The 60,948-nt window shown below is 41.5% G+C and overlaps 1 protein-coding gene across 1 annotated transcript; it reads right to left on the bottom strand.

Moving 5' to 3' along the window:
• Positions 1-476: 476 nt before the first annotated feature.
• On the bottom strand, positions 477-41,625 carry RNF175 (ring finger protein 175). The gene is made up of 9 exons (XM_055336272.1): positions 41,590-41,625; positions 38,091-38,128; positions 34,801-34,942; positions 18,077-18,231; positions 13,951-14,058; positions 10,818-10,938; positions 6,134-6,267; positions 2,974-3,075; positions 477-633 (listed from the first exon to the last, which is right to left on the bottom strand). Exons 1-9 carry the CDS (start codon positions 41,623-41,625, stop codon positions 513-515), a joined length of 957 nt encoding a protein of 318 aa, XP_055192247.1. The 3' UTR covers positions 477-512.
• Between the last annotated feature and the right edge of the window lie 19,323 nt (positions 41,626-60,948).

The following is a 60,948-nucleotide window of genomic DNA, read 5'->3' as shown; positions in this document are numbered from 1 at the left end:
TTTTGCTTACGCCTCTGAAAATCCTAAGCAAAACTTAAAGTGTTTTCCCAAAATTGATATGAGGTGATCACTAATCAATTCCCTTTCCTTTAAGAAAATTCCAATATTGTAACCAATCACTGTGAAGAATAAACAGTCACTGCCTCCAAACTAGATAAGCGGTTGTGTAACCTATACCTCTGAGCTTCCTTCTGTGTTTTGGTCTGAGTGCTCCTGGTTTGCAAACTATCTTTTTGATGTGTGCATAACAAACTTTTACTAATTACTACTTTGCTGATTCATTGGTTTTCTGGGTTTTTTCTGAACTTTTGACATTCAACTTCTCTTTTAAATTCTTTCCACATAGGCAGATTGCCTTTTTTGTAGGGTCCTGAATTTTATCCAGTTCTCAAAACTCTTGCGCTTATCTCTGAAATTAAAAAAAAAAAAAGAATATCAATAATAAATGTAGGATCAAGGATTTAAAAATATTTCAACATGCAACTCGTTGCTTCTGGAGTAGGTCTGCTGTACTACTCCAGCCCTAGTGAATAATTAATGCCTTGAACTATTCCAATCACCACGGGTTGCCAGGCCACCAAATAACGAAGCCAATCAAGGATTTGTCCATACAAAAAGTGTGTGCGCTCCCAGCTAAATCTCAGTTAAGGAGGTTGCTCTACGTACAGTCAAGTAACAGACATATTCACGAATCTCATTTGCAAATACAATAAGCAACGCCATGAGGGGGTATTTCCTTTCTCGTTAATTCTACGTGCTCATTTAAATGCCCCTTATGTGATTGTTATAGCATTTGGTTATCAGTGTTAGTTACACTACACCAAATTTCCAAAAAGAAATCAAAACAATTTACAGTAAAATCCCGAACTATAAAACAAGAGCTAAAGGCAAGGGTCAATACTAAAAGACAGTGGGAAGGGGAAATGACTGCTCTGAAAAACCAAGGCCCATGGAGGCTTTTGTAAGTGAGCCAAGACAGCCCTGGGCTCTCATGCAGTTGACTCAGCAGAGGGAGCATGTTGTGTGTTGTTTTTTTTTCGTGTTGTGTATTAAAATGAAAAACATCACAGATAAGATATACTTTTGCTGATTTCTTTGATAAATTGTGCTAAAGGGACATAATTAATACCTAATATCTCCGATAGCAATGTTACACACATAAAGGCAAATACTCCCCAAGTAGCTTGCTTTTCTATGAGTCTCCAGAGTACATGTAATAATATTCAAAAGTTACAAGAGTACATGTAATATTTAATAGTTTGTTCTCTCAAGACTGTATAGAGTAACCCATTAGCCTTTGCTATTTACACGATCGTTTAAGGTGACATTTATGATCATATTATCACCAATTTTTATAACAAAGATGTATATCCTTTAGCTTCATAAGGTATTAACCAGAAGTGGTTCTTGACTCGGTCTGCCAATATTAGAAGGGACTTCAGGGCAGGTGCGTGAAGAGGAGGGAGGGAGAAGCTGCACACACCTTTAGCCTCGGTTGTGCTTCAGTTATGCTGACTCACTGAGAAAGGCCAGGCCCGTAGATGGAGCTGGTGGCTGCACAGGTGCTCTGCTGCTGTGGCCCTAAGACACAGCCAGCCACGGTGCTGCCTCCCCTGCTACCCTAACAGCAAATCTTCCCTTGATTGGCAGTTCTCAGAGTTGGACGCATTGCTGCCAACAGCCATCGTTAAATCCATGTATCGGGTTGGGGAAGAGTAGGGGAGCAGGGAACAAGGGCAGTATCTCCGTTAGCACTGTAAAATTTGGGTGACCGGTACCTAGAAAGTGTAGTGGCTCTTAGGTGAAGAGAGAGTACTTGGCAGGTTGATGCCGACCTCTCAGTGTTTTCTGTTTAGGGTTGGGATATGTTTTAATCCCATGTACCCTCCTAGAGGACATATACCATGGTCTTGGGCCAGTGGGGTTGAGGACTAAGTCTTTATAGTCAGCTCTGGATGGGGCCATTGAGGCTTCCTGTGGCCTCAGTTGGAGAAGCATGGTGTCTATAAGAATCCTAGTTGTTGCCATAAGCTGTCTGTAGGTCCTCATTTTCTTTTTTTAAATTTATTTTTATTTTTTATTATTTTATTTTATTTTATTTCTCATTTTCTTTCAATATTATTATCCCTCAGGTTTAGCCTAAGACAAGATGAGGCATGGTAAGGAATTTAAAAGGCCAAAATACAGGGGGTAAACAACTCTACTCACTTCTGGAAATAATAAAATTTAGTACACCTTCAAAATTCTTTTCCATATTCTAGTTCACATTTGAGCTTTTGAAATTTCAATTCCAGGGGCACCTGGGTGGCCCAGTCAATTAAGTGTCTGTCTTGGGCTCAGGTCATGATCTTGGGGTCGTGGGAGGGAGCCCTGCCTCAAATCCCACATGAGCTCCCTAGTCAGCAGGGAGTCTGCTTCTCCCTCTACTTCTAGTCCTCCTCCTCCACCCCTGTTCCACTCCCTCTCATTCTCTCCCAAATAAATAAATAAACAAAATCTTTAAAAGAAATTTCAATTCCAGTCTACATATTTATCTACCCACCTACTCATCCCATCCACCCATTACCTGTCATCCATCTATCTGCCCATCCATCCATCCATCCATCCATCATCTATTTATATATCTATTATCTATCTATCTATCTATCATCATCATCATCATCATCTATCTAATGCTTCCATATATTTACCTATCTCTTGCAATATCCCATCACATTTTCACTAAAGCCCTTAGGGTGGAACATTATGGAATATGGAGAGTAGAATGTTTCTTTTTTGGCACTTAAGTTCCTAGCCAGAGTATTAACATAGGCACAGGGGAGAAAAGAAACCAGTAAGTTGTTTTGAAATAAATGGCTAGGGAAAACTTTTTTCTGCTAAAACTTTCATGAAGGTAATGAAAATTTTGATTGAAGAATGCATTACCACAAATATTTAAGATAATACTTCACAACTTTTTTTAAAAAAGGATACGGGTTACTGATCATCCTCTTCAAATCAACCTTCTCTTTGCAGTAAGGGCAAGTTTGCTTTTTACCAACTATACACCAACCGCGGATGCAGAATTCATGAAAGCTTAGGTATCTCGTTAGGGAAGTTTCTAGATATTAAAGGGCAAGGTCTGCTTCATGATGGCATAATGGAAATGACTCCATCTGCGGGAGGTGGAGGGGAGAGTAGAGGATGAGAATGGCTGTCAGTCATGACTTGATTGTGTACATCACTATTTAAGGAAGATTCGGCAGGACCACGGAACCTTCAGGGACTGGGAGCTTGCATCAGAGCTGCTATAGCTTTAGGACCCTTCAGAGTTTACATGGCTCCTTGGTTTTGTTCTTGCTTCACTTGATTCTTCCAGGATTTAAAGTAGATAAAGAATATGAAAGTGCCTTTCTACAGTAATACTTTATGTAAACGTATCACGGTGTTTCCCTGCCTCGCTCATCGTGTGTTTCTCATGCATTTACCATAGCACCTCCCTATCCTACTTTTTGTGCATTACTCATTATCTACTGTACTGTGGAATCAGCCTTATCTTAAGGACTTAGGCAAGCTTAGGGAACTTGTAGTCATAAACCGCAAACTTACAGATATTTCTATTAGGTTCATAGTCCTATCTCAAGTTATTTGTTACTGATAAGGGGCCACTTATTTTTAATAGAATATAAACCTAATAAAATTCTGAAACCCTAGGCATTTACAAACTCATTTGCATATATCTCCCTGTCTAGAGAGTTTGGCCCTTTGCCCCTAAAGTTGAGAGCACATCTATGTTTTCCCACAGCATCAGGGGACCGCTCCTATTAAAGCTCCTATCACATTGTATCATGACATTCAATGAGCATACACGTCTCTCCTGGACTGCATGCTACTTGTGGGACCAGGTCTCATTCTTTTGTTTCCTCAGCACCGTAAGCAGTGCCGGAGGGCCTATTTATTAAATAAATGTTTGAATGGATCACTCAAAACCAATTGCTTTTGCAAATACATTTTCTCAGGTTTGACAACATTGTAGATTTGAGCAAAGTGATTAACAGTAGTGAGATCCGTCCTATTGATCCATCCTAGTGGTTTATTTTTTTCTACAGTTGTTGATCTCACTGTGGCTCTCTGGATCCAGATCACAGGACTTTCTGACTAGTCCGCTGTCACCCATGTGAACAGCAATGATGTGGAGGTCTCCTCTCTAACAAGTGGAGGGCTGTGAAGTGTAGACAAGTGGAGGCCGTGTACGTAGTTCCTCAATATTAGATCTTCACGCAGCTAAGAGGTTCCACTATTTTATGTTCTTGGAGTTGGGTCACCTTTGCAATAAGCTTGGGTTTATATAAAGTGGTGTACTACAACAAAGATTTTAAACCAAAACCCTTACAGCTCTATATTCAAAAGGGCTGGAGGATGGCCCCATCTTTTAGAGAGATACAGAGTTCAGGGGTCCTAGAGACAGCAGTGAAATGTCCACCTCCTCTTTAATAATCTTGGTCTCATCTTCAAAATCTTGATGCTGTAAAGTCTCCAAGCTGTCAGAATTGCTGCAGAGCAATATTCTGATTCCTTCTCCTGCCTCACGTTATTAATATGACTCACGTTTGCCTGCTCCTTGCTAATGTGACTCATGCCAAAGTGGGCCATTAGTAATACTCCCTGCAAAGCAAATTTAAAGGTGACTACATTTTAGAGTACATACGCACACATGTACAACAATCCCTAAGTGCTTTTAAAGGTGGAGAGAGAAGATATTTCCACTTGCAAATGGCAGAAGGGGCTCTGTTCCAACATTTGAAAAGTAATCACATTTAAAACTAAGGCCAGATTTGGAAAATTTCTACCAAAGAAGGATAGTTTTTTTGGGAAAGTTGTCACACTGAAAAACCACCACAGAATTCTATATGGGTTGTCTTTGTATTTTTTAATCTTAAAATAGTAAGGCTTAAATGTTGGAGTGAGGGCTCCGAGTACGTTTCAGATGCATTTAGTCCACTTTTTAACTCTCAGGATTGAAAAATTGGAATCTGCCCAGATGAAATAGAACGGTATCAGGGGCACTGCACGTCTAGAGTATTAGTGAGCTCGGTGGGCTTCAGAGGCAAAAGATAGATGGTTTAACCACCTGATAATGCCAAAGCTCTGAACTGGGTGTAGAGCAAAATTATCAAATTGATATTTAGTATAAAATAAAGAAAAATGATACCATTTCCCCCCCGTATTTAGAAAAGAATTAAAATACCAACTGTTGGCCAACCCATGCATGACTTTAGTGTCCAGAGTTCCATGCTTAGGCAGCATAAGCTGCTTCGCTCAGGGATCTTGAGCCCAGTGTGTTTCCGCATACTGAGGGCTTCCTCAACAGTCACTGGAATCCCCAAAGAATGCTAGTTTCCAGGCCCAGGCTTGTCTGGTTCCTAACACCTAAAGATCCATCAGCCATTTGGGGTGGAATTCACAGGCAGAGGAGCCAAGTGGTCCAAGAACTGGGTGTGCAAGTGTTGGTCCCTCTTTCCTACTGCTAGTGCCTGTGGCACTAGCCTCTTTCTATAACCAAAGCTGACACCTGGTTGCCCGCCGCCCCCCCCCACCAACTGTTGACACAAGCAGGTTTCTAGGATTATTTCTAAGCAAAGCGCACTTTGTTGCATTCAGTCCTGTGAGACTCAGACACAGACTCCACCTGGATAGTCAGTCCTGAGTTGTTCCCTGAACCTGAAACTCCACTTTGTCTCATCCCCAAACCTTTCCCTCCCTGGGCCTTGACAGCTATCTGTCCGCTTACGGCTTTGCCAACTTTCCCAGCCAGAGTCCGGGCAGAGGATGCAGTTTTCCTGTCCATGTGGCATTAAGATTCATTTTTTATAAAGGAAATTACTGGGAGAACTTCACCTCAGTTAGCATTCATTATTCAGCAGGGATTATCAGAAAGTCTCAACAAGACAGGTGGCAGAGGATAAAGGCCTGGGGTTTGAGGATGGGAGTTGAGCAAGCAGAGGAGATGGTGAGCGGGGAGGAGAGGAGGGAGGAGGAAGGGATGAGATGAGCTCCCTGACTTGCCGTCTGCCATGACCAACACAGATTCTTTGAAAGTGGCCTCCCATCACTGGCTTGATGAAGCCCATACGGTTTCCTGTGAAAAGGATACACATGATTGCATGAGAGCTGGTAGGTGTTTTCAATGAGTCCTTCCTCATCGAGCTCCACAATGATCTTCTGCCCACAGACGGCGCAGATGTTATCCCCCAAGCTCCTCGTGGGCATCCCACTCATGCTGTAGAACTGTTGGGGGACATGCACAGAGCACTGTTGGAAAGGCGAGCACGTGCCATGCATACTCCGAACACAGGGAAGCCACTGCCAGGTTTTGGGACAGAGTCTTTACTGCTTCTTCATTGGTCTAGAACTTGAAACACTCTTCCCCAAAGGAATGCTTCAGTGGGGCCAGGGTCTCCAGGCAAAAACCTACTGAACCCTAAGTAGACCCAAGGCACATGGCTAATTATAACTTCCAATTTAATCTTCCCATTGAGGAATCCTTCAAGGGGAAAGGTTTTAATTGAACACCAATAAAAAATAAATTTCTTAAAAAAAATAAAAAATTAAAAAAAAGGGGGAAAGGTTTTTATCCAGGGCTATAGTTCAGAGTCACACAGGAAGCTTTTTAAGCTTACCCATAGCCCGACTCTTCCTCTTATTTTGGAGATTGATTCACACACAGATCTGGGGTAAGCTGAGGCATCTCCATATTTTTTAATTCCCATGTGATGAGAAGGAGCACACAGATTAATCCTACCGGGAGGCAATGCTTTTAGAGTTCTAACTTGGGATACCTGTATCTTTCCAGTACTGCAGATGAAGAGTGATTATTGCTTTTTTAAAAGATAAATATTCATTTAATATTTGTTTTAAATAGAAGATAGGAAGATAATACAAGTCCCCATATACCATGTACCTTGTTTCCCCTATTATTAACCTCTAACATTAGTACAGTACCTTCATCACAATCAGTGAACCAACATTGACACTAATTATGAAATAAAGTACATACTTGATGCAGATTACTTAGGTTTTTTTGTTGTTGTTGTTGTTAATCTAAAGTCTTTATTCTGTTCCAGAATCTCATCTAGGATACCACTCAGTCGTTATGTTTCCTTAGGTTCCTTTTGGTTATGGTGGCTTCTCAGACTTTGCTTTTTTTCCTATGACTTTGACAGTGTAGGGAAGTATTTTGTGGAATGTCCCTCAGCTGCAACTTAACTGGTGTTTTTCTCTTCATTACACTGAGTGTGGGTTTTAGGGAAGGAGACAATAAAGGTGACATTCTTATCACACCACAGCGAGGTACATGCTATCAACATGACCTACCACTGTTGCTATTAACTTTAATCACCTGGCTTGTGGCAGTGTTTGTCAAGTTTCTCCACTAGCTACTCTTTCTTTGACTCCTTGTTCTGTACTCTTTGGAAGGAAATCATCATGAGCAGCCCATTCATAAAGAGGGGGTCGGCTATGCTCTATCTCAGTGTCAGTGAGGTTTCTCTAGAAAAAAGGAACCCATGGTGTGTGTGTGTATCTAGACTAGTGTTTGACTATTTGATCAGACAATTGAGCACCATAACCTACCCAAGTTGACACCAAAAACTTAACCACACAACCTTCTTAAGGTTGGAGTATCTACATAAATTATGTGGAATTCTTCTGAATAGGAGATTTGTTTGTTCTCCTCCATTTATTCATTCATGTCATATGGACTCTTGATTATTTTATACTTTGTTATAACCCAGTGCTGCTGCTGCTGCTGCTACTGCTGCTGCTACTTTGTTGTACAGATTGTTCCAGCTTTGGCCATTGGGAGCTTTTTCAGTATCTCTTTGACTTTCCCTCATCTTTGTTTTTTTTTTTTTTTTGTGGTTTGGTTTTTTGAGCACTTCCTTAACTTCTGGAAATACAAGATACTCCAGGTTCAATTGCATGTTCCTGCCAAGACCTAGAATCAACTATTTCTCCAGGAAGCCCTGGTTCCTTTTATTGTACAATGGTATTAGAAAAGATCTGGGTACGAGGTGTGCTCCTTGTTACTGGGGTGTCATTGCTTTAGGGCTTCTTAGCTAACAGAGCAAGGAAATATATATGTATATAATAACTCATGTTTATAACATAGCAATAGACGGTCCTTTATGTGTCCATCTACGTTAAGATACATATAATCTATATTAAGCTAAACATGAGTTCAGATTGAAGTCTTTAACTCTTATCCATTACCACATGGATCATTCTAGCCTTCTCTCCTTACCTGTTTGGAACCCTCTGAGAGTGAGAAACATAGCTCCCATTAAGGGCTCTCCACTTACGTAGCCGTGCAATTCCAGAATACATGTAGAGCAGTGTCAGGATTGTCACCCATAGTCACCCATAGCCCTGAGGGAAACCACTGTATGAACTAGAGTACAGAGCTTATGTTCAGTTCCTTTGCTTTTAATCTTAGATTTCTGTTCATTTCTAAGGTACTCAGATCTGCACTTTCTTTTCCTACTTCCTTCACTGTGGTTATTTCGTATATTTGTAATACACTTAGATTCCTTTGTCACAGTCTACATTTTTTCTTAGAATTCTCTTACATCTTAAATGATTTTCTGGATTTGTATACATTATTTCCCCCTCTCTGCTTCAAAATACTATTGATTTTGACAAATGGACAGTGCCGTGTATTTACCATTACAGTGTCATACCGAATAATTTCACTGCCCTAAAAAATTCCTTGTATTTCACCTATTCAACACTGCTCCCTCCCTAAGCCCCTGGCAACCACTGACCTGTTTACTATCTCCGTAGTTGTATCCTTTCCAAAATGTCATATAAATGGAATCATACTATGTAGCCTTTTCGGACTGCCTTCTTTCACTTAGCAATATGTATTTACAGTTCATCCGTGTTCTTGCATGGCCTGATAGCTCATTCCTTTTCCTGAGGAGATTTAAAACAAAGCAGATGCATTGGCTCCACTTCCAGAGATTCCGACTTAATTAGTCTGGTGTGGGGCTTAGGCACTGGTGTGAGAATGGAAATTGTTCCTCCTTTGCCTCCTCCTTACCTCTGTCATAGGCCTGTGTACAAACTTGCACACGTGTGCACGCACGCACACACCATCAGTTGAAGTCAATGGTGGTTATGCCAATGCTTGGAGCAGTAGGTTTTATATATTTGGTAGATGGAGTTAAGATGACAAAAGATGACAAGAAGTTTAAGACTTCTGAGGTGGGATCAGATGAGAAGTCTCCAGAAAGTTAGTGCTTAAAAACTTGTCTTGGGAGGTTGAATCTCTTCTTCCTGGCGCACTGGAGGACAGAGGACATACAACTCTTCTCCTTGTCTTCTGTCCATAAACAAGTACAAGAGGCTTTGGGGATTTTTTAAGGAGTATGGCTTTTGGCTTTTGCTGGAGGAAGTAGGAGTGGAAATATTCCCTCCCATGCGCACCATAAACATTAGAAAAAAAAAGGCAGTTGTCCCGTAGATGACACATGGCAGAGGAATCCCAAAAGGCATTTTGTTCCAGCATTTTACCACAGAAGTTGTATTCCAGGCTATCAGAAAAGAGTAAGATAGAACCTACAGAAATGGAGAAGGGCAGATGCGATGGGAATGGAATTTGGGTCATGTCTACTTAGTCTCACCCCATAAATGGAGAGAGAGAAGAACAGTCCTTGACACTCACACTAGCTTTTCCATTTCATATCTGTTGTGTACCAAGGGACAGGTAGAGGACAGAGACATGAAATTCTTGAAACCACTGGGTCATCCCTGGAGACCCTGTAAATTTTAAGGAGATATGCATGTCTCAGACATAGATGAATGCTGCTAATACCTGAATCTGGAATACATCTAACCAGAAAGTATGTCTATTTGGAGTTTTAATCATAAAAGAGTATTTAAAAAAGATGTTAGGGATATTTTTTAAATTCTAGAGACCAACATACAGTCAGAATATATTTAGCAGTTTTTGTATCTTCTACTTCTTCTAATGCTATATGATGATAACTGATCTTTATGAAGAGTTACCTGGAGGCACCGATTGATTCCAAAGTGCTTTATGTGCATCAAATATGACTTTCTGTATTAGGCCGATACCAAGGTTTTTGTTATTATTGAATTTTTACTAATCCTTTCTTTCTTTCTTTTCTTTTTTTTTTTTTAGAGAGATGAGGTAAGGGAGAGGGAGAGGGAGAGAGAATCTGAAGCAGGCTCCATGGCCAGCACAGAGTCTGACATGGGACCCAATCTCACAACTTTAAGACCATGACCTGAGCTGAAAATCAAGAGTTGGACGCTTAACTCACTGAGCCACCCAGGTGCCCCTACTAATCCTTTCAATATTGACAATTGGAGTATGCTACATAAGGTTGCTTTCAAATTATTATTTTATTTAGTAAGAGGCCTTTGGGGGCACTTGGCTGGCCAAGTCAGTAGAGTACGTGACTCTTGATCTCAGGGTTGCGAGTTTGAGCCCCACGTTGTGTGTAGAGGTCACTTAAACATAAATAGATAGATAGATAGATAGATAGATAGATAGATAGATAGATAAATAAATAAATAAATAAATAAATAAATAAATAAGATGAGATGCCTTGTTTCCCAATCACTTTATAGAAATAAGAAGTATATTTTCTAATGCAATAGCAAAGATAATTTCTGGTGCCGGGAGAATCAGGGAGCAGTTGGCCTGGGAGAACCAAAAAAGACATGTATTTCTGAAAACGGATACAAATATGTAAGATGAGACCAAATCTCCATGCGCTGTGGTGGTTTCAGAGAATGAGAACAACACTTACCCCTATTGTAGAAGCCATATAATCCGAACAGATCTCTGCAAAATCTCTTCCCATTACTCCATAGTAGAGGCCATAGAACAAGGACACAATGCCAAAATCCATGGAATCTCTAGCCTTGATTCTATTGAAAACAAGAGTGTAAGGAAATAAGAATGTGGCATTTAGGGAGCTCGGGAAGACTGCAGCTTAGAAGAAATTTCCTGCCATAGTATCTAACAGAAACTTGGGAGTGTTTTTTTTAATGGATTTTTAAAAATTTCCTTTTTTTTTTTTTAAAGAATTTTAAAATTCTCTAAATTCCCCTGAAACTTGACTACTTAGTGGTAAGTGGACAAAGTAATTCTTGAGAGGGTCTTCTAACTAGTGGCTCTCAAGCTGGGCTATGCAAAGAAAAGCCTGGGTAGCTTGTAAAACTCCCCATCTGCCCCTTGCACCCCAGGCCCATGACATCAGATTCTCTGGAGGTAGGGCCTGTGCAGCAATATTTTTGGAACCTCTCTAGATCCCAGGTGACTCTAGGGGGCAGCTAACATTAAGAACTTCTTTAATAGGGATCCCTGGGTGGCGCAGCGGTTTGGCGCCTGCCTTTGGCCCAGGGCGCGATCCTGGAGACCCGGGATCGAATCCCACATCGGGCTCCCGGTGCATGGAGCCTGCTTCTCCCTCTGCCTGTGTCTCTGCCTCTCTCTCTCTCTGTGACTATCATAAATAAATAAAAATTAAAAAAAAAAAGAACTTCTTTAATAGAGCAGTGGTTCTCAGCCCTAGATATAGATTAGAATTAACCCCGGGGAGATTTAAGACTCCACTGATTAGGAGCTGTAATGTAAGTGGCTTGGGGTGGAGTCCACACAGCAGTGCTTTTTAGAAGCTCCTCAGATTGGGATTTCTTGTTATCAAATTTAGATTTTACAGACTGTTTTCAAATACTTCACTTACCTAGCAAATACTTGAGGTAGATAATATTATCCTCATTTTGCATTTGAAAAAATAGAGATTTAGAAAAAAACGATTTGCTTATCATGACAATTGGTACAAAACAAAACCAGGGATCGAGCTCCAATTTTGAGGCCCTTTGCTACTGTGTCATAGTTGCCATATATTAATTAGAGAAAAAATTTTGCAAGTTGGATCATATTTCCAATACAGTAGGATTCTCTATGATACACCCCACCTCATTTTTAAGGGGAATATCTCTTTCTTTTTTTTGGAATATTTCTTTAAAAAGTGAATAATCAGCCCCTAATTTAATTAGCCTCTAATTTAATGAATCTTAATCATAGTACATATGGTTTGCTGTATCTGTCAACAGTTTCAAATATTAGCCCTGGCCAGATCTGATTGAGTCAGGCAGTGAGTAGGGAGTGGAGGGGAGCTGGGTAGTCTCTCTCTGGACACTATCTGGTTGTTTTGTGCTCTGTTAATTTGAGGAGGAAGGAGTAAAGGCAGATTGCTTTGTAGACTTAGAGGTACAGATCTTTTGGTAATGTGAATTGGGAATTCCAACACAAATGGTGGCTTTATTCCTTCAAGATTTGCCTGGGTTTATTTGAGAACTGGGGCAGTGGGGAGGAATAAAGATTCTCTCCACGTTTGGAGAAGGATGTATTATGATCTTACTGATAAAAAGTATAGTGACAGATTTGTGGTTCCACAGAAAAGAATTTTATTTAATTTTATTTATTTATTTATTTATTTTTAGAAAAGAATTTTAAAACAGTGATAATCAATAACAGTAAAAAACAATTCCTTGCCAGCCTGAAGGGTTAAGTTCTTGGTAAACCTCATTGTAAGAGGAGTCATGGCTGAGGATCTTAAAATCTTATGGACTTAAGTTGTCCCTGTCTTGGGACAACTATAGGCTCAGTGATTTCATACAGCCCTTATAAATATTTTTACAGTCACTAATGTAAAGTTATGTAGACAGTATGCTGAAAAAAGAATTCAGTATCTTTCTATATGCAAAATAATATGGAAATCATAGGTGTGTACACTTACTTTCTATCCCTTTCCCGCTAGAAAAAGGTGGGAGCTCCTGCTCTGGAAGTGTCATGAAATGCTTATAAAATCAGTAATGTTGCCATAGAAGAGTCTTTCCCCTCAGAGCTGACAACCCCATCCAACTGCCTTCCCTATTTTATGAGTTAAGGGTCACCGATCTGTGCCCCTATATTTCTGTTAAGTTCCCAGACACTTAGAGGAACTTCAATGTGAGAGATATTCTGAGGAATTTTTTTTTATTTGAGCTGCTTTCCATAGCTGGGTGGTAGGTCTCAAATCCCCTTTTCAGACCACAGGGTGATGACACAGCCATTGCTCTGCCCACGAGTACCTCATCCGCAACACATCAGTAACCAACTTTCTAGTGGGTGCTCTGTTCTGAGTTATAATTATCCTGATTTCCTTGATTGCTCCCAAGACGAGATTTCTTGCTCTGTTATCTCCTTACTCCTCATTCAAGTTCTAAGCACTTAGTTTTGTCCTTTTCTGACTGCCCTAAGCAAAAGGGATTTCATGGGTAGCAGAAACAAAATTCTAGAGCAGTGCTGTTCATGGCAATATAGAAATCTAGATTAAAAATTTCCTAGTAGTCACATTAAAAAGAAACACAAAATAATTTCACTAATACATCCCAAATGCTGTATTTCAACGGTCAATATAAAAAATTCTTTTTCATACTTTGACATGTGTATTTTATAGTTACAGATAATTTTATTTCATAATTTAGGTGCTCAACGATCACACGATCTATCGTATACTGCACCGGACAGCGTAGTTCTAGAGGTTTTAAGGAAGAAGATATATACAAGGATATGATGCTTCAGAATTTTATGGAGGCGAAATTTGTAGTTCAGTCAGAATTACTCTACCACAAATGTAGCCTGCTTTTAATGGTGATCTTTAAAATATGCCTATCAAGAATGGATTTTCTTTAAAGCTCACAATTTTTTGAAAATTTTTCTTCTCTAGGGTTTCCTCTTATACTTTTCTAGCGGTTTCCACCAATGATATCTACTACAATGTGGCCCTGGAACATCACAGGGCCAAATGATTTCAGATACAGAGAATGCGACCAGGTGAATGTTGCAAACGAGGGCTTGCAGGTTTTAAGATCTTGACTAGAGATACTTACTTGAAAAATAAATTGAATCCACACATTGTGAACATGATAGCCAAATAACCCACAACACCAAATGCATAGCTGAGTTTGTAGATTAGAAGAAACCATTTGTAGACCAATCTGTGGAGTGTAAAATGGGGGGAAAAACAGAACATGATACATTAGAAAGTATTTTATCTTTTTCAAACATTTTTGTCAGTTTTTAATTTCTAGAATTCTGTTTATTATGTAATATACATAGCATAGATTATATCAGCTAAACTCAATAATAATCTATAGTTCTAAAAAATTTTTATTTATTTATTCATGACAGACACAGAGAGAGAGAGAAAGAGAGAGAGAGACAGAGACACAGTAGAGGGAGGAGCAGGCTCCATGCAGGGAGCTGGACGTGAGACTCGATCCCGGGTCTCCAGGATCACACCCCAGGCCACTGGGGCTGCCCAATAATCTATAGTTTTAATGTATCTGTACTATATACATAGTATGCACGTGCATATACAGTTTCATTGTGTTCCTCATGTAAGAGTGGCCTTCGGGGATGGTTTCTCTGCCTGGGACCCCGCCTCCCCTTCTTCTCTTGTTTGGCCCCAGGGTTAGCTTAGAGTGGTTTTGGCAAGAGTAGCTTGGAGGTAAGGAAAAGATGAGCAGAGAAGTCAAGAGGGGGGACCTCCTCCCCCAGGAGTTTTCCTGCACAGCTGCACCTGCTGCCCCTCAAACCCCAGCCCCAGGGCAGATGGCAGCCGTGGTGGGCTCAGCCTCATCCCTACTCCCCCCACTCACACAGCCCCTCCCCCAGCCCCGGGGTGGAATCACCAGTGAGCCTCAGGCGGGATTCCCCGGGGTGGAATCACCAGTGAGCCTCATGGGGCCTCTGTGCACCCAGCAAGTACCATGACCACTCTTAAAGGCTTTGCCTCTTCCCATGGGCTCCAAGTGGAGAAGTGGGAGATGGGGATAGAGAGGAAGGGTGTAGACGATTTCCAAGGGAGCCGCACAGCCTGTTTGTTTCCCTTATCCCTGGTGGTAAGAGCCCTTAGAAACACCCCAGAAGGGGCCACGTGGCTGCTGCATGCCTGGGAGCATGTGGGGGAGGCTGGGAGCCCAGATTCATCCATCCTGTGCCCAGGGAACAAGAAGGGGGGGGGGTGGAGAAAGGAGCAGCTGGATGCTGTCCTGGGTGCTGGGAGAGAAGAAGGGGGGTGGCTGACGGCTGCTCCTGAGCAGTCTCCCACCGTCCCAGGGGGAGCCGTGCTCCCAAGGCTCACGCTCTGGGGTATTGCCCAGGTAAGGTCTCGACGTTAGTTTAAAAGATCTATGCCCCACTTCATTGAATTCTGGTCAGAAGGGACCTTCTGAAACACGGTGCTTTAAATGGGGGTTCGCGGGTGGGCCTGAGACATGGGTTGTCTGGCACCTCGCCCTGGGAAAGGCTCCCCAGGTTGCGGGCCGCACCTCCTGCGTCAGGTGCAACCCCGCCCGGTGGGGGGACCCTGCGGCCTGCGGGTCAAGGCGCTCCTGGCCGTCGTCCCCTCCACGAGGGGGGCCTTTCCGCCCCCCAAGCGACTCCCTTTGATCTGCAGGCGCTGGGCCGCTGGCTTGCTGCTCGGGGCAGCCGGCCGGGGCTTGCTGTCGCTAGAAGGGGGGACGGGGGGCAGCGCCCCGGTGGGGGTCCCCCGACTCCACGAGCCCTCTCTGCCCCCGGAGGGGCTCCTCTCAAGGCTGTGCCGGCACCTGGCTCTTCCTGACTCTACCTGCGCCGCTTCTCTGGGCCAAGAAGCCACCTGTGAGGTCACGAAGGCCACATCAGTATTTTTTTTTTAAGATTTTATTTATTTATTCTTAAGAGATAGAGAGAGAGATAGAGAGAGAGAGAGAGAGAGAGAGAGAGAGAGGCAGAGACCCAGGCAGAGGGAGAAGCAGGTCCCATGCAGGGAGCCCGACACGGGATTTGATCCCGGGACCCCAGGATCAGGCCCTGGGCTGAAGACCGTGCTAACCGCTGGGCCACCCGGGCTGCCCGGGTCACATCATTATTACAGACAGGCTAGATACTACCAAATCCCCTCCACCCCCAAATCCTCCTGCCTACTGGGGGCACAGGTGTCCAGGGCACTGGGAGCCCAGAACTCCCTTGCTCCCCAGATTACAGCCGGAAGGTGAGCGCCTCAGAGCAGCCTCCAGAAGGACAGCTTGGCCTGGAACTGATGGCACCAAGCTCAGCTCTTTGTGGCCAGCGTGTGGCCTGTTTGGGGGCCTGAATCCTGTTGCAGGAGAGAAGAAACTCACTCCACTTCTCTGTTATTCTGACCCACAGCCAGGGGGAGGAACAGCCGGTTTTTAAACCCCACCGTGGGGGGAACCACTCCTCCTGGGCTTGCTTTTGCACCTTGCCGATTTGCTCAGATCAGTTTTCCCAGCCTGTAATGAAATCTTGTTCCAAATGGAAAATCGCTAAGAAGTGACTTACCTATAATATGATGATCAAAGAAAGATCCATAAAGATCTTTAGGGCCTACTACCTCTCACAAACAGGAGCTTCTTTACCCAGAAGAAACAGGGTCCTAATTAGCCTTTCCCATTGTTGGCTCTTCACATGGTGGCTAGGTCTTTCTTTAAGGGTTAATGAGGTGTGCAGGCGGGAGAAGCTGACCTGGGTAGACCGTGGGCCCGGGAAGGAGGTGGCCGGGCCCCTGGCCATCCGAGGTAAATGAGGCATGGAGTGTAACAAGGCAGCAGTTGGATATTTCTTGCCATGAAGTTCCTCTGCACTGAATAAGCTGACATGCACAGAAATACTGTGTTTAACTAGAGTAATTCATTCTACAGTGGAGAAGCGAACTATTCTCACTGAAATACAATATAGGTCATATCTAGGGAATGAAAACAAGTACATTTTGAGTCATACAAAATTTGGATTACTATCACAGGTCTTAAATAACTTACAACATTTTTTAAGAAGGAGAAAGTGTTCCGTATGTCCATGTGCTGATGGGAGACTAGGCCATACAAAAGCTGTCTAAAATCCCAACTTGGCCAGTTTAGGAAGTCTCCTAACACCACCCCAAAGCTCTTCCCATAATTAATTAATTAATTAAATCAATTTTAATTTTAATTAGTTAAAATTTAAATTAAAATATCCACCTGAATTCATTTACTTGAATGTGAATCTTTTCTTTTAATTATTTTTTTAAGCAAGCTCTACATCCAACGTGGGGCTTGAACTCATCAAGAGTCGCATGCTCTTCTGATTGAGCCAGCCAAGAGTCCTTTGAATATTAATCTTTATCATTACATTTATTTATCTGATTTTTCTCACTGCATATTTTTTCTTCTCCAGAGTGGAAGGAAAAGTTGGTATTTGTCTCTCCCACTCTTTTAGAGGATTAAGAATGGCCAAATAATCATAAAAGCATTTCACAGGAGCTTATGATTTATTCTTCAACAGAGATCAAAATTTGACATTGTCTTATTACCATGTAACACCTTGTACATTTTTCCCTTTATCCTACTTCAGGTTTATCTAGATTCAGATTCAGATCTTATCTACAGGACAAGGACAGTGAAAGCAAACTTGTGGGCACATTATGAAGTTTATAAGCACTTTGGAAAGATTTGTAGATGATGTGATCGAATCATAGCAATGTCAAGAGGTTGGCAATGGTAATTAAGATGATCACCGGAATATTAAAGCATCATTTGTTATGAGAGGAATAAGTTGTCCATTACTTATGATTTATCTAACATAAAATACATACATAGTTGTTAGAAATATAAGCATCTAACTCTCGCTCTATTATAACATGTGTGTGACCCAACTTATAACAGAGTCAAACAAAATGCTGAGCTAAAAATAAATATGCAAACAGTGTTCTAGAGGGTTTAATCAATACTTTCACTTCTCTTTCTTCTGGCTTTTATTAGGAGCTGATGTAATATATTTTATCTGTATGTCTGAATCGTCATTAAATAATGAACATCATCCAACAGCAGTATAGCTAGTATCCAAACAGTTTTGTTACTGGAGGCAAAAGAAGTGTAATCCCCTCCTCTCCCATCTGGGAAAATGGAATTAAAGCTTACTTCTTAGTGCTTGCAATAAGAAGGACATCAAGGAAGGAGGAAATGGAATACATACCGTGGCGTTCTCCCTGAGAGGGGTTTTCGGGTAGCTCTGAAGAGGATGTAACTGGTAATAGCTGAGAACATTCCCCACATAGACAGAAACCGCCACCAGTAAAGTTTTATCGTGAAATACAGAGGGACAACCCACATCTGCAACAGTGTCACCAGCTGTTGGAAAAATGAACAGGAAGTCTCTTTCAATGACTGAGGGCCAGGAATGTTATGTCCACTATTAAATGATTCAGAAGCTACTCTTGGGGGGAAACCATCCTCACCATCCCGCCTGGCACATGCAACTGGTTCACCATCCAGCTATGAGCTCTTCTATACATGCAAAGTTTTGGAGGGACTTGTTGTGATCATCTGAACATTCATATGGGAAAGAATCCAAAATCATCATCATCATCATCATCTTCTTCTTCTTCTTCTTCTTCTTCTTCTTCTTCTTCTTCTCCTCCTCCTCCTCCTCCTCCTCCTCCTCCTCCTCCTCCTCCTCCTCCTCCTCCTCCTCCTCCTTCTTCTTCTTCTTCTTCTTCTTCTCTCCTGGATAGTTCAGGTGAAAACAACTTTGGGCTTTAAAAGATATGTGATTTTGAACAAATGAACCTCACTTTTATTGTAAAATTGGAGATAAAAATGCCTGCCCTGCTTGCCCGTGCTGACCGGTGGGGAGTGCTCTGGAAACAGTACTGTAATACATGGAGCCAGGGGACTGTTGTTTCCATCATGTGCACATGTATGGATTTAGGGATGGCAAAGAAGGAATGGCGTCCCAGTATCTTCTGGGACCTCTTTTGCCTGCTGCCTCAGTGCACCCTGCAGGGTTCAGTACAGAGGCCCAAGGGTGAGGCCCCCTCACTCCTGATTAGTGGATATGCAGCCCACCTTTATGCTTCTTGTCTTCCCTTTTTTTTAAAAATCGATTTTATTTATTTATTCATGAGAGACAGAGAGAGAGGCAGAGACACGGGCAGAGGGAGAAGCAGGCTCCCAGTGGGGAGCCCGATGTGGGACTCGATCCTGGGACCCCGGGATCATGCTCTGAACCGAAGGGAGACGCTCAACCACTGAGCCACTCAGGCGCCCCTCTTGTCTTTCCTTTTTAGTTACTGGTGCCTTTTCCAGGCAGGCCAAGATGCAGATCAAACTCCTGCTCACCTGTGTGTAACTCTTCTGTGACCTGTGCCATTGACCTGAGTGCCAGTGGCCTGCAGAGGGTTCTTTAAGTTGGCTGGCCCCAATCCCACGTGGCAGAAACAGGATGGATCGAGCTGCAGGGTTGTTGGTCAACAACCTGATATGGTGACCACAGTGTCACTCTTGTTCTTGAAATCAGGCCAAACACTAGCTATGACCTCTCTTGTGAAAAGAAGACAGGTTTGAATAATAGCCAGAACCTCTGATCGTTTGTGTTTTACCACATGCAGACTAACCACCTATTATTTGCCTGGCACCAAGAGGGGGAAGGGGGGGAAGGCAAAGGGGTTTTGTCTCAGGTGTGGACCTTAAGTAGTGGCACCTGGCAATGCTCTGTTGAGGATGCTGAGCCTGGGTCTTGGTGTAGGGTATCATGATGGGTTAATTATGCCTGCCAGTAATGCAGAAGCAGTGGTTGGAGCATGCATTTTATATATTTGTCATCTGAGTATAACAACTGCTGATGTCATTTGTTTGTTTGTTTGTTTGTTTTATTTTATTTATTTATTTTTTACTTTCTTCATATTGGTCATAAAAGGAGGCAGCTTGGAAAAAAAGTTTATGGATATATTTTTGGATCCTTTAATATTTTTTATTTCCTGTTTTTTTTAAGATTTTATTTATTTATTCATGAGAGACACACACAGAGAGAGAGGCAGAGACACAGGCAGGCAGAGGGAGAAACAGGCTCCATCAGGGAGACTGATGTGGGGACTCGATCCTGGGTCTCCAGGATCAGGCCCTGGGCTGAAGGTGGCGCTAAACCACTGAGCCACCCAGGCTGCCCATGGGTCCTTTAATAAAGTCTCAGTTGTAATAGCCTTAAGGTCAAGAGCCAAAATTATCTGATAAGACTTTCAAATGTCCATGAAAAAGGCAAGGCCACAGCCATTCCTCTTTCCACACCAAATAAGAAGACATTTCTGAGGCTTTTCATTTCTTTATTGCTTCATTCCCATAAACAACGTGATCTAAAGTCTTCTGAGAGCTGCTCTAAATCTTTGAGAGAACACTAGGGTGTTGTTATTGAACATGTGCACTTCACCAAAAATACACATGGAGCCAATCTGAAGTAACTATCTGGAGAGTTTTGGGGAAAAATATCCTTATAACCTCCTTTTTTTTTTTTTTTTTTTTTTTCAAATTCCAGGCAGTACTTTAAGGGAAGAGTATTCTTTACTCTGGGCTGAATTACTCAGATACAGACCTGCCTCATTTTATTGAGCTTTGAAGATACTGCATTTTTACAAAGTGAAGGTTTGTGGCAATCTTATGTCCAGAGCATCTATTGGCGCCTCGTTTCCAGCAGCATTTACTCACTTTGTGTCTCTGTGTCACATTTTGATACTTCTGTCTATTGCCAAGAAGTATGTCAAGTATGTCAAGTTTTTTTCATTATGGTATTTGTTACGGTCAACTGTGATCAGTGATTACAACTCCCTGAAAGCTCAGGTGATGGTTAGAATTGTTTTAGCAATATTTTCTAATTAAGGTCCATACAATTTTTTTTTAGACATAAGGCTATTATTACACACTTAATAGACTACTGGATAGTGTGAACATAGCTAAGATATGCATTGGAAAACCCAAAAATTCATTGGACTCGCTTTCTTGGGATACTTGCTTTATTGTGGTGGTCTGGAACCAAACCCGCAGTGTCTCCAAGGTATGCATGTAATTGCTTTAAAAAAATTTTTTTAAAGGTTTTATATTTATTTATTCATGAGAGACAGAGGAAGAGAGGGGGGAAGCAGAGGGAGAAGCAGGCCCCTGTGGGGAGCCTGATGTGGGACTCAATCCCAGACCTCGGGATCACAACCTGAGCCAAAGGCAGACGCTCAATCACTGAGCAACCCAGGCATCCCTGTAATTGCTTTATTTTTTATTTTTATTTTTTTTCCTGTAATTGCTTTAATTTTCCATCCTACCTCATGAGTGTGGTTATAGTAAATACGTGAGTTAGCACTTTTACTTACAAAGTCAAGATGACTATAATATCTAAACAGGACAAACAGGCTTTACTTATGGAAGTAGAATGTGGATCCTGAGAGCCAGGAACCACGTACTAGGTGAGACACGACGGAGGCCTACTTTGGCACTAGCAACTGTCACCCTGTGCTGTTGAAAGTAAAAACGGGAAACCCCAGTATTTTGGTCATTTATTTCCTATAGCTGATTTTGGAGATAGTTACCTATGATAAATGATAGGTCTTCTGGCTTTTTTAGTTCATGACTTCTGATATTAAAAAGGAAATGGACATGAACTCCATTTTTCAAAACCTGATCATCAATCTTTTGCATTTTTTATCTTTCTGTCTTAACAGTTTGATTCATCTTGAGCTCTGGAGGTTGTATGTAAGTGATGAACCACTGAATTCTACTCCTGAGACCAACATTGCACTGCATGTTAACTAACTAGAGTGTAAATAAAAATTTGAAAAAAAAAAAACCCACAACAATTTGATTCATCTTTACATTTCTCCCATAAAAATGGTGAATTTTTAAAAAATAAGGTAACAGTTCATTTTAATTTAGCAAAACTACCATGTCTGTATACTTTTATACTTTAGATCATAAGCCAAAATAGACAAGACTAATCCATTTTTTCAAATCCATGGAGTTATTATAATCTATAATATTTTGAAGCAATGATTGGATTAATTTTTATAATACTAGTTCTCCTTGTGAATCTATAAGTGCCACCCATTTCTAGAAGATTCCAAATTTCTCTTGATACCTGGGTTTAATTGAATAGCAATGTTCAAATGTATAGACACACTACTTTGTAAAAATAGGCCTTAGAGATCAGAAATAAAAGAAAAGCAAAAAAATCATTATATCAGGAATGCAAATATTTAATTTCTTAACTATCTTTAAAGTGTATAGCCAGTGCCACATTTTCTCAACATATAAGGGGAAAGGTCAGAAATTTACATTATGAATTCAGTAACTGTAGAGGTCATTTTGAAATGAAGGCCACATTTTGTATCAATTTAAAAGATTCTTTATCAATATCCAGAGCAGTTAAAACTTCTCATTTTTAATAGCAACTGCCACATATGAAATGTAGGAATTTGGTGCCTCATAAATAAATGCACGATATATGTGAAATCGAGGTGCATGCATGCAAAGAAGGCGGCCTGGCAGCTGGGACGCATTAATAATGCCAGAGGGGTCACCATCTGGGCATGTGCATATAAAACACAGCTGCATTACTGGCGGAGGGCGCCCGGTGCATCTGGATCACATCACCCAATGTTCTCCCCACCCACACATTGTGGCAGAAGGAATTTCCTGACGAATCAGATGCTGCCCAAAGGTACCACATTTTTTTTTTCTTGTAGCTATGCCCATAATGAATCTGAAAAGAATAGCAAATCAAGTCAAAACAAAGATATCTTTTTATTTGCCTAATTATACAGAATGATGAATGGACCACACAACATGAGAGAGAGAGAGAGAGAGAGAGAAGGAGAGGGAGTGGGGGGGGGCGGAGAGAAGGAGAAGGAGAGAAAGAAAGAAAGAGAGAGAGAAGGAGGCAGGGAGGGTGGGAGGAAGTTGTGTGATGCTCATTTCCTTTTCACGGCAAATCCCAGAATATTTGCAGCCGCTTGTACATGTGTCTGTGTGTATTTGTATAGGTGGAGGTGGAGCAAGAGCAAGGGGATGCCAGAGGTAAGCAGAAAATTATCATATAAAAAAATGACTCGAGGCAATGCTGCTGCTATTATTAGTACAAAGCCAACGAAGGGGGACAGAAATCAGACAAGTAAAAGTACGGAATCTTGGCATATGAAGGGCTCTTTGAAATTCCCTTGGTCCTTACTTCTATCTTCAAATCAATTCACACTGCTAATTTTGTTCTTTAAATTCTTTTTTTTTTTTTGTTCTTTAAATTCTTAAAGGAGATCCTGCGATGCTATGTTTGTATGTATGTATTTGTGTATTGCCTCATTTTAAAAAGATTCAAGCAGGCACAAGGCTTCATTGGTACAGTAATATGTTCTAGTGTTTCACAGCTATTAACGGGCAGGAAGTTGATTTAAATAGAGCAATGTTTCAATCTGTGGCAAATTATTTGCCCGTGTGCTGAGGCAAGTTAACAGTGTGTCCCAAGCCCAAATTCTGTGCATGGAGTCATCAGGCCTTCTATTGATTTGAAGGGAAGTAGAAGGATTCTTTTTTGGCACCTTCCCTCCTATTTCCTGCAGATATGAAAAGCAGGATATATAAAAGAAGGTGGAGAGGGTGGTGTTGAATGAAATTTCATTTTTAATTAAATGCCGTTTCAAAAATGCTGTTAAAAGCATTTGGAAATGATTTAACTTTGAAGCTTTGCCACGTCTACACCATATCAACACCATCAGCTCGAGAGAGAAAAATTCAAATTCCCAGATGCTCTGCCTATATGGTACTAAAAATGTGGCTATTTGGAAACATCCAGGTATTTATTTATTTATTTTAAAGATTTTATTTATTTATTTGAAAGAGGGAGTGAGAGAATGAACAGTGGGGAGGGGCAGAAGGAGAGAGAGAGAGAGAGAGAGAGAGAGAGAGAGAGAGAAAGGGAGAGGGAGCACAAGCAGGAGAGAGAGAGAATCTGAAAAATCCTCCACTGAGTACAGAGACCAATGCAGGGCTCAATCCCAGGACCCTGGGATCATGACTTGAGCTGAAACCAAGAGTCGGACACTCAACCAACTACACCACACAGACACCCCTTCACAGGGCCTTTGAACAATGAATTTTTATCTCTAATGCATAAGTGTTCTTGCTCAGTTCATGAATAAAACCTATTGGGGCACCTGGGTGGATCAGTGGTTGAGCATTGCCTTTGGCTCAGGTTGTGTTTCTGAGGTCCTGGGATCAAGCCCCGCATCAGGCTCCCTCCAGGGAGCCTGCTTCTCCCTCTGCCTATGTCTCTGCCTCTCTCTGTGTGTCTCTCATGAATAAATAAAATCTTAAAAAAAAAGAAACCCTATTTTTCCTTATTTTAAAAATGATGAGTTCATTGAGATAACAGAAAATCATTTGCTATCTGGCACTGAAAAAGTAACTTACCTTCTCTGGGCCTCAGTTTCCTGTAAAAAGAGGATTTGACAAATTTCTTTCCATCACTAGAATATGAGTCTACCTTTAGTCTGTTACTAATCCAAACAAATGACCATATTTTCTCATGTAATTGGGCTGGGTGATTCTGCCACTTATCTGAGTGGCCTTGAAAGTTCTTTCCTCTCAAACACTGAGCTGAATGAACAGTGGGGAGGGGCAGAAGGAGAGAGAGAGAGAGAGAGAGAGAGAGAGAGAGAGAGAGACGCAGACTCCCTGCCGAGCAGAGAGCCCCATGCAGAGATCGATCTCAGGAGCTGGAGAGTGTAACCCGAGCTGAAGGCGGCCACTTAACCGACTGAGCCACCCAGGTGCCCCAGAAACAGCCAGGTATTTAGTAATATTCCAAACAAAATAAGAATTTTCCACTTCCTATCTACTTCCACTCTTCACTTTTTGACATCCCCTAGGAGCAATTAATGTTCTATTTTTTTAACTTTGTTCTCTAAATAACATGTTTCCTTTGCTTTAGGTATTTATAATAAGCTGATGGGACATATACCGCTCCTAGAGACCACAGAACAGAATTTTTTTTTTTATTATAGAACAGAACCTAAGACAAATGGTGACTTCAGAAGACAGACATACTTCTTACCAGCTGCAATCTGAAAAAGTTTTGAGCATTTTGGATTAGTCCTAACTCTCACCTCTTAAGTACATGATCCAAATTATTCATGAAATAATGTAAAAATAATAGTATTTTATATATAGCAAACAATACCCTCAAGGTGTAAATAAATAGGGAACCTGGTTCCCACCATCTGTCATCTATTTGCTTGATTGTTCCACTCCACTATCTATAGAGAGCAGTTCTATCAGCTAGGTACAGAGCGCAGGTGCAAGTCCTATCGCCTCAATCTTACAGACTCCTCTGATTTCCAAGGCACTTAGAGCAGCACCTTTCCCCCTAATTCCCTTCAGTGTAGTTGTTTCATAGATTTGTAATGTGGTTAGATTCTCTTGTTACCATCTGCCTTTCGTGGGGATTCTTTAGTCTCCTAAATGAATTTTTAAAAATTTGCATGCCTTGACCTCTACTCTGTGCGCTATACTGTTCAATGGGATTTGATAAATGCATACAAGCTTGTATCCACAACTACAGTATCATGTGGGCCAATTTTATGGCCCCAGCATCCCCATTTCACTTGTTTGTCTTTCCCTTTTTCCTCCTTGAACCACTGGTAGCCACTGATCATATTACTGTCCCTATGACTTTGTATTTTTCAGAATGTTATATAATTGGAATCGTACAGCATGCGGCCTTTTCATATTAGCTTGTTTAATCAAGTTTCTTTCATGCCTTTTCATGGCTTGATAGCTTATATCTTTTCACTGCAGACTAATATTCCATTGTATGGATATACCACCATTTGCTTATTTATTCCTTTTTTTTAAGATTTATTTATTTATTTATGAGAGAGAGAGAGAGAGAGAGAGAGAGAGAGAGAGAGAGAGAGAGGCAGAGACACAGGAGGAGGGAGAAGCAGGCTCCATGCCAGGAGCCTAACGTGGGACTCGATCCCAGGACTCCAGGATCGCACCCTGGGCCAAAGGCAGGTGCCAAACCGCTGAGCCACCCAGGGATCCCCTATTTATTCCTATTTTAAAGGAGATCTTGGTTGTTTCCGGTTCAGGGTAATTTTGGATAAAGGTGCTATAAATATTTGCATACAGGTTTTTGTGTGAATGTAGATTTTCAGTTCACCTGGGTAAATACCTAGTAGATTTATTGCTGGATTATATAGGCAGACTATGCTTAGCTTTGTGGGAAACTGCCAGACTGACTTCCAAAGTGGCTTTACCATTTTGTATTCCCTCCAAGATTCCCTGCTCTCCGCATCTTCATCAGTGGTTAGCATTATCAGTTTGTTCAGATTCTAGTCATTCTAATAGATATGTATTAGTATCTTATTATTGTTTTAATTTACAATTCCGTAATAACATATGATGATGAACAGCTTTTCATCTGTAAGCACTTGCCATCTGTATATCCTCCTTGTTGAGTTCTCTTTTCAGACCTTTTGCCATTTAGCTTATTTTCTTATGATTGAATTTTTTAGGGTTTTATCTATTTGACAGGGAGAGAGGAGGGAGAGAGAGAGAGCGAGAGCGAGAGAGTGCATAAGCAAGGGGAGCAGGAGAGGGAGAAGCAGGTTCTTTCCTGAGCAGGGAGCCCAATGTGGGGCTCAATCTCAGGTCCCTGGGATCGTGACCTGAGCCAAAAGCAGAGCCACCCACGTGCCCCTTATGATTGAATTTTAAGTATATTTTAAGTATAACTGTCCTAAAATGGATATTTGTTTTACAGTTATTTTCCCCCAGTCTGTGGCTTGTCTTTTTCTTTCATAGCATCTCTCATAGACCAATTTTTAATTGCAATAAAATCCAACTTATCAATATTTTCTTTCATGGGCCATGTTTTTGGTGTTGTATCTAAAAATTCATCACCAAACCCAAGTTCGCCCCTATGTTATCTTCTAGAGGTTTATAGTTTTGCATTTTACATTTAGATCCATGATCTATTTTGAGTTAATTTTGAGTGAAATACATGTTCTAGATTTTTTTTTTTTTTTGCATATGGGTGTCCAGTTGTTCCAGTGTGGGACCCAGGAAATCTAACAAAAATCCCCTACCCCTGGACAAGCAGAGCAGGACTAACTCCATTTTGTGCTACACCCGCCATCTCATGTAAACCCCACCCCCACGACCTGCCTATTGTTTAAGGCACTCCCTCACCCTAGTTTAGCTATTAAGCACACCCTTATCAGAAACTAGCACACATAGGAATGTAGGACCTCTGACCTTTAACCAGCCAAGGAATGAAAACCCCTCTTTTGCCCACCAAACCTGCGCACCAATTCTAACCAGAATAATAGGCTAGTTCAAATGGTCACTATAGAGTGAATGGACCGACATGACTGTGCAACTTTCTACATATGTTACAATCTCATTGGCCACGACACCTATAACACTACTATGCTTCTTAGTCTCTGGGTCTAAGCCCTTGCTCTGCTGTATGGAGTATACTTGGACCCAAGCTCAAGCTTGTAAATAAACCCTCATGTACTTGCATTGGTGTCGGCTCCTTGGTGGTTTCTCGGATTCGCAATCTTGGGCACCACACCAGCACCATTTGTTGGAAAGATGATCCTTTCTCTATTGATTTATCTTTGCTCCTTTGTCATGGACCAGTTGACTTTATTTGTGTGGGTCTATTTCTGGGCTCTCTATTCTATTCCATTGATCTATATGTCTTTAATTTCACCAATATCACACTGTATTGATTACTATAGCTTTATAGGAAGTCTTGACGTTGGGTAGTTCAGTCCTCCAACATTGTTTTTCTTCAGTAGCGTATTGTCTATTCTCGATATTTTACCTCTTCGTAAAAGATCCAGATTTAGTTTGTTGATAGTCACAAAATAGCCTGCTATGATTTTGATTGGGATTGTACTGAATCTATAGCTCAAACTGGGAAGACCTGACATCTTAGCAATATTGAATCTTCCAACCCATGAATATGGATTATCTTTCCATTTATTTTAAGTCTTCTCAGTTTTTGCATATACATCTTATACATAATTTGTCAGATTTATGCCTAATTATTCCCTTTTTGAGTGCTATTGTAAACAGTATTGTGTTTTAATTTCAAATTCCAGTTGTTCATTGCTAGTATATAAGAAAGCAATTGATGTATATTGCCTTGTATACTGCAACTCTGTTATAATCAGTTATTAGTTCCAGGGTTATTTTTTCGTTGTTGATTCTTTGCAGTTTTCTATACAGTCATGTCATCTGCAAACAAAGATGCTTTTATTTTTCCTTCCTAATCTATACCTTTTATCTGCTCCCCTTTTTCTGTCCTATTGCAGTAGCTAAAACTTACAGTACAATTCAAATAGGAATGGTGAGAGAGGACTTTCTTTTAGTCTTCCTTATCTTAAGGTGAAAGCATCCAGTTTCTCACCACTAAGTATAATGTTAGCTGTAGGTTTTTTTATAGATATTTTTAATCAATTTGAAGAAGTTCTTCTCTATTTCTAGTTTGTTGATAGTTTTTATATGAAAGGCTGTTGGACCTTGTCAAATGCTTTTTTCTACATCTATTAATATGATCATATGATTTTTCTTCTTTAGCTTCTTAATGTGATTGATTACATAAATTGATTTTTAATTGTTGAACCAACCTTACATATCTGGAATAAATCTCACTTGGTCATAGTGTGTAATTCTTTTTACACATTGTTTAATTTGATTTGCTAATATTTTGTAGAGATTTTTACATTTATGTTCATGATAGATATTGGTATAATTTCTCCTTCTTGCAATGTCTTCATCAGGTTTTGGTATTAGGGTAATGCTGGCCTCCAAGAATGAGTTCTGATGTGTTCCCTCTGCTTCTAGTTTCTGAAAGATTGTAAAGAATTGGTATCAATTCTTCCTTAAATGAGTGGTGGAATTCACCGCTGAAAGCATTTGGAATGGTGCTTTCTTTTTTAGAAAGTTGCTGATTATTGACTCAATTTTCTTTCTTTCTTTCTTTCTTTCTTTCTTTCTTTCTTTCTTTCTTTCTTTCTTTATTCTTTCTTCCTTCCTTCTTCTTTCTTTCTTTCTTTCTCTTTCTTTCTTTCCTTTTTTTAAAGAGAGAAAGTGTGAGCAGGGTTTGGTAGGGGAGAGGAATAGAGAGAGAGAATCTTGAGCAGGCTCCATGCCCAGTGCACAGCCCATATGTTATTGGTAAGGCTCCTGGTCAATAGTAGGCAATTAGTAGTTAAGTTCTTGGGATGTCAAAAGTTATATGCAGATTTTTTTAATGCAGATTTTCAACTCTGTCAGCACCCTAATCCTCCTGTTGTTCAAGGGTCAACTGTACATTGTTACTATTTCTACTTTGAACAAATAGCTATCTATTTGGTTAATTAGTAATAAGAAATAAAATATTTTATTTTATCTATATTTATTCCTTCTCTGACACTCTTCCTTTCTTTATGTAGACTTGGGTTTCTGACCTATATAATTTTACTTTTTTCTGAAGCATTTCTTTTAACATTTCTTGCAGGTCAAGTCTACTGGTGATGAATTCCCTCATTATTTTTTTGTTTATCTGAGAGAGAAGATACTTTTCACTTTCACTTTCACTTTGAAGGTTAATTTCTCTGGATATAGAATTCTAGGTTGGTAGATTTTTTCTTTCAATACTTTAAATATTTCACTCTATTCTCTTCTTGCATAGATGGTTTGTGAAGAAAAGTCTGATGTAATTCTTATCCTGTTCCTCCATAGGTAGGTGTTTTTCCCCTCTGGCTGTTTTAAAATTTTCTCTTTGTCATTCTGCAGTTATAAATTGGATATGTCCAGGTATAGATTTATTTTTTAAAAAAATATTTTTTTCTTATAATTTTCTCTTATGGATTTTCATTTTTCTTTTTAAAATTTATTTATTTATGAGAGACACACACAGAGAGAGAGGCAGAGATACAGACAGACAGAGAAGAAGCAGGCTCCATGCAGGGAGCCTGATGTGGGACTCAATCCCGGGTCTCCAGGATCATGCCCTGGGCCAAGGCAGATGCTCAACCACTGAGCCACCCAGGTGTCCCCAGGTATAGATTTCTTGATATTTGTTCTGCTTCTTCTTGGAGTTTCTTAGGTCTTTGGTTTGGTGTCTGTCATTAATTAAACAAAAATCGTTGGCTATTATTACTTCAAATATTTTTTTAGCTCCATATTTCTTTCTTTTCCTTTTGGTATTCCAAATGTGTATATTATTTTTTTTGGAATTGTTTCACAGTTCTTTAATATTCTGTTTTTTAATTATTTTTTTCCTTTTTGTGTATTATTAGTCTGGGGGAGATTCTGCTAATATTATCTTCAAGCTCTCTGATTCTTTCATCAACCATGTCTACCTTATTGATAAGCCTACTGAAGGCATTCTTCATTTCTATTACAGTTTTCTTTTTTAATTTTAACATTTCTTTATTTTTTTCATAGAGTTTCCACCTCTTTGCTTACATCACACATCTATTCTTACATGTTGTCTACTTTTTTCCATTAGAGCTCTTATCATATTAACTATAATTATTTTACATTCCTAGTGTGATGATTCCCAAGTCTGCAGTATCTGGGCCTGGTTCTGATGCTTGCTTTGGTCTCTTCTGATTGTGTTTTAGTCTTCCCTTAGTATGACTTTTCAATTTTGGTTGAAAGGTATACATAATATATAGGGTAATAAGAACTGAGATAAATAGATCTTTTGTGTTAATTTGGCTAGGGGTTGGGCTATGATCAATGTTTGCTGTAGGTATCAGAGGCTTCAATTTGCACTAGTATACTTGTTTGTGTCTCCATATTTGTCTTTGGGTTTCCATAAAAACTCCTTGTATAGCATCTGAGTCTTGCAGCTCTCTCAGCTATAATCCACTGTTATATTGGACACCTGTTGATGTGGTGGTAAGGCATGGGGACAGTGCAAGTATTCTATCATTCTGTGATTAAGTCTTCATGTCTTTGTGAGCCTCTGTCTCTGTGGCATGACCTTCACAAGTGTTTTTAAACATTTGTTTTCCCTTTAAGTGAGGAAGGAAGTCTCTAGGAGTTTGGGGTGGGTAATTTCTCTTCCCCCACATTGGAGAAAGGTCTGCTTTCCATTGCTGTATAGGTCTTTGTTATGGGGAAGACTCTGCACTAGAATGATTACTTTCTCCCTCCCCCAGTCAGAAGCACAAAGATTTTTTTTGTTGGCCTTATATCATGGGAATCTACTAGGGTTCCTAGAGCTAAAACCTAAAAAAATATGGAAAAGCCCCTAAGATAGTGGCCCCCAAGAGTTTACACTCTTACACTAGTCTAAACTCTACTTCCAGGAATTCTTCAAAGTTATTCCCTAAGTGTTTCTACCATTGTGTGGCTCTTACAGCTTCTGCTCCCAGTCAGCAGATTTTGGTTGTGATTCCCTGCATTCTCCTGTGTTTCTCGATTTGAGGTGGTGGTTTTCTCACTAACCTCAATTCTCAGATAGATCCAAGAAAGCTTCTTGACATGCAGTTTGTCTAGTTTTTTCTCATTGTAAGATGGGGTGATGACTTTCAAGCTTTTTACATGTCAGAGTTATGACCAAAAGTCCTTCCCATTTAAAAAAATTCCATCATTTGAAAGAGCAGGAAACTGAGGCTCACTGTGTTTAAACGAGTGGCTAAAGTATTCTAACTCCTAAGCTGGTGCTCTTCCCTTCACCATTTTGCCTCTGGTTGCTATTAATACCTCTCACAAAATCAGCTTGGGGAACCCTCTGCAGGTAAAGCAGATGGTAGAGCAGAGGGTATGGCAAGGCGGGAGAAAAAGGTGTACTGCTTTGAAAAAAACAATACATTGAAATCTCCTAACAGAGAGCACACACTAATAGCTGAGTGTTCACTTTAGCTTTACAAAAGTGTTCAGAAAATGATTCTTTTATTACTAAACTGGTTTTATAGTGTATGATTAAATTTGTAAAACTGTTACATACATCAATCTCTCTCTCTCTCTCTTTTAAAGATTCCATTCATTCACTCTTGAGAGACACAGAGACACAGGCAGAGGGAGAAGCAGGCTCCATGCAGGGAGCCCAATGCAGGACTCCATTCCAGAACCTGGGATCATGCCCCAAGCCAAAGGCAGATGCTTAATCACTGAGCCACCCAGGTGCCCCTACATCAGTATCTCTTGAATGCAACTGTTAGTTGACCGGCTCTCACCTTGAGCCAAAGATTGTCAACAGAGACATGCAGGGGAGAGGGGCTACTCCACCCATTCCTTTGGGACATGTGATAATAAATATAGATGGGCAGCCTGGGTGGCTCAGCGGTTTAGTGCCACCTTCAGCCCAGGATGTGGTCCTGGAGACTCGGGATTGAGTCCCACGTTGGGTTCCCTGCATGGAATGGAGCCTGCTTCTCCCTCTGCCTGTGTCTCTGCCTCTCTCTCTCTTTCTCTGTGTCTCTCATGAATAAATAAAATATTTAAAATTTTTAATAAATATAGATGTACTGATGGGTAAAGAAGTAGAAAATAGTCTAAAGGCCAACCATGTCTAAAAGCTAATCTAACAGAGTCCCAACAGGGCCACCATGAGACCCAAATCTGTCCTTGACCACTGTGGAGTAACTTCATCTAGGCTCCTGGCTTTGTTAAACTGCCGGGTAGGATCACTCTAAGAAAAGCCACTATCACAGGCATCTGGCCACCTCCAAGGGGATCCTTAGGACCACAGAGTCCCTCTCAGTAGCCATAAAATAGAGGAGCTGTGTGACAGAACACAGAAACAGCAACCTTGGAGAGCTGAAGTGCAGTGACTAAGGGAGACCAGTTGTACGTAAGGTATAGGGTGCAAGCAAAAGTAAAAAGCCCACAGAGTTTTTTCAGCCAGCACAGCTTGTGCAGTGAGCAACAGGAAACAATTTGAGATCACTCCAGCTAATCAAGAGTTGTTAAGCTCAGGGACATCTATCTACCTGGTTCCAATGTTCCCTGCGTTGTCAAGGGTTAGAACCTCCAAAGGCAACAAGTCCTTCAAGTGGCTTTGGACTTATGAGCAGGTCTATGAGGCAGGTAGAGCCAGGGTGTGAGCTCCATATCGAGTTAGTACAGTGATATACATCTTCACAGGGTTGACAAAGGGGCAATTTCTTCAAACACAAGACAAGGACAGATTCTTTTTGGCATAAGCCACCCCAAAAATCATCAAATACAAATGGCAGAGGAGTAGTGAGACACAGTGTAGGTCAGTTGGTGCACAAGGCATTTCCTTGCAAGGGCAGGGGGCTTTCTATGCAAAATCTACCCCTGCGTTGCCATGGAAACTGAACATGTTTTTAAAATATCTAATCCAGAGATTATTATCAGTTAGGCTTAGGGATGATGGAACAGGGATATGAACGGTTTCCTTAGGAAGCCAGTGTTCTTCCTACTTAAGGATTCCAGAAATTCTGTATATTAGGTTATTTCTGTTTTGCAGATAAGAAAACCATGATTAAGATATATTTAAGGAGGGATCCCTGGGTGGTGCAGCAGTTTGGCACCTGTCTTTGGCCCAGGGCGCGATCCTGGAGACCCGGGATCGAATCCCACATCGGGCTCCTGGTGCATGGAGCCTGCTTCTCCCTCTGCCTGTGTCTCTGCCTCTCTCTCTCTCTCTGTGACTATCATAAAAAAAAAAGATATATTTAAGGAGCTTTTTTTGATATTAGTGAATAACTAATGCAGTTTTACTCTAGTCAAAACAATTTGTTCAAGAGCAATATAGAGGATGTTTAGTTTAATTGGCAAGACATTGGAGGCAAGGCAGCAAAAGAATGTGTTTGCTTAAAAAAGCAAAGAGACAAGATTTCCCTTTCTAAAGAAAACACTCCAATTGTCTAAACTTAAACATTATACAGAATTCAAAAGAATTCCTTTGGATCCTGTGCTAGACAGGGAATAATTTCTATGATGGGTAAAAATAAAATACAGTAAAATACTGGTCTAAGCCAGCACTTCCTACGTCTGTGACATTATTTATACAATGACCAGTCCAAGACCCAGAGCCCTGTGGAGTGTTAATTGAAGACGTTCTTTCTTTGTAACATACTCAAGTCTAAATGATTGGTTCTTCAATGTGGTCTCAGATGGGGCGCACCAGCACCACCTGGGAACTTGTTAGCCATGCAAATTCTTGGGCCCCTATTGAATCAGAGACTTTGGGGGTGGGACCTGGGAATGTGATTAACAATCTGATTCACCTCTCCAGGTGATTCTGATGCACCTTAAGAATTGAGAACCACTGCTCGAAACATGGCAATGGCAAGGTCTCATCCAAGATGGCCTTGGCTGTGATCTCAGGATCAGGCCCTGAGGTGGCAAAGTTCCAGTGGACATGCTCAGGTGGGACTGATCTGTGCAAATGGGATCACGCTCTGTGTTGCTGAGGTGAGCACAACGTTTGCACTAACACATTTCCATAGATACGCAAACTATGGATGCTAAGAGAGTTTCTTGCTAACAAAAAGGAAGTTAGCCTCAATGTTTTGTTTCTGCTGTTCCTAATCCTCCTTCTCCTAGGCCATTGGCCGAAGTTGTTCAGGCTAGAGGAAAACTGATTTACTTAAACCACAGTCTCTTAGTCTTGTCACTATTGATATTTTATCGTGAGGAGCTGTCCCGGGCATGTTAAGTGGCATCTGTGGCCTCTACCCACTCGATGCCAGAAGCAATTCCCATCCTCTTCCCCGCTCCCACCAAGGCATGACAATCAAAAATGCTTCCAGATGTTGCCAAGTATCTCCTGCGGGTGAAACTGCACCCTGTCGAGAACCACTGACTGAAACCAAAGCATTTCCTTCAAAGTGGTGAGAAGGGAGGGATGTGGCAGGAGGAGGAGCAGGCTCCCAGAGACCCCGGGGGTGGGGGGCAACTCACGTTGTAGGACGGGCCGTGCCTCTGTCTCCACTGTACCAGCACTATCTGGGCGATGACCAGGGTGCAGAGGAAGATTAAGATCATCTCCACGTGCATGGATTCATGGCCGCGGTGCATCTTGTACATCTTCTCCTGTTGCAGGCTGCAACCAGCAAATGAGGTCATCTGAAAAAGCCTTCAACCCTTGCACAGCACATTTAGGGGGAAAAGAAATGTCTGGGCTCGTAGAAAGCCATCGGAGATTTCAAACATAGGGGGTTTTAAGCTTTGATTATGGTTTTCCTAAGTTTTTCTTGGTTTTTCCTTTATACCCAGGCTTGAGGAGGGGGAGGCAGAGGGGAGGAGCCTGAGTGCAGCAGGGGAACCAGTTCCTCTCAGCCTTAGCTAACCTGTGTGGTTTTGGTCTCAGCCTTGTCCTTTCACGTTAAGTGATGGGGGAAAAAAAAAGGCAGGGATGGGCTCTGGAAAGACCGAGGGATGCCAGTCCCTGATCTGCTATGTCATTGCCACACAGACCCGTGGAAGTCACTCATCCTCTCGGCACCTCAGTATCCTCCTTTGCAAACTTAAAATATGATCCCTCTCTACTTCATGAGATTGTTCGAGAACTGCAACATCCATGTTATTTTATTTGTTCTTAAACAAAGGAGCATAATAATTACTAGGTTAAAAAATGAAATTGCCATTTTTGAAAGTCAAAATACTAAAATCATGGTAATTTCAAGTAACCTTTAATATTCTGAAATAAAAGGATATCCTGCAGATGGTGCCAATGGACCGAATATTATTACCTAAAGGGTTCCAAAAAACTCCTGAAGGAGCTGTATACATTTTTATTTTATTATAAGGAGAAAGAAGAAGCCTAACTATTACCTGAGGCAGGCATAAACGTTTGGAGGATGGCCGAGTATCTCAGTTTTTAGCTGGACTCTGGGTCTGTATAACGGTAGAGGAGACACTATAGTAGTATGTCACCTGGTTTAAATTCCTATAGCAGAGGTGGCTTCAGATAAAGCCGAGAGCAGTGGTTCTTGATGTTGGCTGCAAATTGGAAATCACTAGAGAGCTTTTTTTTTTTTTAAAAAGATTTTATTTGTTTATTTGACAGAGAGAGAGAGAGATAGAGAGTGTGCGAGCACGAGCAGGAATGGCAGGGAGAGGCAGAGGGAGAAGCAGGCTCCCCTGGAGCAGGGACCCTGGATCATGACCTGAGCCGAAGGCAGATGCTTAACTGACTGAGCCACCAGGCACCTGCCACTGGGGAGCTTTTTTTTTTTTTTTTTTTTTTAAAAGGATTTTATTTATTCATGAGAGTCAGAGAGAGCGAGCGAGAGAGAGAGAGAGAGAGGCAGAGACACAGGCAGAGGGAGAAGCAGGTTCCATGCAGGGAGCCCGATGTGGGACTGGATCCTGGGTCTGCAGGATCAGGTCCTGGGCTGAAGGCGGCGCTAAACCGCTGAGCCACCCGGCCTGCCCACTGGGGAGCTTTTTAAAGTCCCACTGTCCAACCTGTGCCCAGATCAATCAAATGACCATTTCTGCATGTTCTGGGCTGAGCTGTGCCCACCCGAATTCATATGTTGAAGCCCTGCCCCTGTTCCTCAGGTGACTGTATGTGGAGACAGGAATTTAAAGAGGCAAATAAGGTGAAATGCCATCGCTGAATGGGCCCTAATCCAATCTGACCCGTGTCCATTGAAGAAGAGGATATTTGGATAGAAACTCACGCAGAGGGAAGACTGTGTGAAGATGCAGTGAGAAGGCAGGCATCTGCAAGCCAAGGAGAAGTGTCAGGAGAAACCAAACCTGGGACACCTTGACCTTTGACCTCTGGCTCCCAGAAGGGTGAAAAAATAAATTTCTGTTGTTTAAGCCACCAGGGCTGTGGTACTGGTATGGCACTTCAAGATCCACATGTGATTTTTAGGTGCAGGAAAGATCGAGAACCACTGGGCTACACAAGACCCAGCAGTCCAGGGTCAAGATGAGGGACAGTGGAAAAATTATGAATGTTGCCAATCAAGTACTTTATAAATAGTGGTTAGCATAATCTTTCACCCCGGTGGGGCACCATAGGTCACAAAATCTCTTGAAGATTCCACTTACGACTGGCTATAGTGTGCATTTAATGTACCGATTAGAAAACACTGCAGGGTAATAGTCTGTGCTATAAGACTGTGGCCTTTTAAAGGCACTCATTGGGTCTGCGGTTGGGTTCTCCCCCTTTACCAGTAATTTATCCAGCTACTCTAAAAAGTACCAAGTGCCTCCGAAAAGGGCACTGAGGGTGCCCCCTGCTGGAGATGTGTGGAAATGAGCCTGCGGAGCCTAGTAAATATTCCTGCCTGAGCTGAGCTTCTTTGAGGTGGAATCTTAGAGCCTTAATGCTGGAAGGTACACTAGATGTGCTGAAACCGTATCAGGTAAGGTTTCAGTCCGTATCAGGTAAGCAGTCTGAATAAAATTACATTGTTAACGGTCTGTGTGTGTTGGAAGCTGAGCTTAAGAGACAAGACTGATTTTCAGAAGCTCATTAAAAAATGCACTCATTTCTCTGAAGAAATGGGAAGTGAAGAAACACATAAGGTACAAGCACTTATAGTTTTTACAGTCCCTAATCCAAAATAGCTATTTAATATTCTTTTCAGTGAATAGACTTTCAACTTATGCCATGTAGATAGAAGAGTGAATTTATCATCGGTCTAAAATGGACTTGCATGGATATAAAACAAAATACGCTTTTTGACATTCATCTCTTTTGTGTATATATAATGAAAACACATCTCAAATATGAACTGGTTAACCTATGTGGATGTACCTTGCAAAGTATAAAGTAGTATGCAAATATAGTGTTTCCTATTTTGATTAGGAATACATTCAGAATTGATTACTACCATCATGCAAAAAAGGAGGAACTTTTCATTTTTATTTCATTTCATTTGGTGCCCAAGGGCCCTAATGGCCCTGTAGTAAGTACCAGAACACAGGGGAAATAGCATATAAAGAAAACCAGATGGATCTTGTGCCTAAAATAAATACCGACTTGACACTGCCTTATTTTGAAGGACATACAAATCCAGCTTTGTAGGACTGCATGGAACACACTGTAGGAAACATGGAATCCCTGTGGTGTTGGTTTATCTTTGCCCGTGCATGCTATGTTAACCCACCTTCTGTAGCTCAAGGTACTTACAAATAAATCATGCCTTGTTTAATTTCTCAAAATGCTAAGGTGGAAATGTAATTTTTAGTATAACAGCTGTAAAAAAATATAAATATTAATCACTTACTTCCACTCATCATCCGCAGAAAGCTTTGTTTGAGAGATCTGAAAGAAACAAAAAGAGCCCTTCTCAAAATTTCTTTGTTTTTGCAGCTTGTATTTTACAGCATTAAATGGAAAACCCAAACCACGAAAAATAGTGATGTTTCCTAGCACTAGAATAACTTAAGATGATAGCCCTAGTAGAATATTTGCTTATGGAACTAACACACACCCACACACCCCAAAACAAAAGGGTAATAAGATTACTATTAATAAATATTTGATTCTGCTCCTAAGTCAGAGAACCAGATGCAGCTTCATTACTGTAGTTTACCTGGCAATTTAGTCAAGGTTGTAGAGTGTGGCCTCCCAATAGGCAGCGTCACCCTGGCTTTCAAGATATATGTGAATCCCAGAGAATCTCTCTTGCTGGTGTCCCCAATGATGCCAATGAATAAATATCTCCACATTCAAGGTTTTGGAGACAGAGCTGACCAGAGGCTCTACCTGTTTAGAGCATTTTTTGTGTCCTGCTTATTTAATTCAAGGCCTTGCCCTTGCAGACTGAGCTGGAGAGCATAGAGACTACCCCAGGAAGTGCTTTTGTATGACCTACAGATTGTAGCCACAGGCTGTCTTCCCCCCATCACTGCTAATCCACTACCTTTGGTTATTTGGAGCCTTTAAGGCAATCCTTGAAAAGGTATAACTTATAATTTTTATGGAGAGCACAGAGCTTAATCCCTAGTTCTATATGTTAAAAGCTAAGATCACCAATGATGGCAAAGAAGGGAAGGCAAATATAACATTTATTAGACAAATATGATACTACCTAGGTTTTTTTCTGTATGTTTTCTTCAAATGGCACCAGCAAGTTTGACAAATGGGAAAAAACAATGCCATTTATAGTTCAATCTAGGTTTCTCTGGCTTGGGTAAAGATTCCATAATAAAATCTGTGCTTCTGCCAGAGGCTTGAGGGATTCTCTTAGAAGAGAGAACAAGACTTCAGATGATACAGCTAAGTAGGGGCTTGGGCAATATTTGCACAATGCCAGGACTTGCCAGATTAATGCCAGGAGAGAGGAAGTGGGGAAAGCAGCAAGTGATGCTGGCAGCTTCTCTATGGCTCCCTGCTCCTGGATGATCCCATCAGGTGGTCCCTGATATTCAAACAGAGGTCAGAACAGCTGGGCTTCAGGCTGCCCTCTAGGAGCAAAGCCTTAGTGGCAACCCTTAGGGAGTAGCAGCACCTGAGTCCCCACCTGACAGGTCCCTCTCTGTTGACTGGTGTTTTGGGGTAGAAAACATTGTTATGGGTTTAGAGCCATGAATGATGCACCCATTTAGCACCGCCAGAACTGGACATTGAGCTAACTCGTTCCTTGGGTAACATTGGGCACATCACTAGCCTGTGATTGTCTCAGTTTCCTTATTAGAAACTGGGGATTGATAGAATAGCTGCTCTTGTTAGCTTTGCTGGGAGTGTTGTGAGTATAAATAAGATACTACATGAGAGTTTTGTTGGTGCTCAACCCAAGGGCCAATTATCTCAATAGAAGTTATAACTTACAGGATTCCCTGGCTACTTCTCTTTTTGCTATTCAGCATCTTGGGGTTCACAGTGCTTCTTATTAAAATCAACTTTAAAAAGGGAACTGAGTTTTTAGTTGAGAAGAAAAATTACTTTTGCCTATGACTAGTTATATAGCCCTGGGCATAAATGTGTAACTATCCACCAGATTACAAGTCATTTTTAATGAAACATGATAAATTATTCTACTGAAGACCAGGAAAGCTTAGGGAGTAGAAATTATGGCTGAAAAGATTTCTACTAAACACAAGTAAGAACTTCGTTAGATCAAGTATACTGAAAAACACTCATTTCCTGGGGATAAAGTGAATATGATGATGATGATGATATTTTTGGAGACATCTCCTTTCTAGTAATAGTCCCCTGTAGTATGATTTTTTTTCTAGGGCGGAGTCTACTTTTTGACAATCTTTTTTCTGGTCTGCTATTATGCAAGCCCATTCAATATCTTATGAGGATTTATTTTGGAAATTAAAATGACACTAAAATTCATCTGGAAAGATGAGCATGTCTAAGGATAGTGAGGAAAACTCAAGAGAAAAGACTGGACATTTGGCCTGCCAGGTACTGAAATGCACAATAAAGCCACAGAAATTAATTAAAAGTATTACTGGTCCAGGAACAGATCCAAGTATGCATGATAAATGAGTCACTTCAAATCAGTGATAAAAAAAAATGGATTGTTCGAGAAATGTTGCTGAGACAACAGGTTAGGCATTTGAAAAAATATATATACAGCTGGATCCACACTCCACATCTCAAAATAAATTCCATATGTACCAAATATTTGAATGTAAAAAAGAAAGTCTTAAAAGCACTAGAAGAAAATATGGGTAAATGTTTTAATAATCATATAGTGGACAAGATATTCTTAAGTACTGGAAAAATTTTATGGAGAAGGGTAGACATGCAGATCCCACAGGGTCAAAACCGCATTCATAGGGACTTGCCTTATCTGCAAACTAAATATTTAGTTGAGGAAGTCAGAATGCAATTATTACAAGTAAAGACGCTAGGGATAGATTGATAATTAGGGTTAATATTATATTTATTACTTCTTTTTAGGGTTTGTCTGAAACTAATTGATTGGAAGTCGGTTGTACTAGCTGATACTAAAGAAGTAGGATCCTCATCAGTAAATAGAAACTATAGGGATAATCAGACTATATCAACGAAATGTCAGTAACATGCAGCAGCTTCGAATCCGAAATGGTGGTTGGATGTAAAATGGAAATATAATTGTTGAAGGAAACAGACAATGAGGAAAGTTGAGCCAATAATTACATGTCCGTGCAATCCTGTGGCTATGAAGAAGGTAGAGCCATAGACTCCATCTGAGATAGTAAAAGATGTTTTGTAGTATTCTGAAGCATGAAGAAGTGTAAAATAAACACCTAGGTAAATAGTGATGAATAGGGCTTGGAGTATGTGTTTGCGGTTTCCTTCTATAAGGCTGTGGTGGGCTCAGGTCACGGAGACTCCGGAGGCTAAGAGAACAGAGATGTTGAGTAGTGGAACTTCTAGGGGATTAAGGAGAACGATGCCTGTAGGCGGCCAGCAGCCCCCAAGTTGGAGGGTTGGACCTAAACTAGAATGGTAAAAAGCTCAGGAGAATCCCGCAAAGAAGAATACTTCTGATACAATAAATAAAATTATTCCATAGCACAGTCCCTTTTGGACAATGGGAGTCTGGTGTCCCTGGAATGTACTTTCTTGGATGACATCTCGTCATCATTGATATATAGTTAGTGTGTTGGTTGTCAGCCCTAATGCTAGTAGGGCTATTGAGTTAAAGTGAAATCGTATGATTAAGCCTGAAGTCATAAGAAGGGCTGAAAGAGCTGCTGTTAGTGGTCATGGGCTTGGGTTTACTATGTGATAAGCATGAGTCTGGTGGGTCATTAGGTGTTATCATGTAGATATAAACTCACTAGCAGGGTGAAAACATAGGCTTGAGTTAAGGCCATGGTGAATTCGAGAATGGTTAATAGGATTAAAATAATAAAGGTAATGACAGCTGTAGTAGTACTAATATTTATTAAAGCAAGAGTAGTTCCTCCAATAAGGTGAATTAGTAGGTGACCTGCAGTAATGTTACCTGTTAATCTTACAGCCAGGGCTATGGGTTGAATAAATAGGCAGATAGTTTTGATAGTTACAAGTATTGGGATGAGGGGGAGGGGTGGGGTGTTCCTTGTGGCAGGAAATGTGTAGAGATGCTTTGGATTTGTATAGAAAACCGGTAATAACTGTCCCTGCTCATAGAGGGATGGCTATTTCCAGGTTTATAGATAATTGTGTGGTAGGGGTAAATGAGTGGGGTAATAATCTGAGTAAGTTAGTTGAGCCAATGAATAGTATGAGTGAAATTAGTATAAGAGCTCAAGTTCATCCTTTTTGATTGTGGATAGCTAATATTTGCTTTGATGTTAGTTGAATTAATCATTGTTGAATGGAGATGAGACTATTGTTGATTAGACGGTTAGGTGAGGGAAATAGGATACTTGGAAATATAACAATTAAGATTACAATACAGAGTCCTATTATTGTTGGGGTAGTGAAAGAGGGGAATAAATTTTCGTTCATTTGTTTTCTCAAGGTATGGACTATTTTGGTGGTTTTATTCATTTTAATCCTGGATTTTGGATAATAGTGTTTTGAAATTTTTAGTTGAAATATAATGAATAGGGTTAAAATTATTGAGAGAATTGTGATGAATCAAGTTGATGTATCTAATTGTGGCATTTCATTGAGGAGAGGCTTAAGCTCTGTCTTTAATTTAAAAGGTTAATGCTTTATAGCTTCTCAATGATTATACAGCATTAAGGCAGAACAAGTTGCGAAATATGAAAGTGGGACTATTTCAAGAACGATTGGTATAAAACTATGATTGGATCCACAGATTTCGGAGCACAATACAAGGCCTCAAGTTTAATTATCCAGCAAATTTCTTCAAACTCTCCAATCTCTTAGGCTATTATCCTATCATCATACGCCGCTTCATACCAAAAATAAACCTATTAACAAGCCAAAAATCAGCATTAATACTCCTAGACATAATCTTACTAGAAAATGTATTATCCAAATTGATTTCTTATTTCCAAATAAAATCCTCCCCTTAATTTCTAACCAAAAGGCCTAATTAAATTATATTTCTCTCTTTTATAATTACTATAGCCCTTAGCCTACTGATTCTTAATTACCATGAGTAACTTTTATAATCACTAAAACACCAGTCAACAATGATCAACCAGTAACAATCACCAATCAAGTTCCATAACTACATAATGCGGCAATTCCCATAGCCTCCTCACTGAAAAACCCTGAATCTCCTGTACCATAAAATTAATCACCTATTCCATTAAATTTCAGCACGACCTCAACCTCATCATCCTTTAAAATACAGCAAGCAGTTCAACAATTCAGATAATAAACTAATAATAAATGCAGCCAATACAGCCTTATTAGAAACCCAAACCTCAGGATACGGCTCAGTAGCCACAGCAGTCGTATAACCAAAACCCACAAGCATACCCCCTAAATAAATTAAAAAGACTATCAGCCCCAAAAAGGATCTCCAAAATTCAACACAATAGCAGAACCAATACCTCCACTAATAATTAGTACAAGCCCACCATAAATAAGAGAAGGTTTCGTGGCAAAACCCACTAAATTTATTACAAAGACAATACTTAAAATAAAGACAATGTATGTTATCATTCTTCCTACATGGAATCTACCATGACTAATGACATGAAAAATCATCGTTGTGGTTCGATTACAAAGAATATTAATGACCAACATTCGAAAAACTCACCCACTAGCCAAAATTGTTAACAGCTCATTCATTGATCTTCCTGCACCATCAAATATTTCAGCATGATGAAACTGTAGATCCCTACTGGGTGTATGCCTAATCCTACAAATTCCCAACAGGACTATTCCTAGCCATACACTACACATCAGACACAGCAACAGCCTTTTCATCAGTCACCCATATTTGCCGAGACGTAAATTATGGCTGAATTATCCGATATTTACATGCAAATGGAGCCTCCATATTTTTCATTTGTCTATTTATGCACAAAGGACGAGGATTATATTACGGCTCCTACGTATTCATAGAAACATGAAATATTAGAATTATCCTCCTATTGGCAACTATAGCCACGGCATTCATAGGTTATGTCTTACCATGAGGACAAATATCTTTTTGAGGAGCAACTGTCATCACAAACTTACTTTCAGCAATTCCCTACATTGGAACCAGCCTAGTTGAATGAATCTGAGGTGGTTTCTCAGTCGACAAAGCAACCCTAACATGATTCTTTGCATTCCGCTTTATTCTCCCATTCATCATTGCTGCCCTAGCTATAGTTCACTTACTGTTCCTACATGAAACAGGGTCCAACAATCTTTCAGGAATTTCATCCGACTCAGACAAAATCCCAATGCACCCCTACTATATAATCAAAGACACTCTAGGAGCATCAGTCCTTACTCTAACATTAATATCACTAGTCCTATTCACACCTGACCTACTAGGAGACCCGGACAACTGTATTCCTGCAAACCCTCTTAACACCCCTCCACATATCAAGCCTGAATAATATTTTCTATTTGCCTACGCTATCTTACGATCCATCCCCACTAAACTAGGAGGAGTGCTCGCCCTAGTATTCTCCATCCTAATCCTAGCAATCATCCTCTTACTTCACACATCCAAACAGCGTGGAATGATATTTTGATCACTTAGCCAATGCTTATGTTGATTATTAACAGCAGACCTGCTCACATTACATGAGTTGGGGGACAACCAGTAGAACATCCCTTTATAGTTATATAAGTGATAATTGGTCAAATAGCATCAATTCTATGCTTCACAATCCTCCTAATCCTAATACCAATCACTAGCATTATCAAAAACAACCTCATAAAGTGAAGAGTCTATGTAGTATAATAATTATTTTGGTCTTGTAAACCAAAGATGGAGAATAATCATTTTCCCCAAGACTCAAGGAAGAAGCATCATCTCCACCATCAGCACTCAAAGCTGAAATTCTTTTTTTGAATTATTCCCTGATAGACAAATCCTACCCGACAACTTTCTCAATTCATATATTGCTGTAACTCTGATGTGCTATGCCCGTATGCCTAAAAAAACTTCCATTCCCACCTACCCAACCAATACAAAAGTCAGCATTCCCGAACCCTTTCCTCTCTACCATAGCCATTTACAGTACTGCACTGTAAATAATCTGCATCTAAGTGGATCCATGTAGTTCAAACCCATGTTGTTCAAGGGTCCACTGTACTTGAAGATGCCTCTCTCCTAGGGCCAGCGCTCACCTTTTCTCACCTCAGCTGTTGCCTCCAAATTGGTGTCCCCACTTTGAATGATTCCCTCACAAAAATCCATCTGTTAGGAAAATCTTGCTAGAATGTGTGGAGAAACCCAAACAGTCAACTCAAACTACTTCTGTCCCTGGGACCTATGTGAGGGAGGTAGGGATGTATTAAGCTTGGAGAGATGTGTTTAATGTAATGGAATCCATGGCACTGGGTGAGGACAAAACTTCCATGGATGGAGGGGAGGGAAGTGTTGTGTCTGGCCTGCTCCAAGGCAGAGAACCATGTTGGGGCAGAGGTGGGTCCTCTGGGGAAAATCAGATGCTGCAAAGCAGGCCTCAGACAAGCAGAAGAGGGAACTGCTGGATCCACCCTGTCTGCTCTCTTGTACCTCAACTTTGAGGAGCCTTGGGAGTAGACAGGGTGTGTAGCTGGCTCAAAAGACCACAGGGGGTATAGCTTGCGGGGGGGGGGGTAGGGTTGGAGGATGGGGAATAGGGAGATGTTGTTTGTCCCAAAGAAGTATACAGGGAGGTGGGCAGATCATGAAGTTGTAAGTTTATTATTTACTCACTTATTTGTCCAATAAACATTTCCTGAGGCCCTGTCATTTGCCAGGCTCTGTGCTGGGTTCTGGAAATACAGTAGCCAGCAAAGCAGATCAAGTGCCTGTTTTGCTGGAGCTTCCAAGGTGTTAGAGATTCTCAGAAAAACAAATAGACATCCTTCAAGGGGTAATAAGGATGATGAATGACAATAAAATAGGGGAAGGTTTAGAGTCAGAAGGTGCTGTAATATACAGGGGTTCAGTTAATTCTTATGGGGTTGGGTGGTCAGTGACCATACCTATGTTTCTTTCATTATCCTCGGCTCTTATAAAGTCTATTTTAAACTAGCACTTCTCCAACTTTGATGTGCAGTCACCCAGGGGTTTGGTTAAAATGCAGATTGGAAGCCAGTAGGTTTGGGGTGGGGGACTGAGACTCTGCATTTCTAATCGGCTGTCAGGTGACACCTTGGCTGTTTTTTCCTAGACCACATGGCTCTGCTCTGGGGGATTAAGGGAAAAGCTCTGAGTTCCTCCCAGGGCAGCATTAGGACCATGCCTCCTGAGGGCAGTGGGCAAGGCGGTGACAGCAGCCTTAGGGACAGCAGACCTTAGCTGCAGAAGTGACTCAACCAGTCTCCGGCCCTTCCCAGCTTGCAGACTTCTTCATCTGAAACCCACAGTGAAGGACTTGATCTGGGTTTGAAATCAGCAAGTAAGTCATGGAATTCCCTTATAGCTTCCCCATTTTTAGAAAATAAATCTCCAGTGCATACTATGGTACAAGACTTGTCACTACTGGGATGCCTGGGTGGCTCAGTGGTTGAGCATCTGCCTTTGACTCAGGGCATGATCCTGGAGTCCCGGGATGGAGTCCCACATTGGGCTCCCTACATGGAGCCTGCTTCTCCCTCTGCCTGTGTCTCTTGTCTCTCTCTGTGTGGCTCTCATGAATAAATAAATAAATAAAATCTTAAAAAAAAAAAAAAAGGACTTGTCACTACCAAGCTTTCCCTTCGGGCTAGGCTTCACGAACCCTGGATTTCTGTCCAGGTCACAGTGACTATCCACCCCCACCCCACCTTTCTCCATGCTCACCTCTCATCTCCCAACAGTTTTTTTCATCTCCACGTAGTTTTGGTATTTCTGTTTCCTCCACAGAGACCTCTCATCTCCCCTCCTGGCCACATGGAATCTCATCCATCTGAGGCTCAGCTCACAAAAGCCACGCCATCCCCTCCCAATCAGCCAGCCTGTGCCCACCGTGCCTGCCAGAAGCAATTCCTTGCTTCCTAGAAATCCTACAAAACTTCACTGGAACCTCTTCTGGGGACAGTAATCCCTTCTACCCTCGATGAGTTATTTTATCCTTGTTACACTTTCTTTCCAGGATGTGAGCTCCCAGAGGAAAGGTCTACCTCTACCTGCGGCCCCCTTACCCTCTTGGCATGTGATCATGGCCTAAGACTCGTCTATGAACGAAAAATAGTAATGACTTAGATTTGAAATCACGAAAGGGCGTGGGTGGGGAGAGCCTGGGGGATAGGAAGTGCTAGCCCAGGAGTTCTCAAAACGTCAGCATTAGCCCCTCTGGTAATTAATCAGACTTCTAAGGGATGACCAGGTACTATCCCTGACGTCAGGAACTGGAAACCCTGGGGGCTGAGCCCAACTATCTGATTTTTATTTTTATAATTTTTGTAACCAACTGATGAGGGCTGCTTACATTTACTTATTTGCCACCACAGAGTGAACCACCCCGCGCTCACCCCATCACGTGCCCCCTCGCGCCGTCGCCACTAACCAGCCTTCAGAGAGGGACTCGATGCCCGCGCCCTTCCGGAGCCCACAGTCGAAGGCGCTGCCCGCCCAGCACCCTCCAGCCGCCCGCTTCCGGCGCCCTCCACCTTCTGGGGGCCCTGGGGCTCCTGCGGGGAGCGGGGAGGGGGGCCGCCAGCAGGGACCACGGGGAACAGTTAGGGATGCGGCAGGTGAGGCTCGGGAGGGGGCCCCGGGGTGGGGAGCGGAGGGCAGGCGGGAGAAGCCGCAGGGGCCCGGGGAAGGGGGAGGGGTTCGGCTCCCCGGGGTGGGGGGGCGAAGCGACGAGCACCTTCCGGGGAGGTCATCCGCCCCTCCATCCTGCGCCCCGGCGGGAGGCTGGAGACCTGAGGACGCCCCGTCCCGCGTGGGCCTCGGGATGCCAGACCCCGCCCCGCGCCCCGCGCCTGCCCTTGCTGGGGAGACGCCGCCCCGCGCCCCGCACCTGCTCCCCTGGGGAGGCGCCGCCCCGCGCCCCGCGCCTGCTCCTGCTCCCCCTGGGGAGGCGCCGCCCCGCGCCCCGCACCTGCTCCCCCTGGGGAGGCGCCGCCCCGCGCCCCGCGCCTGCCCTTGCTGGGGAGACGCCGCCCCGCGCCCCGCACCTGCCCCCCTGGGGAGGCGCCGCCCCGCGCCCTGCGCCCCGCGCCCAGCACCTGCTCCTGCTGGCGAGGCGCCGCCCCGCGCCCCGCGGCCCCCGCGGCCATCCCTCCGCCGCCCTGGGCCGCGCCTTCTCCGGCCGCGCGGGTCGGGCGGGTCCCGGGTGCCTGCGGCCCCCCGCCCCCGCCCGCCGCCGCCGCCGCCGCCGCGGGGACCCTGGGGCAGCCGGGTGGGTGCCGCAGTCCCGCGGTCGGCGGGGGCTCCTGCGCGTCCGGGCCGGGCCCGCGTGTCACCAGGGGGCGGGGCTGCAGACGCTCGGGAGCGAGGCGGCGAGGGACGCGGCGGGCTCTGGGAGTGCGGGAGGGAGGGTCGTTCCTCCCTTCAGAAGCCTTTACCCGAAGACAGGAGCTCAGGTGGCCTGCGGAGCCCGGAGGCTGAGCCGCTGCTGCGTCTCCAGTGCCTTCCAGTTCCGGGCCCGCCGCCCCTTCTGCCCTGTTATCCGCAGTTTTAATAATCTAGACAGGTCCCCGGTGAAGTCACCCTTGGCTCCTCCAAAGATGACAAGGGAGGGAAACTCAACTGTGGGGAGAGGGCTGGCCCTTTGGGCCTCTGTGCTGCTTTGCCCCTGCACTCGCCCCTGGGAAATCACCCTCAGCTGGCCTTTGTCCCCTCCCTTGGGGACAAAAGGGTCCCCAGCAGAAGGCTGAGTCTGGTCTTTTTTTTTTTTTTTTTTAATTCATGAGAGACAGAGACAGAGAGAGAGGCAGAGACACAGGCAGAGGGAGAAGCAGGCTCCATGCAGGGAGCCCGACGTGGGATCGATCTGGGATCCCAGGATCACGCACTCAACCAAAGGCAGACGCTCAACCGCTGAGCCACCCAGAAGTCCCTGAGTCTGGTCTTATGGCTGGGAACAATCTGGAACATTTGGGGAGGCTTTGAGGAGTGCACCGGTAGGGCAATAGACAAAAAGGGAACATGTAAGTAGATAGTCTGACTTACAAAATACGGCTCACTCCATTCCAGGTTGTGGTGGCTCATTGTTTTCAACACCTACAAGGAGCTACCAGTGGGGACTGACCAACAGACGGACACCTCCCGGCCATCGTAGAACTTCTGGTCTAGCAGGGTGTAGAGACAAACATCCAGGGGCATTAACTGTGCTGAGTGCTTCCTATTCCAAGTACTTTACTCGGTGTTAACTCAATTTTCAAAGGCCACCAGGCAGGGGTGTTATTACCTCCATTTTACAGGAGAAGATTGAATCACAGACAGGTGCAGACCTTTGTCCAAGTTTCCAACCCAGTAGGGGGTGCAGTGGGAATTTGCCTTTTAGCTTCAAGGGTGAGCAGGAGGTCTCAACTGTGATTCAAGACAGGGGGACCTGTCAGAAAGCTCTTGCTGTAGTTCCAGTTAAAGGCAGGAATGACCTTGGTGGTGAATGTGCGTATGTGCAGGGATGGCGGGGAGGGGAAGGGAGGTGGAGAGATGTGGATGGAGCCAAGAGATTTAGGTGATAGACTACATAAGACTTACGGATCCTCAAGGATGGCTCCCAGGCATGTGACTTGAGCAGCTTGGTATTTGGGCAGAGGGTGCTGAGAATGGGAATATGGAAAGAGCAGCAGATTTCTGGGAACAAAGATACTGACATGTTGCCTCACTGCCTGGCTCTTGGCTTTTCTTCATGTGGAAAAGGCCATTTTTCTCCCTCTCCACTCCAGGATGTCTCAAATTCCTCTGGATTCCTCTAGGTCAACTGCTCCTGCCCCCCCCCCCCCACCAAGGTATGGATGGAAATAGACTTTTTCTATCCTATAAAATTCTGGTCCATTATCGTTATATAAGTTCTGATTCCCTGGTATGAGATTCTCTTCCCTGGATGACTGACACCAGGAACGTCCACGTGTTTCACTGGAGACACATGTAAGCACAAAGGAAATCATCTTCCTTCTGATTTCAGCTCAACAGTCATCAGGGAATAAAACTCAAAAGACCATTTCTTCCCTACTGGTAGTGATGGACTTACTCTGCTCTACTCTATCATATCTGGTTCCTTTAGTGACTCATTTCCAGATACAGAACTAATATCTTGTTTTCCAGAAAGTAACCACTGCTTTCTGGGGTGGCTTGCCCAAACCAAAGTTAGATACTTTGCAACTTTGTTTCCCAAATCAAATGCTTGGCAACTGACTGCTCCAAATCCTGGAGTAGATCAACAGCCTTCCTGTTGCTTAGAGCTCATCTCTTCAGCATATTAGCCATAGCTCATGCATCTTCCTGTCATGTCTTGGTCTAGAACCCTGAGGTGATTGTAATGATGCAATGAAAGAAATGAGCTAATGTCATAAAGGTGTTTGGAAAAAAAGGTGGATTCAAGAATATCTAGAAAATTAAATATGCTGTTTGGTGCAGGAGTAGAGAAATAGACCCATGCATTTATGGGAAGCTAGTTTTGGAACAGGGGTGGCAAATTGGTAGGGATGCATGGACTATTTAGTAGTTGGTTTGCCATACCAAGAAAAAACAGGTGATTTAAAAAGTAAAAATTTAAGAAGACAGTTTAAAAGAATATCTTTATCATCTCAAGATAGTGAAAAATATATTAAACAAAAGTCAAAAAGAACAAATCATAATGGAAAAGATTAGTAAATTGGTCTATGTCAAAATTTTAAATTTCTGTACAATAAAAAGTTGACATTAAAAAGAAGCAAGCCATGGACCAAGAGAATGTAATTTGCATATATCTAGCTGTCAAAGAACGAGTGCTCAGAAAAAAAACAGCAGAACTGTTGGAAATTACTTTTTAAAAAGTTTAAATCAATAGAATGTGGGGATAGAAACCAATTTTAAGAAATAAAATTATGAGACATTTCATAATTTTAAGGGAATTTATGTTTGCATTTATATATATATGAATCAATCTAGAATGCAGTAGGAATACCTCGTATTTGTTAAATTATTTACTGCAGAGTGGCTGCCTTCAGCCTTCTTATCCACTTCCTGAGCAGCATTCATTAATATTTCCCTTTTCTGCTGTCCTTCTCAGGACAACCCAACCACCCTGGGATGATGGTACCACCTAATGGTAAGATCTTACAGAAGTCCTCTCTATTGTCTTACAAATGGTCTTTTTAAAGTAACTTTCTTTTTCAATTTACTCCTTTCCTCTACTCTCATGTCTTTTTCATACTTACAGATTATATATAATATACATAATATATATATTGGATGATATATATATAATATATATGTATATACATTGTATATATTATAATCCTTAGCCTCCCAGCTAGAATGGGCGATTTTGAGCGACTTTAACCAGGTGCAGTATTGGTCATGTGGAGCAGGTGGTAGAGGAAGGGAGTCCAAACAACTGTGGGGCCTCCCCTCCCTGAAGGGGATGGCAATAGAAGAGTCAGTCTAAACAGGGGTAGGGGTGTCAAATTCAAACCATCCAGGTGATGTGAGTATCCAAGAGAGCTTGTCTGACCTCAGAAATCAGTGTGAAAAAGGCACCAAAAGTTCTGCACTTCTGTAATCCTTGGGGTCAGGGGCAGGCTGGGTTGTAGATGGGGGTTATCATGTCTAAAAGGGGAGGGACACTGAAGCTAGATCCTACCTTGGCTGATGAAATGGCTGCATAGAGATACTCTGGCTTTTTCAGTCCCCCTCCACTTGCTAACCACCTCCGCCCCTGGGTGTTAGGTTGGCCTTCAGGTGTAGACGTTAGTCTCTGAGAATTGGTAGAAATCTTGCAGGCTAGTCTGATTCTCAACTGCAGGGTTTCCTGACTACAGTCCCAGTGTTCCCTGGCCTCTCCACCTCACGGAATAGACCTTTTCATCCTCCTTTCATTAAATCTGCCTTTGTTTAAACACAACCCACTCAAGATAAATGAAAGATAGTCAACTTTATTATTTATCTCATTCTTTAAAAATAAAAAAGATTTATTTACCTGAGAGAGAGAGAGAGAGAACATGCACACACATGAGTGGGGGGAGAGGCAGAGGGAGACAGAGGGAGAATCCCAACTAGACTCCCCACTGAGTAGGGAGCCTACCGTGGGGCTTAACCTCACTATCCATGAGATTATGACCTAAGCCAAAAATCACGAGTGGGATGCCTAACCAACTGAGCCCCTGTTTGTCTCCTTCTTTAATCATTAGTGTTGTAATATGATTGACCTCTACTCTTTCTTTGGCTAAAATGTGCAGAGCGTAGCTATATTATGATTACATGGAGTTTTGTGAGCTGGCGTGTGGCCCTAATCACCATTTATAACATTGCTTCTTTGGGAAAGTGCACTCTGCCTTTCAAACCACAGCCTTCCAAATGCACATTTGGAACACAATCCGTTTGTGAGCTGGGAACCCTCTGTATTAATGTCTGTTGGCCCAGGGCAGCCCCACAACCAACTGACATGTGGTTTAAGGTTCATGTAACAGCCGGTTCATTTAAATAATGTTAGCTGGAGCTCAGTTCAGGTTCTCAGGTTTCTGGTTAATTTGGAATAGAGGAGGCAGCAGAGTCACAGTGTTCAAACAGCATGTGTAAGGCTCCCCACTCCCTGTAGAGGGATGGCACATTTCTGCTTTTCATGATTTACCCTGTAGGTTTTAGGACCCTCGCAACCTCTTCTGAGGGCAAGCTCTTTCGTTCTATTGAACAACTCATCTTGAAAAAAGAACTGCTTTTAAAAACCAACTATACTTTCAAGCTTGGAAGTTCAGCTAGGGTCATTCTCATTTATTGAGTTCAGGGGCCCTCTCTTTAGGAGGGAAAAGCACATTTAAGTCCTTGATGGGGTTCCTTGCCCTCCCCCACCTTGTTTTCCTTTCCTGATGTCTCCTTTAAGAAGTCTCAGCTTGGGGACGCCAGGGTGGCTCAGTGGTTGAGGGGCTGCCTTCACCTCAGGGCATGATCCTCCTCCCCTCGGAGAGCCTCTTCTCCTTCTGCCTTTGTCTCTGCCCCCCTCTCTCTCTCTGTGTGTCTCTCATGAATAAATAAATAAAATCTTAAAAAAAAAAAAGTCTCAGCTTTAGTAAGTTAGAAGCCAGACAGCTTGTGCCAGACAAGCCAGTCTTTACTGTATTTACTGTAAAAAGGGTAAACATTTATGAAACCCCCACAGTGTGCCAGGCATTGGGCCAAGCACGCTATGTATCTGGTATCACTTCATCCTCAGAATGAGCCAGAGTGACAGGTATCACGGTCCACATCTCACAGATGAAGACATTGAGTTAGAAGAAGTTAATTGCTTTATCTGATAATGTTATAGCAGCAACCACTGCTCTGCTGGCTCCCCAGTCTCTCCGTTGGATGGGAGGCCACTGCTTTACTGGGGGTGACCCCAGGAAACTCCTGGTGTGGAAGTTGTATTTGTCATTTCTTTCTTTTTTTAAAAAAAATTTTATTTATTTATTCATGGGAGGCGCAGAGAAAGATGCAGAGACACAGGCAGAGAGAGAAGCAGGCTCCCTGCAGGGATCCCGATGTGGGACTCAATCCTGGGATCCTGGGGTCATGACCCACGCCAAAGGCAGACACTCAACCCCTGAGCCACCCAGGTGCCCCATATTTGTCATTTCTAGTTGAGACCAAGGACTTGCCTTCCCAGTTCCTACACCTCGGGTTAATTGCCAAGACCATAACACACCTCCATTCTGCAAAAGTCACATTCTCATGGAAGAAAAATACTAATGTTCCTTTTTTTTTTCTCTTGAAGCCTGACATGGGGCTCAATCCCAGGGCCCCAGGGTCATGACCTGAGCCAAAGGCAGATGTATAAGCAACTGAGCCACCCAGGCACCCTTCTCTTGAGTTTAGATATTTGTCCTACTTGGGGGCTTGAAACAACATCAGTTATAGGAGCAATGACAAGAAGACACAGATATTTTTTGCTGGAGTATAAAGCCTTCCAGTGAGTACTCCTGGTTTTACTACACTCCCTGCCCATGATAATAGCTACAGCTTTTGATAGTGCCTACTAGGGCCAGGAACTTTTATATTTAATCTTCAAACCACCCTCCAAGGTAGGTGTACTATTATTATCTTCATTCTACAATTAAGGACAAAGAAGGTCATTTTTGAGCCATCGCTGCTGCTTATAATGCCTTTTTCTTTTCTCATTTCAATCTGCGGAAATCGTTTTACCTCACCCCATCCGAGGGCCTGACCAGCTCTATTCTCTCACCAGACTCTCCCAAATCCCCAGTGGGAATACATTTCTTTCAACCCTATGCTCCACAGCTTTTGCATTTGCCTCTATTCCACACTTGTGCTCTAGGTGCTGGTACATATGTCTCTATGAGCCACCAATCGCAAACATGGGGAAAGCAGAGACTCTGTTCTAATCATCTTGTGCTCACTGCTGTATCTAGCACAATGGCTGGTCTGGGGCCAGAATGAATTGGTGTGGTCACATTTCCAGGTGATCCTGCTTGTGTCCTCAACCTCTTCCTGGCTTATGGAGGGAGAGTGAAGGCAAGTGGATTCCCATAGCCCATTAGCTCCAGGAAGAAGGGGCTATTATCACCATAGCCTTTTGCTGTCCACCCATAACAGGACCATTGAGACTTCTGTGCATTGATATGGACATAAACTTAAAATATAAAAAGGGGCCTAACTTGTGCCCTTAACATAATCCCATGCAGTCCAGATGTGCATATATTACAATCTGTTTTATAATGTGTCATTGTTAATCAGAATGGGGACCCACGTTTGCTGATACTTAATGATGCTGAGATGTGGTTGGGAGAAGGAGAGCAGTGTAAAGGGTAAGACCTGACTCCACTCCATTCTACCTGTTATCTTATTCTTATATTGAATGAATATAAATTTTTGTGTTTAGCCACATAACTGCTGAGAATATGTGCCACACATTGAGTGTTGGTGATGAGTTGCTTTTCTGATTTATTCTAATAAACGTAGTAGTCCTGAAATATTATATGAATAGTTGAAATAGTGCATGTATGGAAATAAAATACATATTTACTTTATTTTAGAATATCGGAGAAATGAAATATCAGTGTTTTTGGTTATTTGTTGTTGATTGCTATTTTTCTTTGGGAAGGATTTCAATTATTCTAAATTACCAAATGGCTATAAACAAAAATTTTGTGCCAGGCATTTTGTCTAATGACTTTTTAAAATTTAATATTCTGGGGTGCCTGGGGGGGGGAGGTGCAGTCAGCTAAGTGTCCAGCTCTTGGTTTTGGCTCAGATCATGATCTGAGGTTCTTGAGATAGAGACCCGTGTCAGGCTCCATGTTCAAGGCAGAATGTGCTTAAAAATCTTTCTCCCTCTCCCCCTCCTGCTCATACTCTCTCTTAAAATAAATAAATCTTAAAAAAATAATAAAATTTAGTATCCTGACTTAAAGTTATATATGTTTAATTTTTACACTAAACATTTTGCTGGATCTCAAAAGAAGGAAAATTTTAGAAGTCATCCTGGATGCAGTAGTTAGGGGGGAATTTAAGGAATAGCTAGACTGTACTACTTTAAGATTTTCCTGAATCTAAAAAAAAAAAAAAAAAAAAGATTTTCCTGAATCTTACGAATATCCATCAAAGTGGCCATAGTTTTGGGGATGACTTCAAGTAAACATCTCAAAGGAAGTTTTATCCTGTTAGAAACATGGAGAAGTACATTGTGTGGTTTCAATACACTGCAAGACTTGAGTTGGGGTACTGTCTGTACTACTGGCTCCCTAGAGTTTTTGGGAGAGACAGCCTTTATTTTTCCCCCTTAGTTGCTATTATATTCATACTTGAAGTATACATTTAAAGCTTTATTAATAGTGAAATGAGAATGAAAATCTCTTGGTAATATGTCATCCAAGTGAAGAATTATCAAAAAGAATAGTCAGAGCTGGTAACACAAGCATGAAAAACCCGATCATTTACTGGGCTTGGGGTGGGTTAATCATCTTTGTTTTCTAAATGGCCTTAGGATTGGAAGGGACACCAGCTTATGAAGAATACCACCAGTAAGAGATATTCATCAAAAAGGTTGTGGAAGAGGAAGCTATTTTGGTTTAACATGAGTTGCTTTTGAGGCACCTCTAGGCCACTCAGGCAGAGCTGTCTCTGGCTTGAGCAGAAAGTTAGGGATAGAGAGAGATTTGGTGTTTGATAGTGATGAATTCTATAGGAGTGAGTAACTATTTCCAGAAAACCTGTAACGTGAGAAGAGAAGGAGGTTCAGGAATATAGTTGATAATTAAGACAGCAGGATTCATAATCAAACAAATTTGGCTTCAAGTTTCAATTATAACACATTCATGTGTCCCCTTAAGACTTGGGACATCTGACTTTTCTCACTTACAGATCTGAGATTTTAATTCACATACCATACAATTCACCATGAATCAAAGTGTATGATTCAGTGGTTTTTAGTATATTCACAAAACAATGCCACTACCATTGCTGTCTAATTCCAGAACATTTTCATCACCTTCCAAAAGAAACTTGTATTCACTAGTAGTCATTCCCCATTTCCCACTTCCTTCATCCCCAGCAACCATTAATTTCTTTGTGTGGATTTGCTTCTTTTAGATGGTTATACCACATTTTGTCTATCTACTCATCAATTGATGGACTTACAGGTTTTTTTTCTACATTTTGGCTGTTATGAATAATGCTGCTATGGAAGTTCATATATAAGTATTTTTTTGGATATATGTTCTCAAATCTCTTTGAGTATATATTCCTAAATATATAGGAGTACAGTTGCTGGGTCATATAGTAACTTTCTGTTTAAGATTTCGAGGAACCGCCACACTATTTTCCAAATTAGCTAAATCATTTTACAATTCCACCAGCAATGTATGAGAGTTCCAGTTTTTTCATATCTTTACTAATAGTTGTCATTATCTGACTAGTTGATTGTAGCCATTCTAGTTAGTGTGAAGGTGTATCTCATTGTGATTTATTTTGATTTTTATTCCCTAATGGCTAGTAATGTTGAACATCGTTTCACGTGATTATTGGCCATTTGTATATCTTCTTTAAAAGATATATATATATATATATATATATATATATATATATATATATATATAAAATCTTCTTTACTTTTTTGGCCATTTTATTTATTTTTTATTTTATTTCTTTTTTCGCCCATTTTAAAATTAGGTCACTAGTGTTCTTATTGTTGAGTTTTAAGAGTTCTGTATATTCTGGATATCAGTTCTTTATCAGCTATATGATTTGCAAAGGTTTCCTTCCATTCTGTGGATTTTCTTTTTATTTATCCTTTGATGGTATGCTTTGAAGTACAAAAGTTCTAAATGTATCTATTTTTGCTTTTGTATATGTGCTTTTGGCACTGTATATAAAAAAATCATCACCTAATCTTAGGCAATAGAGATTTACTACTATGGTTTTTTTCTAAGAGTTTTAGAGTTTTAGTTCTTATATTAAGGTCTTTAATCTGAGTTAATTTTTGTACATGGTATGAGGTAGGGATCCAACTTCGTTCTTTTGTATGCTGATATCCAGTTGTCCCAGCATCATTTGTTGAAAAGACTATTCTTTCCCCATTGAATTATTATCTTGGCCACCCTTGTCATAAATCAAGTGTGTAAATATGACGGTTTATTTCTGGACTCTTAATTCTATCCTTTGATCTGTGTGTCTGTCTGTCTATCCTTGTGCTAGTACTACACTGTTCTTGATTACGGTAGCTTTGTATTAAGTTTTGAATTTGGGAAGTGAAAGTCTTCCAACTTTGTTTTTATTTCCCAAGATTGTCTTAGCTATTTTTGGTGCCTTGTATTTTCTTAAGGATTTTAGAGTCAGATTTTCAGTTTCTGCAAAAAATACAACTGGAATACTGGAATGATAGGGATTGTACTGAATCTATAAACCAATTTTGGGGTATTGCCATATTAACAATATTAAGTCTTCCAATTCATGAACATGGGATTTAAAAAGTTTAGTTAGTTCTTTAACTTCTTTCAGTAATGTTTTGTAATTTTCAGTGTACAAATCTTAAACTGCATTTGTTAAATTTATTCCTAAGTATTTTATTCTTTTTAATTCTAAATGGAATAATTTCCTTAATTTTGTTTTTGAATTATTCAATGTTAAAATATAGAATAACAGTTTATTTTGTATGTTGATCTTGGATCCTGTATTCTTCCTGAACTCATTTTAGTTCTAATAGTTTTTTAGTGGATTCCTTAGGATTTTCTATGTACAAGTTGCTTCTTCCTATTCAATCTGGATTCTTGTGCTCTCTCTCCCTTTCTTTCTCTCCCCTCCTCTCCCCCCTTTCCCCTCCTCTCCTCCCCTTCCCTCCTTTCCTGTTCCCTTCCTTCCCTCTACTCTCCCCTCCTTCCCCTTCCCTTCTCTCCCCTTCCCTTCCCTTCTTTCTTCTTTCTTCCCCAACCATTTTTTTCCTTAGGCTTTTTCAAGTGCTTTTCTGTATCTGTTGATGTGATCAGTATGGTTTTTGTGCTTTGTTCTATTAATACAGTGTATTATATAGATTGATTTTCATATGTTAAGCCAAGTTAGCATTCCTGGGATGAGTCACACTTGGTCATGGTATATAATTCTTTTAATATGCTGCTGGATTGTTGAGCATTTTTGCATCTATATTCATAAAGTATATTGACTTGTAGTCTTTTCTTGTGATTTCTTGTGAGTGTCTAGTTGTAGTAATCAGGGTGATGCTGGCCTCATAGAATGACCTGGGAAGTGTTTCCTTCTCTTCTATTTTTTTTTTGGATGAGTTTGTCAATGACTGATGTTAATTTTTAAAATATTTGTTAGAATTCACCAGTGAAACCCTCTGGGCTGGAGCTTTTCTTTGTGGGATAATTTTTGATTAACAATTCACTGCTTCACTTGTCATAGGTCTTTTTACATTTTCTACTTGCACTTGAGTTAGCTTTGGTGTTTTGTGTTTTTCTAAGAATTTGTCAATTTTGTTTAGGTTGTCTAATTTGTTGGCATAAAACTGTTTGTAGTATTCCCTTATGATCCTTTTTACTTCTGTGGGTTTGGTAGTAATATCCCTCTTTCATTCCTGGTTTTAGTAATTTATTTATTTATTTTTTATTTTTTTTTAAGATTTTATTTATTCATGAGAGACAGAGAGAGAGAGAGAGAGAGAGAGAGAGAGAGAGAGAGAGAGAGGCATAGACCTAGGCAGAGGGAGAAGCAGGCTCCATGCAGGGAACCTGACGTGGGACTTGATCTGGGGTCTCCAGGATCAGGCCCTGGGCCGATGGCAGCGCTATACCGCTGAGCCACCGGGGCTGCCCTGGTTTTAGTAATTTAGATCCTTTCTCTTTTTATTTTGGTCGGTCTAGCTAAATTTTCATCAGTTTTAGTAGACAGACGCTTAACCAACTGAGCCACTCAGGTGCCCCAATTTTCATGATCTTTTTAAGTAATCAACTTTTCTCTATTGTTCTTCTAAGCTCAGTTTTATCTATTTCTACTTTGTTTTATATAATTTCCCATCTTATATTTGCTTTGGGCTTAATTTGCTCTTCTTGCTTTTTTTTAAGACAGAAGTTTAAGTTACTGATTTGAGATCTTTCTCCTTTTTTAATGTAGCTTTACAGCTGTTTCCTGCGGAGCATTACTTTAGCTGCATATATTCATTTTTGGCATATTGAGTTTTTGTTTTCATTCATCTAAGTTTCAAACACATTTAGGAATGTGTTGTTTAATTTTCACATATTTGTGAATTTCCCAAGTTTCTTCCTGTGATTTGTTTCTAGTTTCATTCCATTATTGTTGGAGAACATACTTTGCATGATCTGGGTCCTTTTAAATGTATTGAGGTTGGTTATATGGCCTAATAAATGGTCTGTCCTGGAGAATGTTCCCTGGGCACATATGTGGTGAGGTCAAGGATTTCAGGGCTGATCAAGGAAAGACAGGAACATGAGATGGCAATATTGCACAATCATATTATTGGGCCATATTTTGCTGGGGTTACAGGAGAAGGGAAGACCCTTATAGCAGGAGGCTAACAGGGGAAGAGGAAAAGGGAACTCTCAGGGAGGAGGGGAATGGAGAGGGGGCTTATGTATCTAGATGGCATCATTCAGTGGCAAGATGGGGAGTGCCTGAGTCAGAGAGCACTACAGGGCAGCAGAGGTTTGGGGTCTTTTATAGCCACAGGGTTTATCTGATCTATGGTTAGCAGATATTTGGTGCGGTTTTGCAGGGTATGTAAAGCAGGCAGGTCCTAAGTGGCTACAAATATTATTTTGGATTCGCAAGACTTTGAGTTTGGCTTTGAGCTAATGGTATCAATTTGTTGCGAAAAGATAAACAACATAAAGGCCAATACACAGGGGCTATCTTTGGTCCACTTATATAACAAATTGAGAAAAATGTGTATTCTACTGTTGTTTAGTGGGGTGTTCTATAGATGTCTGTTAGGTATAGTTGGCTTTAGTGTTGTTCCAGTCTTCTATTTCCTTCTTTACCTTCTGCGTACTTGTCTAATCTATCATTGAAAGTGAGGGCATTGGAGTCTTTGTTATTGTTGGATTTTCAATTTCTCCATTTTGTCCCCTCTCTGCATCTCTCCCACCTTCTCTTTTGCCTAGATAACTCTTTCTTGTAACCTAAAAAGTTCAGAATTTATGGTGGTCTGGCTTTTCTGGGCAGGGGGTAACTTTATTGGTTTGGGAGTGGTTTTCAGTTTAATTTTTCTTTTCTAGTCTTGCATCACAGGCCATTGTGCACATTCTAATCCTTTATTGGACAAGAGTTTAATGGAGTTAGGCCAGGAAATGTGATAGGGACCATGCTACACTCAGAACCTCTCCCCTTTGAATTGCTGTAGCTAGCGAGAGTTAAGATTGTTAAAAGTACAAAAGACTAAAAAGGAGTATTATGACCTCCCCATACCACCTCCTGATTTTCCTTCTTATTTTAAAAGGTGTAAGTAAGTATACAATGACTTGGTTTTCCCCTACGTTAACTATTTTTTTAAAAGATT

This window comes from Nyctereutes procyonoides, unplaced genomic scaffold (assembly GCF_905146905.1).
Source record: "Nyctereutes procyonoides isolate TBG_1078 unplaced genomic scaffold, NYPRO_anot_genome, whole genome shotgun sequence".
Lineage (NCBI taxonomy): Eukaryota > Metazoa > Chordata > Mammalia > Carnivora > Canidae > Nyctereutes > Nyctereutes procyonoides.
This window is presented reverse-complemented; position numbering and strand designations above follow the sequence as displayed.

What these genes read in the sequence shown, in the direction of transcription:
- RNF175 (XM_055336272.1), bottom strand. Translation starts at nt 41,625, where the DNA reads ATGGCCTTAACTCAAGCCTATGTTTTCACCCTGCTA. An exon ending in CCTATGTTTTCACCCTGCTA is followed by an intron (nt 38,129 to 41,589) that starts GTGAGTTTATAT and finishes TGTTTCTTTCAG; the next exon opens with ATCTCTCAAACAAAGCTTTC. An exon ending in GGATTCAATTTATTTTTCAA is followed by an intron (nt 10,939 to 13,950) that starts GTAAGTATCTCT and finishes TGTTTTCAATAG; the next exon opens with AATCAAGGCTAGAGATTCCA.